Source organism: Ricinus communis, chromosome 1, assembly GCF_019578655.1.
Source record: "Ricinus communis isolate WT05 ecotype wild-type chromosome 1, ASM1957865v1, whole genome shotgun sequence".
Lineage (NCBI taxonomy): Eukaryota > Viridiplantae > Streptophyta > Magnoliopsida > Malpighiales > Euphorbiaceae > Ricinus > Ricinus communis.
In genome coordinates this window covers 6622843-6677687 of record NC_063256.1, presented here as the reverse complement: position 1 = coordinate 6677687, position 54845 = coordinate 6622843, and the positions used below count along the sequence as shown (strand labels likewise).

At 35.2% G+C, this 54845-nt stretch overlaps 9 protein-coding genes across 18 annotated transcripts; 4 read left to right on the top strand and 5 right to left on the bottom strand.

Annotated features, from left to right (window-relative positions):
- Positions 1-1155: 1155 nt before the first annotated feature.
- On the top strand, positions 1156-2626 carry LOC8266781 (EID1-like F-box protein 3). Its single transcript, XM_002533030.4, has one exon. The coding sequence runs from the start codon at positions 1535-1537 to the stop codon at positions 2372-2374; it is 840 nt and encodes a 279-aa protein (XP_002533076.1). The 5' UTR covers positions 1156-1534; the 3' UTR covers positions 2375-2626.
- A 1656-nt stretch (positions 2627-4282) lies between these two features.
- Positions 4283-12625, top strand: LOC8266782 (CSC1-like protein At4g02900). 2 transcript variants are annotated; one of them, XM_048372376.1, is made up of 12 exons: positions 4283-4535; positions 5316-5655; positions 6088-6237; positions 6808-6943; positions 7874-7975; positions 8212-8331; positions 8456-8536; positions 9445-9785; positions 10661-10906; positions 11154-11478; positions 11691-11924; positions 12289-12625. In XM_048372376.1, exons 2-12 carry the CDS (start codon positions 5342-5344, stop codon positions 12508-12510), a joined length of 2271 nt encoding a protein of 756 aa, XP_048228333.1. In that variant the 5' UTR covers positions 4283-4535; positions 5316-5341; the 3' UTR covers positions 12511-12625. The 2 variants fall into 2 exon arrangements, with proteins under 2 accessions (XP_048228333.1, XP_002533077.1); XM_002533031.4 differs by having other exon boundaries at positions 4283-4547.
- A 1323-nt stretch (positions 12626-13948) lies between these two features.
- On the top strand, positions 13949-17343 carry LOC8266784 (isoamylase 2, chloroplastic). Of its 2 annotated transcripts, none has more exons than XM_002533033.4 (2): positions 13949-14153; positions 14495-17343. In XM_002533033.4, exon 2 carries the CDS (start codon positions 14552-14554, stop codon positions 17168-17170), a length of 2619 nt encoding a protein of 872 aa, XP_002533079.1. In that variant the 5' UTR covers positions 13949-14153; positions 14495-14551; the 3' UTR covers positions 17171-17343. The 2 variants fall into 2 exon arrangements, with proteins under 2 accessions (XP_002533079.1, XP_015583236.1); XM_015727750.3 differs by having other exon boundaries at positions 14484-17343.
- A 638-nt stretch (positions 17344-17981) lies between these two features.
- Positions 17982-22057, bottom strand: LOC8287963 (protein PALE CRESS, chloroplastic). Of its 3 annotated transcripts, XM_048372385.1 has the most exons (8): positions 21931-22051; positions 21704-21816; positions 21489-21556; positions 20098-20292; positions 19377-19463; positions 19098-19148; positions 18587-18766; positions 17982-18465 (listed from the first exon to the last, which is right to left on the bottom strand). In XM_048372385.1, the coding sequence occupies exons 2-8, from the start codon at positions 21810-21812 to the stop codon at positions 18232-18234; spliced, it is 924 nt and encodes a 307-aa protein (XP_048228342.1). In that variant the 5' UTR covers positions 21813-21816; positions 21931-22051; the 3' UTR covers positions 17982-18231. The 3 variants fall into 3 exon arrangements, with proteins under 3 accessions (XP_048228342.1, XP_048228347.1, XP_048228346.1); XM_048372390.1 differs by lacking the exon at positions 21489-21556 and having other exon boundaries at positions 21931-22057; XM_048372389.1 differs by lacking the exons at positions 21489-21556; positions 21931-22051 and having other exon boundaries at positions 21704-21892.
- A 1509-nt stretch (positions 22058-23566) lies between these two features.
- Positions 23567-32991, bottom strand: LOC8287962 (mediator of RNA polymerase II transcription subunit 33B). 3 transcript variants are annotated; one of them, XM_048372362.1, is made up of 12 exons: positions 32378-32991; positions 31882-31992; positions 30311-30658; positions 29735-30054; positions 29541-29632; positions 28691-29051; positions 28027-28174; positions 27064-27178; positions 26813-26974; positions 25819-26476; positions 25339-25545; positions 23567-25023 (listed from the first exon to the last, which is right to left on the bottom strand). In XM_048372362.1, exons 1-12 carry the CDS (start codon positions 32659-32661, stop codon positions 23900-23902), a joined length of 3930 nt encoding a protein of 1309 aa, XP_048228319.1. In that variant the 5' UTR covers positions 32662-32991; the 3' UTR covers positions 23567-23899. The 3 variants fall into 3 exon arrangements, with proteins under 3 accessions (XP_048228319.1, XP_048228316.1, XP_048228321.1); XM_048372359.1 differs by having other exon boundaries at positions 28027-28237; positions 32378-32988; XM_048372364.1 differs by lacking the exons at positions 31882-31992; positions 32378-32991 and having other exon boundaries at positions 28027-28237; positions 29735-30007; positions 30311-30451.
- Positions 32992-33898: 907 nt separating this feature from the next.
- Positions 33899-37021, bottom strand: LOC8285873 (RNA exonuclease 4). Of its 4 annotated transcripts, none has more exons than XM_025158370.2 (7): positions 36691-37021; positions 36260-36411; positions 36050-36183; positions 35640-35896; positions 35325-35531; positions 34620-34700; positions 33899-34491 (listed from the first exon to the last, which is right to left on the bottom strand). In XM_025158370.2, exons 2-7 carry the CDS (start codon positions 36351-36353, stop codon positions 34248-34250), a joined length of 1017 nt encoding a protein of 338 aa, XP_025014138.1. In that variant the 5' UTR covers positions 36354-36411; positions 36691-37021; the 3' UTR covers positions 33899-34247. The 4 variants fall into 4 exon arrangements, with proteins under 4 accessions (XP_025014138.1, XP_015578192.1, XP_015578193.1 ...); XM_015722706.3 differs by having other exon boundaries at positions 36744-37021; XM_048372381.1 differs by having other exon boundaries at positions 34303-34491; positions 34585-34700; positions 36744-37021.
- Positions 37022-39888: 2867 nt separating this feature from the next.
- LOC8285871 (endo-1,3;1,4-beta-D-glucanase) lies at positions 39889-43997 on the top strand. The gene is given in 8 exon segments (XM_002524766.4): positions 39889-40083; positions 40953-40974; positions 41624-41750; positions 41994-42084; positions 42185-42274; positions 43327-43374; positions 43377-43426; positions 43643-43997. Coding segments are annotated over 8 exon segments (717 nt in total). The 5' UTR covers positions 39889-39935; the 3' UTR covers positions 43784-43997.
- Positions 43998-44197: 200 nt separating this feature from the next.
- On the bottom strand, positions 44198-46769 carry LOC107261696 (sm-like protein LSM2). The gene is made up of 3 exons (XM_015722726.3): positions 46612-46769; positions 46351-46509; positions 44198-44526 (listed from the first exon to the last, which is right to left on the bottom strand). Exons 1-3 carry the CDS (start codon positions 46612-46614, stop codon positions 44407-44409), a joined length of 282 nt encoding a protein of 93 aa, XP_015578212.1. The 5' UTR covers positions 46615-46769; the 3' UTR covers positions 44198-44406.
- Positions 46770-47142: 373 nt separating this feature from the next.
- Positions 47143-50744, bottom strand: LOC8285870 (BTB/POZ and MATH domain-containing protein 2-like). Its single transcript, XM_015722723.3, has 4 exons — positions 50028-50744; positions 49083-49431; positions 48435-48711; positions 47143-47537 (listed from the first exon to the last, which is right to left on the bottom strand). Exons 1-4 carry the CDS (start codon positions 50462-50464, stop codon positions 47359-47361), a joined length of 1242 nt encoding a protein of 413 aa, XP_015578209.1. The 5' UTR covers positions 50465-50744; the 3' UTR covers positions 47143-47358.
- Positions 50745-54845: the final 4101 nt, after the last annotated feature.

Sequence of the window (54845 nt, the reverse complement as noted above, 5' to 3'; positions counted from 1 at the left end):
TTATTGGAATGACTTTATAATGGTGAACTCATGGTTTCAAATGCTGGTAGTCATAGAGCTGTAATTAGTAGACTTAATGCTAGTTTCTTGTAGACATTTACAACATTGTAAACATGATAAAAAATGTAGAATTCAATTATTGGTAATAAAATATTATTATTTTATAGTAAACAATAACTAAATAAGAACGGAATGCCCTTTTTTAACACTCATTTAAAAATAATTTAAATATCATAAATTCGTAAAATAATAAATTTTAATTGAATTAAAGTTGAGTTTGAGAAGTAAATTATAAAAGAAAAGATAAATTCAGGGGGCAGCTATGTAATTCGCCTTTTATAAAGATAAATAGTGCGGACAGGACGGGTTGTCTACTTGTACCATGATTGCATAAGTTCATTTTTTTTGTCCATTCAAAAAGGCGGAGACATAACAAAAGCATCATATGGATTAAATAAAAGTACGCACAAGACACGTCCGGTATGGAGGTTGAGGTTGAGGTTGATTGAACCTGTATGATTGCACCAGAGTAACCGCACAAAAGCGACCAAAAGCATCTGCGGATCGATATCCTACATTGACAATCCTTTAAAGGTATTCCTCAATGACTCAGATTACTACACGTGTCTATACGCGCTTGTACGGCCCACCACGTACTACATACTGTCACTTCAGTGCACATTTCAATATGCCAGTTGATGACACGTCCACCACATTTGTCATTTACACAGGACATGTGGCCAACGGCTAAAGAATATATCAGTTGCAGTCGATTATACCGGTCTAACTGATTAGCATCGTGCTTGGTACGCATTTCTATGCCATTCTTTTATTTTTTTTTATATTTTTTTATTAGAGAAGGTATAGAAAAAATCAAGAAATTAAATTTATTTTCTTGTGTTTAAAAATACAAATAAAGATATTTAAGTGCCAAATTATTGTTTTATTCTTTCATTTCTAGAATTTAAATTTAAGATTTTCTCTTATTTCGGGATAAAATAATTTTAAACGTTATTTTTCTCTATTTCTCACTTTTAACTTTATCCATATCTTTTAACTTATTATTTATTTATTTATTTATTTCCAAACAAAGAGTAAGACCTTGTCTCCATTTAGTCAGACCAAATATTAAATTACCCACTCTCCTCAACAAACGCGTTTGAATAATAAAAAAAGGTTTATTAATCTTAACGTATATAGAAGTGAGATTGATATTAAAAGACGCCATGTCAAAAATGGGGATATTTTGGAGCCACGAAAACAGATATTTCTCAGGTTCATCGGGAAAGGACACGTGTTGTCTAAGCGCATTAGGTACCAATCCCTGACGCTATTCCTCGATTCTATATCATAGATTCAAGCAATCACATTACGCCACGAGTCCTTTAGACAAATAGTAACCGGACGCGTGTTTGTCACCATTAACAGGACCTGTGTCGGATAAATCTTTCACCGTCGTATCATATAAACAGCCGCGTCAACTGCATTACACTACGGGATCGAGTTAGCTCACTGCTCAAGCAGTATTGCCGTAATGAACGCCGGCAGGAAACTAAAAACAAGCACGCCGAATCAGGGATGTGATTCTGGCGAGTCAGGAATACTCAACGAGCGTATACTCGTTCTAGTTTTTGAGTCAATAAAATGGGACTTGCACGCTCTCTGCGCGACAGCCTCCGTCAACCGGAAACTTCGCGCCATAGCTAAACGGTTCCTATGGCGCGAGCTGTGCGTGTATCGTGCACCGCGGATGTTAGCCTCATTAACAAACGGTGCTCCCAATGCTCCTTTTGGTGATAGCTGGCATGCGATTGCGAAGCTCATGTTCTACTGTTGCGGTTGCGAGTCAACTCAGAATTTCAAAGTGAGTCAACCTTCACCTGGCCATTTTATTGAAACCTCCCGCTTTTCTAAAACGTCCGGTCAAAGCTTTCTAAATAAGAAATGTAGAGGCGATTTATTGTATGTCAGCGATCCATGTGAGCATTCAGCGAGCAATAATGAGGATGATTTAGGGATTTATAGAGGGGTATTCAAGGGATTTATGAAATCAAGAACGAGAGCTTGTTTGATCAGACGGCAGGTGGAACTTGAAAAGAGAACTAGGTGTCCTTATTGTGGGTTTCGTGTGTGGAGCATGACTTCGGCTCGGCTTGTTCCCAAAACCGCAGCTAGACGGCTTGGCTCGCGTGAAGATGGGCTGGAGTATTTTGTGTGTTTGAATGGGCATTTGTATGGGTGTTGTTGGCTTGTGCCGCTGTCATCCGATGAGGATAACTGTGGAAGTGCAGGTGCAGCTATTGATGATGACGATGATAATCATGCGGTAAGAAATGAGAGTTTAAGGTTGCTACGAGAAGAGTCTGCTAACTGATTGCCGTTTCGCGGTGGGGCATGGTATGGTGATGTGGGTCATGATTTTCGATAATTAAAATGTTGTGCTGACATGGGATTTTGTTCTTCTTTTCTTGTTTGTGTGTTTCTGGAGGGAGTGAGGGATACATTGGAGTGGGTCATGGGTGAGAAACGGCAGAGTAATGTAATAGAAACCTATTTTAGTTCCTTGACTTGTTCCTGATTTTGGATGTCCTCCGACCTGTCTATGTGATATAAATCCTTTTCTGTATTTGAGTGTTCTGGTAATTCTTTTTTCATATATTTTTGCAGTATACCTTTTCTGTTAAGTATTTAGTTGTTATTTTGGATTGGGAAAATTGGAAGTGAAAATAGATAGAGAGTAGAGTTTGTTAATTAAAAATGGTAAAAATTAAATTTTATTAAAATTATATATATTCTTACAATCAAAATGATTATAATAAATAATTTGGATGGTTTATTCATGGCTTATATATGCTTCTAATATTTTGTTTTCTTCATATGTTTCTTATATTGGCTTTTATGGTGCAATTGTTTTATTCTTTTCATCAATGAATATGAAAAAGGGACAAATAGTGATTGGTCGATTGTTAGAATTTATTTCAATAAAAAAAAAAAACCAAAGGATCTAAAGAACATGAACAAAAAATGAGTACATGCTAAATGAATTAAAACTGAAAATGAAGAAATTAATAGTCAAATTATAGTTTAATTAACTGAATAGCACTTCGATATGCAAATGATTTTGAATTGAACTGAAAACGCGGGAAAAAAAATAATATTAATTCGCAAAAATGAAGATTAAAAAGGGACATTTAATCTTCACCAAAAAGTGTTTTTCTAAAAACGATTCCTATTATTACGCTTTCATAAGCTGCAATCCAATAAGAATTAGGTAAGAATGTTGTGTCGCAATAAGATTGCGAATCACATTTCATAGGTTGCTATAAACAGATCAAGCGTGCCAGCAATTCACCAAAAATGCACCTCTATGGATATCAAGTAAACATGAGATAGAAATAGCAACACATTCTAATCAATTTAATTACCAATCAATATATAAAATTAAATTAATGGCAATATAGGTGATTAATTAACTTCATATTTTATCATATATAATACTTCTTCAGTTTCAAATAAAATGATTAACTTTCCTTTTTATCCCTCTTAAATTGCATTTTACATTTTCTTCTTATTTATTAGTTTACTATACAATTGTCAAACCTAACTTTATAGTAAACTTTTATTAATTAATATACATATTGATATATGCAATTCCTTTCAAAAGAAAAAGATATTCACAACTAATTTTTATGTTTACATTTCAAAATGATAGTTTTTCATGAAAAATTTTAATAAAAATATTATAGAAGAAATAAAAATTATTATTTATTATTATAAATTTTTATATTTTTTTAAATCTACATAGAAATTAAAGTAAAATACAAACCGATAATATTTAATAAATTAATATATATTAATTAATACATATTTGAAAAGATCAAATGATTAATAAATATGATATTTAAAAATTAATAATTTTTAATAATAATTATTAGAGAAGATAATATGGTTAAGTACAAATAATTCTGTAACTACTAATGATGAAGAAAAATATTGAAAACTATTTTAGAATATATATGTATTTTTATTATCTTACTTATTAAATTGAAAATTAAAACATTTAGTTACAATTATAAATTCATTTTTATATAATAACTTATATTTAAAAATATGTAATGTATTAAGCTTTGAATATATTGATCAATAATTATTTTAGATTTTCAATCACTATTTAATTAATACTCTTAATTTTTAATAATTCAAAATATTTTAATTATTTGCGATTGGTACGTACGCTATCAAATTGCTTAGCAATTAACGACGTGAACACGGAATAAACGAGGATGTGGTGAAATTGACAATAGGAAAAGATTCAAATATTTGTCATCAAATATGCCGCTACTAAAAAGGCCGCAAAACCGGCTCCGTTCTTCTTGCCGCCATATTCACAAACTCTCTGTTGGCATTTCTTTCTCCTTGATTGATCGAAACAATACATTTTAACACCAAACCAAAATCGAAAACTCTAGTTTCTTCTCTCCTAGTCAACCAATCAAATTCCATTTCTTACAACTTACAACTTTGTGCAGGAAGAGGTACAATATCAGGTACTTGTTTTTTTTAATCATCAGCATTTGTGTGTTTCTCATTCGTTTGATTTCCTGCGATATTTATCGTTTGATTACAGCCATTTGAATAAAAAGGAACAGACAACATTTTCTTTTTCTTTTTCTTTAATGTTCTTCGAGACTTCTGGAGAAGATAACAATGCTTTGGCTATTTACTTTGTAGGTGAATCGAATTTTTTGTCGTTCTTAGTTTTTAGTTAGAGAGTAGTCTCATTATCATGTTTCGCATATGCATGTTTGCGGTCGTGTATTACAGTTACTTGTTTTTGCGTGCAACTATAATATGTGCAAGTTCTTTTATGCGTTTGGGTTAATTTTGGCAGTACTATCCCCAAAATTAATCTATATATATAATTCTTGTCTGTTGATAATCGGTAAGGAAAAAGAATATCCTTCGAGTATCGACGAAAATTTCTGAAAAGGCAAACCTGGTTATAGTGTGTAAAATTTAAAATTTAAGAGTTCAATTGATTCGCATTCTATAATTAGTCATTTCTCTGTTTTGGAAAGATCATAATTGCTTGAGTTCAGCTCCTGCAATACAAGCAAATCAATAAGGCATTATGAAAGAAGTGAAAACATGCTCCAAATGATATGATGTTTGAAGAATTCAATTTCAAGTCACTTACCGCGGCCCACTCAAACAAAGACCAGTTTGATACCGAGTTATTTCTTCACTTGACTAGCTGTTAGTTGCCTGGAGGTTGAAATTAAGATGTTTCTCACTTCTTTACAATGTAACTGTAGGTAATTGTTAGTGTGCAAGGAGAGAAATGGCCAACCTTCAAGATATTGGTTACTCAGCTGCTGTTAATCTTCTATCTGCAATTGCATTTCTCATTGCATTTGCAATTTTACGGCTTCAACCTATTAATGATAGAGTTTATTTCCCAAAATGGTATCTTAAAGGGATTAGAGCTAGCCCAACACACTCTAGGGCATTTGTAACTAAATTTGTGAATTTGGATGCCAAAACATATATCCGGTTTTTGAATTGGATGCCTGCAGCATTGAGAATGCCAGAACTTGAGCTTATTGATCACGCAGGACTTGACTCTGTAGTCTATATTCGGATTTACCTTCTCGGGTATGTTCCCTTTTCCCCTTCTTGTTTCTTGCCCTTGCTTGCTTAACATGTCCGAGGGATGCAATATCTATTGAAGTTACCATATGCATTCATCCCTTTCTTGAAGACTTTGCTTGCAAATTCATTACATTCACTTTTGGTTCTTGCTTATTGACATTATGGGCTATTGGAGAAAAAAGAGACAGAAAGACAGTGAGTTGTATCAAATGCGATCATTTTCTCCTAAAAATGTATCAGTATATTGTTGGTAATCTCATTCCCTTTTTGAAATGAATCTTTTAGTACATATGTAAGATCAATTTTCATAACCAATATGAATTCTATTGGCAATGACATATAGACAAGCACGTGAGCTTTAACACAGTAGGTGCTTTATGTAAATATATTGTTTCCCTTGGGTGCATTGTCTAATTTGACAATCCTAATGTCCAGCTTGAAGATTTTTGTCCCTATAACTGTACTTGCTTTTGGGGTTTTGGTGCCTGTCAACTGGACTGGGGAGACTTTGGAGCATATCAAGGATCTGACTTATAGCGATATTGACAAAATGTCAATATCGAATATTCCTCCTGGATCCAAAAGGTAAGAAATAATTTGCTACCAACTTCCTCTGTTTTAATCCCTTGTTTTTGGAATTTGTGTGCTTGCCATTTTTATGGAACAGAGCTTCCTCAAAGCTAAAGAAGTTTTTCCGAAGAAGAATGTGTTAATGTCAAAAATAATTATTTAACCTTTATAATGTTATTGGATTTACAATTACTTTGAATATAAGTTGTATGGCAACCCAACCCAAAGCTTTCAGGTTTAGCTGCTATAATGATCAGAATATATTGAAATTTTAATTTGGCTCATAAATATGCTCTAAACTGAGACTCAGAAACTATAAACTTGCATATAACAAGGCTGCAATCTTTATTACAGACAGAACTTTAGGTTTCTTCGAGAGATTTCATTTAGCTGGTTTTACATAAAGATCATGGACTCCAGTGCTAGGATCTTTGATTTAGGTTCAAATGACACTAACAAGAGCCATCAAATTATCAATTGTGGCAATATAGTTCATTTGGAAAGTCTATTTAGGAGGCTCAATTTGCAGATACATGCCCCTTAATTCTGTCAACTAATAGAAGCCATGTTATTATTCCTTTCAAGGTTCTGGGCACATGTTGTAATGTCATATGTCTTCACATTTTGGACATTCTATGTAATCTACAAAGAGTACAAGAGAGTAGCTATTATGCGCTTGCAATTTTTAGCATCTGAAAGCCGTCGTCCTGACCAATTTACAGTGAGTTTATTTAATATCCTTGACGCTTTGTTTTTTCATTGCTTCATTACCATTTCAAATTTACATGTGTAAAAATATATGATTTTGGTTTTCGAAGATAGAACAGAAAGTATATGTGAACTGTTTGGAAATTATAGGTTATCCAACCTGTACTGATGTTTACTTATATCTGTCCTTTTTACTTTTTCTTTCTGGAGAAATGTGACCATTTTTCCCTTGATGTGATGAATAACTTCAGAACTAATAGAAAAAAAGGGAAGCACCAAAAATTTAACCGGGGTCATGCTTTCTCTGAGGACCAAATTTGATAACAGCAAACTTAAATACTATTTTCAAGTGATGAATGGATCCAATTTATATTTGAATCTCCAGAAAATGGAATTCTTATGTTAATTTATTTTGCATATAAATATATAAATAATCATTTAGTGGTGACTTTGTAGCTTTGTGGATCATTATTTGCTCGGTCTAAAGAGATGAAGTTGGATAATCAATTCCTTTGCCATTAATTTATCATAAAAGATAGAGTTTAATTGCTAGTGTTATTAAAACTTCCGATCCTAATTTCAATGTGTTAACAGCACACTATTCTCTTAAGAAAAAGGGGCGGATGTTCACTACCTTTTATTGATCATGCGATAAATTGGGCAGGGTATCATTACCAAAAGCATTTCACCGATGTTGGTGAGTGCTTTGGATTACTTAAATAGACATTTTTATTGGAGGCCATGCCTTTTCAATTTGGAAGTAATTAGGTTTTTACATGTTTGCCATAGTCTTATTTAATGTTGAATCAATATACTGGATTGAGTGGATGCCTATAACATTTGCAAGTGCAATGTTTGTGTGAGCATTTGTTGCAGCAGGAAGAGTTTTCTTAATTATATATTTGATATTTTCTTGCTAGCACTAACTGTAATTTTTTTGCAGGTTCTTGTGAGGAATGTTCCTCCAGATCCTGATGAATCAATCACTGAGCATGTTGAACATTTCTTTTGTGTAAATCATCCTGATCATTATCTTTCTCATCAGGTGTGCATATATTTAACTAGATGTGTCAATTATATTAGTTTGATTGGTAAAAATATTATCACATAATGTACAAAACTTTTAAAAGAAAAAAAATAGGAACCAAGGATGGAGATAGAATGATTAGTAATGTGCGAAAGCTCTAAAACTTGAGGACTGTCTGGAAGGATCAACTTTTTGTTCTTACTCCTTTGCAGCTGAACTTTATCATTTATTGGTGATTCAATTTAATTTCTTAGGTTGTATATAATGCAAATAAGCTTGCAAGCCTGGTTGCAAAGAAAAAGAGTTTGCAGAATTGGTTGATCTATTACCAGAATAAATATGATAGAAATCCTTCGGTGAAGCCTACTAAAAAGGTACTTCTATATTAAATCATTCTGGCCTAGTGTGCTCTTTTTTTTTTTCTTTCTTTCTGAGAGAGAAATTCCTGGATAGAATATTTCTTTATTTTAATTGTGCCATGCTTGCCTATATTTATAGACAGGTGTTTGGGGTCTCTGGGGAACTAGAGTGGATGCCATTGACTACTATACTTCTGAGATTGGGAAGCTTAGTGAAGAAGTGAGTTGTAAATGATATTTTGAAGATTCACGATTTTATATGCTATATTCTCTTTAAGATTTCTGTGATCACTACATTATCTATATACAATTCTGTGAAATTCTGGAACTTCCCTTCGTTAAATGTGGATAGATGAAGAGACTGAAAAACCAGAATGAAAATGCCAATATGGCCAAGAGTCAAAGAAATAAGTTTTGATAGTTAAAAGAGGGAAAATGAGCTGGCATAATATTGGGAGTTCTAACATGAAGAAATACATTAATGTTCCACGCTAGGTTGTTTGAGGCTTTATCTAATAGATTGACAATTTTCCAGTCCTGGAAATGTGACCTAAAGAGTCACCGACTCCAGCAAATGTGATGTTATGCAACCGTTTTGTGGTTTAATAACGGACATTGTGGTGTGTTATGGCAAACTTTCAAGTTTTACCAATTTCTTTATTTTTAAAAGGAATCTAGAAATTTGTGTTTAGTTACATATCTACGACATTAAATACTAAAAACTACCGTTAGTATTAGGAATGGCTTTAGTGTGTTGAAGTTACGAGAACTTATTAACCTTCATTAAGGTGCATTGAAGCTGCATGTTTCCATTATTTATATCAATCTCCTTTTCCTTTCAGTACTGTTGATATACTTGTTCTTCCAGTATCTAAAATGCTGCCTGCTTCCAGTAAATATCAATTTTCTTGGTTATAAAAGATATCATTTAGCGAAGAAAAAAATGAATATTTGTTATTTGTTCTTCAAATCTAAAGAAAACAAAAGAAGCATCATATGTAAATGTGAATTTTACTATTATAAATTTTCAGAAGAGAAATCAAGGGTGCAATAAACAGAAATGAAATGAAATGAAATGCAGTTTTTTTTCTTCTTTCTACTCTTTTGATGTATGACATTCTTGTCCAGGAAGAAAAAGAAAGAGAAAGGGTTCTCAATGATCCTAATGCTGTAGTTCCAGCAGCATTTGTTTCTTTCAAATCCCGATGGGGAGCAGCTGTCTGTGCTCAAACTCAGCAATCAAGTAACTCGACAATTTGGTTGGCAGAAAGGGCTCCTGAGCCCCGTGATGTTTATTGGGATAATCTTGCAATACCATATGTTGAACTCACTGTTCGAAGACTGCTTATGGCAGTGGGTCTTTTTTTTCTAATTTTCTTTTTCATGATACCTATAGCACTTGTTCAGTCTTTAGCCAGCATTGAGGGAATTGAGAAGTTTCTTCCTTTCTTGAAACCTTTGATTGAAATGTAAGCTGTTCTTTCCTTTTAGTTTTGCCTTCTTTTCAAATGCTTGCAGTGTTGCACTCTCTGACTTGGATGATAGGCAACCGTGTTTTTTTGAAGTGCTATTATCTCAAATTTTCCTTTTGTTGCATCTGGAAATATTTTCTTAGTATCATCTACTTTTTACATATCAATATCTTGAATCATCAAAATAACCTCTTTATTGATTACTTACTCGATGTAGGACAGGACAGATTTAAGTTAAGCTGTTCTAAGGGTAAATTTACAGAAAATAGAAAAGATAAAGGCTGAAATCTGGTAATCACATCCAAGAAAGGGTTCCTTGGGAATCACACCTAGGAAAGAATTGATTCACACAATTCAAAATAGCATGAAATTGGAACTCCCAATAATAAATAAATATTATTATTTAAAGACTTAAAACAAATATAAAGACTCCTAAAAGTAATTTTTAACCTATTGAGTCAAAATTCCAAATCTCTGGATTCTTTGATTTTTTTTTTCTTAATGTTTTCCTTGTCTGCATCAGTACTGAAGCCTAAGAGACATTTATTGACAACTACTCACCTTTTAAAGAATTGATGTTAATACCACACAGCTAGTGAACCAAATATTCTGATTTACGTGAAAAGATAGTTTTTATTTCGATCCTGATAACAATGCTATATGAATTTTAGTAGATTGTTGCTTTACTTAGCACAAAAATCTCATTTCTTAAATATCCTTATAGTCTAGCCATAAATAAGGCCATATATATATATGTACATAGGCCAAATAATATGATCGGCTATCCCTTTGTTTATTGAATTTGTGATGAGTGGAATTAAGTTTCCAAGTATATTTGGTAAAGTTTTTTGCTATTGGGAATTTTGTTGCAGGAAATCTGTTAAGTCTTTAATTCAAGGAATTCTTCCAGGCCTTGCTCTGAAGATATTTCTTATCGTACTCCCAATTATTCTTATGATCATGTCCAAAATAGAAGGATTTACATCACTGTCATCTTTGGATAGGCGATCAGCTGCAAAGTATCATTTGTTTCTTCTTGTTAATGTGTTTATTGGCAGCATTGTTACAGGAACAGCAATGGACCAGCTTAAAGCTTTTCTTAATGAGTCTGCAACAGAGTATGTTCCTCTGACTAATTGGTGCTTCAGAGATTAGGCTCCGCACAGTCATACAAATTGTTGGATACAACATATATCTGATTGAAGCATGTGGTTAAAAGGGTTGTGGTATTTAGAGATTCTCTAAACCCACAATTGTTTTCTCCACTTTGCTAAGAGGATTATAACTTTGCTTTGAATGCTCTTTCTTGGGAGCAGGTTTCTGATATAGGTACTCTCTAATTTATGTCATTACGCTGCTCCTCAGAATTCCAAAAACCATTGGTGTGTCAATCCCGCTAAGAGCCACTTTCTTCATTACTTTTATAATGGTGGATGGCTGGGCTGCAATTGCTGCAGAGATCCTCAGATTGGTACCATTAGCACTGTTCCACTTGAAGAACACATTTCTAGTTAAGACAGAGCAGGATAGGGATCAAGCAATGGATCCTGGTTGTGTGGATTTTGCAACTTCTGAACCCCGGATACAATTTTATTTCTTGCTAGGTCTTGTTTATGCTGCTGTGACACCCTTGCTTCTTCCTTTCATCATTGTCTTCTTTGCTTTTTCCTATATGGTATTTCGTCATCAGGTATGGCAGCTTGTGGCAATGGCCCTTGTTTTTTATGTACTTTAAGCATGGGAAACTAGGGGAAAAATTTACTTTACTTACCAAGTCATATATCACTTCGTAGAAACCATTTGTTATGATCTATTCAAGTTTTATAAAATGCTCACTTTTAAAATCACCATGAAATCTAAATGTTTGGGGTGTGCTTATGGTTATTTTCTTCTTGTTGCAAGATTATAAATGTATATAACCAAAAATATGAGAGCGGAGCTGCCTTCTGGCCAGATGTGCACCGCCGTTTGATAATTGGTTTAATAATAGCTCAACTTCTTTTGTTGGGACTGCTGAGCACAAAGGATGCTGAGGAATTAACACCTTTGCTTGTCGCACTCCCTATTCTCACAATTTGGTTCCACATATTCTGCAAGGGGCGTTTTGAATCTGCATTTGTAAAATTCCCATTACAGGTTGGTGTTTGTATTAATTAGAGCTTTACCTAATGGTATTCTGAAATTCTCATATTGAAGATGTATTTAAGATATTATGGGTGTATGAGATTGTCATTGTTCACATATTTTATGTTGGCTAAAAGATAATCTTGCACAACTATGTTGACAAGTTTTAGATTATGGATCAGCGAAGCATTAGGTGGAGCCATAGGTATATTGACATTTAGCTATTTACCTAACAGGACATCCTCGGCTTTGTTAGAAGTTGATTTGCTTCCTGTACTTTCTGTATAGTAAAGCTGACATAATTTCTTGTCCCCTTCAATTAAAGATTTATGTGAGTGTTTACGCGCATGATAATGAGTTGACATTGTGATTGCAGGATGCAATGGTGAGGGATACACTTGAACGAGCCACAGATCCAACCCTAAATTTGAGAATTTATCTTCATGATGCATACGTACACCCAGTTTTCAAGGGTGGTGAATGGGACAGACCTTGTATCATTAATGAAGAGGAAAACAGTCCACTTGTTGCAACAACAAGGACTTCTCAGAAGAATAGTAAATACAATTCTGATGTCAGTTCTGGAGCTGGTTCATAGCAGCAATAAAAATAATCTCATAGTTACTGATTTTTAATGTGCTTTTTGATTCCACTACATTTATGTATATCCAACATGATCCTTATTCTATTTATAATTATTATTTTTTAACTAATGTGGGAGCATTAAGCAAAAAGTTACAATTCATTTGCCCCTATGTGGATAGCTTGCTTTGCTATTTACAGCAATTCTATATGGGGAAACATTTTTTCCTTTTTCTTTTTCTTTTTCTTTTTAACTGAGTGGTTACATGTGAAATGAATATATAATGTCAGACACTATATCAACATGCAATATCAGCTACCACATCACTTGTACTTTCGTGAACAGAAGGCACAGAAAATCGAGTCAGGTATCTATTCTGTATCTGCATTGCAGCCTTAAATTAGCCAGAACAGGAGTGCAACCGCATTGCTTGTGTGTGTGTGTGTGAATAGTCCTGATTCTTTTTTTTCAGTGATGCAGATAGGTCGCCTGTTAGTAAGAAAGCCTAGCTGACTCAGAATCTGAAGGCAGGCGCAATACTCAAGAATGTACCCGGTGCTTATTTGTGGTAAGCTCTGGGTTAGTTCTCATGGATACAGGGTGAAAACATCAGCGTGTTATTAAAGAGGTACTCTTCTTCAGTTCCTCAAAACCGACGTTGCCCAATTTACATCCGAAGCATTCTGGAGCAAAAGCAGTTTTATTGGTCCGACGGCATTAGCGGCTTTGTTTGTGTTTCTAACGCCCTTGTTTTACCGGCAACTACTTGTTTCTTTGATGATGTTACAGCTGTGAGTAGCAGCAAGAGTTGTGCAGTTCCATTAGAATTTGGTAGTTTCTTATAAGTTGTTTGCTATGAAAATAAAATAGAATTTTATCCTCGCTAAAGTTTCTGATTCTGTCTGCTTGTAAGGGATTGCACATGTTTTTCTGCTTTATTCTCTCCGAGACTGCAGGTCATTATTATATATGAAAAAAGTACAAAAAGGACCTCCCCAGTCTAGGCCTTAGATGACCTAAACTGTTATTTTATAGTATTACTAGTAATAATATGATTCGTAAGCTAGATTTCAAATTATAATAACACTTGCGGAATTGATCCCTAAGTTCCCAACTATAATTATTTATATTGATTCGGAAGTTATTACAATAATTTTAATTCATTAAAAATAAAAATAAAAATAAAAAAATTAGAAACTTTATTATAAAATATAGTCATCTACACCAGTATATTCAGTTTAAAAATGTTAACAAATTTAGTCGTTTTTATTTAATTATAGATTTTTTAAAAGACCAATCTCATAAAATTGAAAGATATTACTAATATCACCTTTTTTTTTACTTCTACTTGCTGACAATTTAACTGAATTACAGACGTACTCGAATCGAATGCATGATTGGTATAAATTTATAATCTAAACTTATTATCCTAAACATAATTAATTGGATGAACGATCTCGCTAAAGATAAGAGAAGCAATCAAATCAGAGGAAACGATATCGTTTGAATCAATCTCAAATATACGTGCGTTGTGCGGTCCTTAAAGAAAAGCTAAAAGGCAGAAACGACCAAATTCAACTCCGTTTCTTAGCCTGCCTCTTTACATGCACAGTCTTTCTCTCTCCCCGCTATCAAGTTCATAGCTGAATAATGTTAATGTAAGTTCTCAGATTCTCCCCTTCATGTTATAATATATTATATACTTCCGCTTTTAAAATTAATTGCTTTGTTTATCGATATTTCTTGAGTTTAAGATTGGATCATTAAACTTTTTATTCAGATTTGATTTGATAGGGCTACATTGTACATTTAAAAGGTTTCTTATTCTTATGTGTTTAATGACTTTAAGTGAACGCATATAATATAATATAATATAATATGGTTATAAATTGCATGATTCAGTGTCCGTGATCATGTTGGATGATAATCTTCTTGTATAGATCCAAAAGTAGTGGAGATTACCCATTTTTATTAGCTCAATGCAATAGCCTTTTAACAGGATATCATTTGGGTTGAGCTCTCCGGTTCAAATATATCTGCTTTAACAAGGGGGGCAATGGCAACTATAATTCCGTCGTTTGCGATAAGGCCATGTTATTGTGTCTGTGGAGCCACAGAGTCATCGAAACTGGCAGTTACCGGAAACAAGGACTTTGGGAGATTGGTTTTGGATCAAAGATTGTTCAATCAGAGATTGCACTTCTGGAAACAAAGTCCGCATTGGAGTCTCGATTCAAGAGTATGTTCTGCGGCACGAGTTCCTGTTCAGCAAACGGAACTGAGATTTTCAACAAGCGCCCCACTTGATGAACTGAATAAGGTATCGACTTATTTATTTAGGACACAATTTGGTGGTCATGTGAAAGTTTTAGTTAGAAAGAAAAATGCTAAGTATGCAGTTTATATCGAGGTTTCATCTCTGGAACTAGGTACTACTGACTACAGACTGATGCTTATTTGGGGTATATATAGATCTGATTCATCATGTTTCATGCCACTGGATTCTCAAAATTTTGCCCCAAATGCTCGGAAAATGGATACTGCTCTTGTACAGAATTCTTTTGGTACATTTGCACTTGAACTAGAGTTTGAGCCAAAACAAACACCCTTTTATCTCTCTTTTTTGCTGAAATCTAAGTTAAATACTGATGCAAGTGGCTTAGAAATCAAGAACCACAAGAATGCAAATTTTTGTGTGCCGATTGGTTTCAATTCAGGTGACCCTAGTCCATTGGGTCTTTCATTTTCGACTGATGGTTCCATGAATTTTGCATTTTTTTCGAGAAATGTAGAAGGTCTAGTTCTATGCTTGTATGACGACTCTACAACAGATAAACCTGCTTTAGAGCTTGATCTGGATCCATATGTTAATCGAACAGGTGATGTCTGGCATGCCTCGCTGGAAGGTGCCTGGACATTTACAAGCTATGGCTATCGATGCAAGGGAGCTATTCTTCAGGGAAACACTAGTAAGGTTGACATGGAGTGTGTTCTTTTGGATCCATATGCTAGAGTTATTGCTAGTTCCATGACAGATCATGGATCTCGTTTGTCAGCAAAGTATCTTGGACGGTTATGTGAGGAACCTGCTTTTGAGTGGGGCAGTGATATTCGTCCAAACTTGGCCATGGAGAAACTAATTGTCTATCGACTGAATGTGAAGCGTTTTACTGAACACAAGTCTGGTAAGCTATATAGTGATATTGCAGGGACTTTTGCTGGTTTGATCGAGAAGATGGACCATTTCAGAAATCTTGGTGTAAATGCAGTCTTATTAGAGCCAATATTTCCATTTGATGAACAAAAAGGACCATACTTTCCATACCATTTCTTTTCGCCATCAAATATATATGGGCCTTCTGGTGGCTCCATATCTGCTATTACTTCGATGAAGGAGATGGTAAAAGAACTGCATGCCAATAGGATAGAGGTTTTACTGGAAGTTGTTTTCACTCATACTGCTGAAGGTGGAGCACTGCAAGGAATTGACGACTTCTCCTATTATTATACAAAGAGCAGTATGGACTCAAGAAATGCTTTGAACTGTAATTATCCGATCGTCCAAAGGATGATTTTAGATAGTCTTCAGCACTGGGTGACTGAGTTTCACATTGATGGCTTCTGTTTCATAAATGCTTCAGCTCTTCTGACAGGGTTTCATGGCGAACATTTATCTCGCCCTCCCTTGGTTGAAGCAATAGCTTTTGATCCAATACTCTCAAAGACCAAGATCATTGCAGACCCTTGGCACCCTGAGCACAGGATACCAAAGGAAACCTGCTTTCCTCATTGGAAAAGATGGGCGGAGATTAATCCAAAATTTTGTATTGATGTAAGGAATTTTTTGAGAGGTGAAAGTCTACTCGGTGACCTTGCAACAAGGCTCTGTGGGAGTGGGGACATTTTTTCAAATGGACGTGGCCCGGCTTTCTCTTTTAATTATATTGCCAGAAATTCTGGACTTCCTCTAGTGGACCTTGTCAGCTTCAGCGGTGGTGAACTGGGCTCTGAATTAAGCTGGAATTGTGGGGAAGAAGGACCAACAAACAAAACCGCTGTCCTTGAAAGACGGCTTAAACAAATCCGTAATTATCTCTTCATTCTATATGTTTCATTGGGTGTCCCTGTTCTGAACATGGGAGATGAGTGTGGGCAGTCCTCTAGGGGTTCAATTTCATATGGTGACAGAAAGCCTTTTGATTGGAATGCATTATCAACTAGTTTTGGTAATCAAATGACACAGTTCATCTCATTTTTGAGCTCATTGAGAATGAGGCGAAGTGACCTCCTTCAAAAGAGGAACTTCTTGAAGGAAGAAAATATTGACTGGCATGGAAATGACCAGTCTCCACCAAGATGGGAAGATCCGACCTGCAAGTTTCTGGCCATGACATTGAAGATCGATAAGGCAGAGAGCCAGTTAAGCTCTGAACCTTCCAACATAAAGGGTGACCTGTTCATGGCATTCAATGCAGCTGGCCATGCAGAGAGTGTTATTCTGCCCCCGGTTCCCGAAGGAATGATATGGAGACGTTTGGTTGATACTGCACTTCCATTCCCAGGCTTTTTCTCGGAAGATGGTGAGCCAGTAGTTGAGCAGATAGCAGGGTTAATTGCTTACAAAATGAATTCTCACAGCTGCACTCTATTTGAAGCAGGCATCATGGATGGTTGATATCCTTCGCCTACAATCATTTTGTTCAACTTTGTAAGTATAGGTTTTGAGCCCACTGTAGAATTAAGCCTACAAACTGTACCCAATATCTTTCCAAATGCAATTGGTGCTTTGCACCTACTGTATATTACTAAGCTTCTTTCAATAAAATAATTAGTTGTTTGCATTTGTTATTTGAGACCTCTTGGCCGAGGATATTACTTCCAAACAGACATATTGGATTTGATTCAAATTCGTTTATCTGAGCCATGTTCTTTCTTTTTCTTTTATTTTTTGAGAAGAGCTAGCTGAAGAAGTTTCAGAACAAACACAGCTTAGATCTACTGAATATGCAAGATGGCTAGTCCAATCCCAGTGAATAGGTTCTGCAAGCGTCTGCATGTTTTCTGATGAGCTGTACAGCATTCAGATTTACTATCGTGCAGTACTACTGATAACATGCAGACTTCGGAATATACTAGCAGCCCCCGCAAGTGAAATGACAATCTAAATGTGCCTGGCTACAAAGCCAAGAAGGACCAAGTAATTGCCATGTTCAAGTTTGATAGTTGCGACTTTATCTGTTTAATCATGGTCCTGTCCCACTTGCTATCGCTTTTATATTCCATCTTATCATATTGAAATGGATTCCAGAGTTTACTTTCTTCTCATGCAGGCAGAAACATATAATATTCGTAACAAGGGAACCTATTTGGTAGTCTCCTAGCTAGAGCTACTACTTTCATACAATAAAGGGAGAAATTTTAGGGGAAAATTACAACAAACTTCATGAAGTTTAACTTAAAAAACACTTCCACCCCTACATTAAAAAAAAAAAAAAAAGAACTCTAGTCTTTAACATTAAACATTCTTCTTTAATGTTTTTAATTATCGATATACAGTTCTACATACAATATGAGCAACTCTGCTACTGCATATTCTACATCCTGGCAATGGTATATACTCTTATCACCATAATAGAAACTGCTAGACGGAAATAAGTCCAAACGCCAAAGTCTGTTGGAGTTGGGAGGGCGGCATGCTGGTCTCCCCGCACTAACAAAGGAGGAAAGAGTACATAGCTACCATTTTAAATTAATTGCCAGTTCCAGCAGATCCTCTACTTTTCTTATTGTTCTCTGCTTCTCTTGTTGCTTCAGTTTGCTTGCAACAGATTCAGGATCGAACACTTCAACATTATGTGCTTCATTTTGCTCATCCCGAACTTCCTGGAGCAAAGCATCTACCTCTCTGACAAAATCTACCCTCAAAAGAACATCATCTGCTTCTAGTGGTGGTCGTAGTGGTCCTTGATGCTGATGGAAAGGACAATCACGCCATTTTAAGAACCATATTTTGCAGAAAACAGAAGTACTGGTTGTGTATCGTGAACTTCAAATATGAAGTAATGCAAAAGTTTTGCATGCTTTAGTGTACCTTATCGATATCAAACCCTGCTGGAACAAGAATACTAAATGGATCCTCCCGTGGAAATGTATCAATCATGCGTTTTTTGCATTCCTTCAGCCAATCTTCATCATCAAAGCCATCATGCATATTCAAAAGATCATTCAGCAGTCTCATAGAAGGAGTAGCCTCTTGTTTTAATATCTCCATCTAAAATGCAAGTAAAATACTGGCTTGTGAACTTTCCACCTCAGAGGGTCCAAAAATACAAAAGCAGCTACATGAAAATAAAGCTTAAAACTTGCGGAAAAAGCAACTGCTAGAGTAATCCATATTTGAAGGCAGAGAACTTATGCAGATGATTGGCGGGATCTGCAACTCTTCAAATTTGATAGTCCTCTAGGAGGAATCATATTATCATAGTGCATTTCAAGGAATCTACAATGGGGCTTTTAATGATTACAACACCAATTGTAAAGCAAAATTTCACAATTAAATTGATTCTCATCAGAAGGTGCTTATAATATGAATGGGAGCATACCTCAACTCTTCTGTATAAAAGATCAAGGCTTCTAACAGCATCCTTTTCATCCTGAAAAGATGGACCAATATGTCAATATGCACAAAGGAATATGCATGTATATTGCGCACACAGATGCATGTTTAATAATGGCAGGCAGGCCTCAAGTTTGACATTGGTAATTGTGGATATTCACTATTGACTTATAAGATACCACTGTAGATAAATAAGTTATGTTAGAACCATATTACTAGCAATAGCATGATTTTGAGAGAACAGGGGATGATATCATCTACTCACATCACGTCGAGCAAGATCAAGGCGATTCCTTATGACCATTAAAACAAGTTCGTCCAGTTCTCCTTTCTCAGCAGCTTCCTCAATTTTCTGCACAAAATCATGATCAGCAACAGTTATAAACAGTCATCGTCCACCAGGAATCCATGTCACTCAAATTTTTATACTGTCCATATATCAAAAGGGTGAAGGGCAAAGAAAATATATGGTAATCACAATCAATGCCATATAATACTCTTCATTAAGAAAACCAATTAAGCACAAGCCAATTTGAAATATCTTTTCTCATTCAGAAAAATCCTATAAATTTGGATTCAAATAATATTTAGAACAAAGCACATTATGAATGCAAAATGGCAAAATGTTACAATGTCTTGTTTATGTGATCCTCCTACCGGCTGCTGCTAAACTAAACAATGTGATTTTCACTTTTCTGAGTAAGTGCCTCGTTATTTATACAGGGAACTTATTTTATCACATCTATAGCAATTATCTTTTGTATCTCTTTAAACGTACTTTTTTCAAATGTCCAGCCCAAGCCCCGGATAAGGTATTTTCCAGCTTGTTTATGTTGCCAAAATAAAATCCACATAACATACGTATAGCAACTTGGAGAGATTTAAGATTACCTCATGCATATCATTCTAAACAGCTGTTAATTTAAGGAAAAAAAGAGCTTATCAGATATTGCATATTGGTACTTCATTTGCAGGTTAATTACTACCTCTTCCACTTCTTCTTCAGCTCTGATGAAGCTCGAAACCAATTTTCTTGCTTTTCTAACATCTTCTTCTGGATATCCCTTCAAACGCAAGCCAATTTCCCGATACTCTTCAATCTTTCTTTCTTCTTCTTCATCTTCCAGTTGACGTAGCCGCTCCAACTCCTTAGACTTTTCCCGCTGCTGGGCTTGCCATTCCTAGCCATTAAAATGCAATGGCAGCTTTAAAATAGACACTAGGAAAGTACCTATATCTTTAGAAACATGCCATGCATGCACAAGTGTCTTAATATCCATATAAAGAGAATCGGATTAATTGTGTAACTCATAATCATTGAAAATGTTTGTGGTGATAGAAAAATAAGTCACACATCTCATTAAAAGAAGAAAAAATGGAACATATAACAATGGATAGCCTGGGAAACATTCAAATAAGAACAAAAGAGCTATAAACCAATCGATCAAAACTCAATTCTCATCCTTGACTGTTTATTTTGAGACCAAAAGCATGAGTTCTAATTAAAAAACAAGAAGGTGGTTGTTGTTATAACTAAGATAATGAGGAGGGACATTGGAAGAAGTGGGAATTCAGGTATTCCCTTTTTCCAAAAGCCTAAACCATTAGTTGTAGTACTTTTCGTGTTTACAAATTCCTTCCTGAACTCTATACAACTAATGTGAGACTCCAAACTCTTTCAAGTTCTGACAAGTTACTAGTGTATATAGCTAAGGAGTATAAGCTCAACCTCTGCTTGAAGTATGTGCATATATTGTATTTGTCGGAGCAAAGCAGAAAAGAATGATAATGTTTATATTGATCAGTTCAGTAATGTCCAGAATATCTTTTTGGACCAATATATGGCTAAAAATTACATAGCTTCATTTGTATTATACAAATGAATTAAATTATTCAAATTTCTTATTCATTCTTTTCCAGCTGGACTATACTGTGATTTTCAATGATCAAATTCATGAGTAGTAGTACCAGTCAAGCATTCAGCCATCGCCTTAAACTCAACTGACCATAAAATGTTTTGCCCACTCTACTTCAAGTCTAAGGATTGTGCAAGACAGCCACAAACTTGTAGTTGTAACATGAAAAAATTCTTGCACATGTATGGTTGCAGCAATAATCCAACTCGCAGGAAGCAGGGGCACTGCTAAAGAAAGGAGCATGGTTTTTAAACCTAATAAAATCAAAATACTCTTATGGTATCTAACTGCTCAGATTATATAACCATTATGATAAATCAAACTAGAAAATCACTAGCAAAGAAAAGATGACAAATTCATAATTTTTAGAAAATACAAAAAAAAAAAAAAAAAAAAACAGCAAGAGCATTAAGTCATCTTTTAAGAAGAAAATAAGGTGGGTATTTATAATTAATACATACATCATCATAATACTCCTTAGGCATTCCTTCAAGAAGTGGCTCTTCTTTGCTTATACTTCTTCTCAAAACTGATTATAAAATCAAACCAAGAAACACAAAGAAACAGAACCCAAAATCAAAAAGAAGACAAATTTCTAGTTTAATTCAACTCGGCGACAAATACAATTTAACAGTTGAGGGTGTCTGCTTGTGAGTGTGTAGAAGTTGGAACTAACCTGCACCAACTGGCCTTTTGGAGAAAAAGTGAAAGGTACCGACACGAACATGCAAGGAAGGCGATATTAGAGGAGGTGCGCATGTTAGCGGGAAAACCTTAGCCTCCATATTTCTTTCACATACACAAAAACCCAAGTTAAATACACTGACAGAAGCAGAGACACTTGAAAAAGAGTAGCAGCAGTTTGAGGGAGTTAGCCTTGTATTGTATGTTTGCGCTTCTTACCTTTATATATCTCGGATTTCCACATTTGCCCCAGCTTCCTACTTACCCTTAGGCTAATACGTATATATTATTATGGGAAAAAGGTACATTTTTACCCCTAATATTTATAGGTAGGAGCATATTTGCCCTTAAAACAATTTTTTAGCGCAAATAAATCATAAAACTTCACAAAACCTGTATTCTAAGCCCTTCTTTCTAACCAAAAAATAAACTTCGTTACTTATAACTGACCTGGCTAATAAAGAGCCTGTTAAACTGAGATTAGCATTATTTCATCCATATTTCAATTAGTTTCTTGAAAAAGTAATACTTTTATTAATTAAAATAATAAAATTAACATAATTTAGAAGGAAAAAAAAAAAAGGAAAGAAAAGCATTTTCTCTCCCCCGTATCTTCCTTTTCCTCTTCTTTCTTTTTCATCTCTTGAAAAATTTGCAGTGTTCCATTAAATTGATATTAGCAGTATTTCATTAAACTAACATTAGTAGTATTCCATTGATATTTTACTTAATTTATTTTTGAAATGTAATATTTGTATTAATTAAGAAAATTAAAATTAACATAACTTAGAAAAGAAAAATTCGTCTTCTCCGTTTGAAAAATTAAATAATAATTTTTTTTTTTTGAATGAACCAAGAAAAAAACCAGTTGAATAAAAGCTTAAAATCTAAGTGTATGATGCACAAGAAAGTCTAAGAGACACAATAAAAAAAATAAAAAAGAGAAGAAACAAAGAAATTCAAGTGTATATTTATGTAATTAAGCTGAAAATTATGTGCAAAATAAAATCTTCAAAAGGTTGGTTTTGATGGGATGATATATACATAAAAAGAAGAGTCAATTGTGTTTCTTCAATAAAGGGTATGAGCTTGTCACGCGGAGATTTGGTCAGATCAAAATAAACTTGTTATGATACAAGAAGAAGCTGCAAGACAATAACAAAAGTTTCTCATATTTAGGCAAGAAAGAGAGGTTTAGAGAGAGAAAAAATGTGCAAAATTTTAGAAAGAGTGTGTAATCGTGTGGGATTGATGTGGTGGCTATGGCTTGGTTTCTTTTGGGTCGTATTTACTGCATGAAATACAATAACTGTAGTAAGATGGTTCAATTTTGTGACAGAGCTGGAGATTTAAGCTTCTTGTTGGTAAGACTTGGCCTTTGCTTGTGACTTGTAATCCTATTAATCCACCTAGCTATTTTTCTTTCAAAATTTGAGTTAAATTGTTCAGTTTGGGATTTTTTTATTTTATTTTATTTTAAAATTCTTAAAGAGACGGGAGAAAAAAAAAAGAAAAAGAAAGAGATAGGAGAAAATATTATTTGTTTTTTCTTCTTTTTTTAAGTTATATGTTAATTTTAATTTTGTTTAACTAATAAAGATATTATTTTTTAAAAAAAATAATTAAAATATTGATGAAATAGTGCTACTGTCAATTTTATGGCCCCTTAATTAGCCACATCAATGACAAATAACGGAGTTTGTTTTCTAAAGTTTCATGGCTTATTTGCATTAAAAAATTGTTTAGGGGCAAATGTCCTCTTAGCTATAAACATTAGGGATTAAGAGTTGTTAGTTTAATTTCATATGAAGTGTTATTGATGAAAGAATCCCTTCTTTTTTTTTTAAATAAAAAGTAAAAAGAAAAAGAAAAAGGAAATTTCCATTCACAAGGCACAAAAATGAAAGTATGTGTTGCTTGAGCCTTCAACTGTGTCAAATGATGGCACAACCTGGGGACATTTCAAGCAAGAGAAGAACACAATAAGCAATCGGGCAAAATCAAATTAAGAAATACATTTTAACTATTTCTGCAGAAATATAAATCCTAATCTCTTATACAGCCTATTCCTATTCCAAATTTACATGAGCTACGAAGTTACCAACTTTAGATGTTAAATTTTCTTCTAGAGTTACAAAACCACTAATTGGCAGTTAAAAGGCTATGTATATGCATGGTTTTGCAAGAATCAGAACCCAATTTCAATAATAAGTTCAGCAGCTGCACCCATCGCACCAACTCCACCAAGCGCTAGCAGGGCCAGAGCCAGCTCTTCCTCGTTTCGTTTCTTCAATCCCTTGCTCAGCCTCTTCAATAAATCAACATTGATCTCAACTACCCACTTCGGTGTGCAAGCTATCATCAAGCTCAGAAACCCTGATATGTATGCTCGCGCAGTGGCCCAATCACAACCAAGCGATATTTTCCCATCTAATGCACTGGCAAGAAATTCCAAGTGAGACCCAAGGACCTTTGCCCGCCGTCTTGATGCTGGTGATGCAGAGTCGACACCCCATGCAAATGTTCCACAAAGCACCGCAAAGTATGCAAGTGTATAACCCCCGAGCAAGGCCACCAGTTCTCCAGATTCTCCTACTCCTCCTTGCTCTGGCCCATGGCTTGATATAAACCAAGACGGTAAAGTTTCTTTGATTAAAGATTGCACCAAATTCGACCCACCTGAGATCCAAACTAAAGATGCTCCAAGTGAAGCAGCAAGCTTGACACGCATCATTGCTGCAGCAAGAGAGACTTGCCCATATCTCATCCCATACTTTGTCTTCTTCAATTTCTCTACTGTGTCTCTAGTTAGCCCGCTGCTGGCAATTTCTTTTACAGATTGCATTAGAATAGAGAGAATATTTTCCGTCATGAACAGGACATCTCTAACTGATCGATGCACTCTCAAGTATAGAATTCCAGGAGCAACAGGAGAGATCCCGCCAGAGAAGTGGGAGCCAAAGCCATGGCCTAGAAGGGCACCAATGCCTCCATTGCTAGAAATGTGAGAGGGACTGAAACCGAGAGTGGATGTGAAGCAACTCCTCAGCAACTGAACTACAGCGTCGCCATTGTGGTGGAAGACGGTACTAGAAGCAGAAAACACAAGGAAGTCGCTCCAGCGCTTTACCTTCTGAGCCCATAAGGCAGCTATAATGGGCATGCATGGCCAGGGGCAACCAGAAGCAAGGGCATTCAAGGCTGGGCCAACCAGAACGAGGAACCGTTCAGATACTTTATCTAGTCTATAAGTGATCGTTAGGCTTACTAGCGCAGCTAATGGCAAAGGAAGTGTAGCTGGAGAGTTGCCCCCTGCAACAGGAAATAACTTTAGAGCTCTTGCACTAATATTTGGGCGAAAAATCAAATCCTCACTATAAATCCATGCATGAGCTTCATAAATTGAAGACTAATCGGAATTCACGTATAATACTCTATGTCCAACATATGGAGGAAATTTTAATATGAAACATGAAGAGTATAATTATGGATCTGAGGATATATTATTGCAGTATGTTGTGACCATGTTCCAAGTAGCTTCAAATGCGTTTCATTCACCTGGGAAGAGATTTTCCCCAACCCAACCTTACAAACAAAGATTAGAAATCAATATGACCAAGCACTTACCTACAGGAAGGCTCGGGACATTAACACCAGTGGCAGAAAGTATTTTCTTTATCTGTTGCTCAACATTGGACAAATTTGCAGCAGGGCTAGGCCAATCACTTCCATTCATAAAAGCTGGCTTCCATATGCCCCGTGTAACTTCAGCTGAAAGATAGCTGACAATGGTGGCCAATGAAGCGGGTAGAAAATCAGCAAGATCTTTAAGTCCTGTAATAAATAGTTTATGCTGAAATAGATTAGAAATAAGCACACAATTAACATTCAGCACTCATGCATACAGCTCACAGTCTGAAATAATAATATACTAGTAATTATCAATGTTCATGCATATAGTTCATATTCCCTTGTCTCTCCAATCCTCGTCATCCCTTTATTCTTTTTATCTGCCAGTTCATTAATTTATGTTCATGCAAGCCAACTTGACTTCATCTGTATAGACCAAACTAGACCTAAGAAATACTCTAAAGCAAATAGTTAGACCTGTAGCAAGTTCGCGGGGGGATAATCTTCCATGAGCACAGGCAGTCAAGGCCGCATCAAGTGCAAAAGGAGTAGCTTCTAGAATATCCCATGCAGGTACTTGAAGTCTAACATAAGCTTCCTCAGCTCCAGGGCCAGATGAAGAACTGCTTCCAGATGTAGCAGAAGTCAAAGACTGAACACCTCTATTTATTCTTCTGAACATCATATTGAGGAGTGCATCAACAAGCTGATGAACAGGAGTGCCATGTAAACCAGAAAATGTGGAAGCAATGCATTGCAGATGGTGCCGATACCAGAGTTTCAATCTTGGGAAAGAATCTATGAATATGGGGTCCAAAGATATATTTAAGATTTTCGAGTATCTCCTACGTTTGATACGGTCACCAGGCAAAGTTCCAAAAGACGCTAATTGAGAATTTCGTAATAATAAGAGATACTCTGGGCCTCGTTGGGAGCCCACTGGTGTTTTATCCCCCATCACATTTTCAAGAGGTGGAAGATGAAACCTCCACAATCTCACCAGAAGTGAGAATGCATTGGAGAACACTGCATGAGAAGATATTTCTTCTCCTGATGGAAGGGTCCATGAGACTTTGGGAACACTTGAACCAAAGACCTCGCAGATAGGCATCAACACACCTGCAAGTAATGGAACCTGGAAAATAAAGGTCAAAAGCATTATGTTAGCAACAACATGAAATCCTAGAAACTTTCCCCTCGTTTTCACAGCTTGATCCCTCTCTTTAATTTTAGTGTACTTTACACAGTAATTATTTATTTGGTGCATGAATGAATGCAGATGGCATCCTTCATTGGCTTAACATGGGTGAAGGACACTATTTTGACAAATATCACATCCCTCTCAACTCCATACTTGAATGAATAAATTGTTATGAAATTCCTCTTTCTAAACTTGCTCCTGATTACCATTTGCTGAAAGTCAGATGCCAGTCAGTAAAAGCAGTAAAAATTATTAAAAATTTTAACTCACCAAACCAAGCAAGGATAAAATCTGTACGCAATCGACAGATGATATTCCTACAAGAAGAACATTCAGAAGTGGAGCATAATTAATCAAGTGGCTCTCACTCCCAGAGTAATCTGCAGGAATGGGAGGCGCCAGCAACTTTATAATGAAAAGCATGGTGTGTTCCTGCAAATAGTACAACAACTGATTAAATGCACATAAATTTTAGAAAGAGAGAATGGATGAGATGAGCCAAATGAACCCCAAAGCATCACCTGTATGTTCCAACCACGAACAAGAGATGCCCCACAAAGTATGGTTGCAGCAGATATCTTCTCATCATTAGAACCATTGAGTGCAATCTCATATACTTTCTCGATCTCTGGTAAGCTTCCATCAAATCCATGAGCTTAAATTCAGTTGCCATACGGCTTGGTAAATTTACAAAAAAGAGCATCTGACATACCTGGCTTCAGGAAAAAGAATGGTGTAACTGAAGACCAGGTCATAGTTAGGCAATTAGGGAACATAATCATTAATTAGATATCTCACAATTTTAATTTATTTGCATACCAAATTTGAGAATGAAAATTCTTTCTTTGTAATTTTGAATTATGATATAAGAAAAAGAAGGGTGATCCCTATTTCAAATTGAAAAAGCATTGTAGTTTGGAACATTAAGCTGCATTTGGCAAGTCAGCAGGCAGCAGGACAATGTGAACTGCACAGGATATGACAATACAGCAATTGTACCACGGTAAGTTAGTGTAAATTGGGTCACAAAAAATTCAAATGACAATGATCAAGTTCACATCATAATCTCATTACGTTTTCCAGAATCTCACTTGTATTTATAACTATAAACTTAACTAGTTTATAAACTATATAAACGTAAAACAAAGAACTTAATGAAAAACAGTACAGCTTGGTAAAATCATAATTTTTCCAGAAACAAATATGAAAACTCTATTCAAAGCAAGACTGAAGGAAACTTATTTTTCTATAAACATCATGCCAAACAGAATGAATTTGATCAACTGGACAAGCTTTAAAAATGTCAAGTCAGAGGTGATGATTCTTAATAAAATCCCCTGGGAGGGATAGGCATTGGCTGCATTACGATGGGGTAAGGTCGACCTGTTACCGCAGTATTATCATCTCTCTTCTCAACCCTCTCCTTTTTTTAGGGGCTGGGGGGAAAATAGCAGTAGTCATAAACTATACAGCTGGCATTATACCTGGACGCTGGAGTTGCCACCAAAGTGCTTATCATTGAGGGGGTTAGAGGTGAACCCTTCATTAATGCTGACCAACCAGGTACTTGGCTAAGGACACCGTGAGACATCTGGGTGGAGTGTGCAGTAACATACCCTGGCCAAAAATATGCTGATGTATCTATTAGTTTTCTTGCAATACAAGCCTCAACAATCAGGTGCCTCATGTTTCCGGCTGAAGAATGTCAAATAAAAATAAAGGATTAGAGATCCCCATAGATACTTTTCCAAATCAATACAGCGACTGCAAAAGGAAAACAAGCTTGGAAAACTAGACAATGTTGCAAGGAGTGCCATTGAGGGCAGCGGTAAATGGAAAGATGAGGGAGCGGTAGTGGAAAGAGGAGGACAATAGGAAAGCTTGTCAACAATCTTTTCATAACCAAAGTGGAATCACTCAGCAAAACCAACACAAGGAAATAGTAGCAGGATGGTATCTGCATTTATTTTTTAACACTCTTAACAAATGGGACTTTCTGGAAGGAAGGCTCAAAAAATGCCTTCATGCACTGTTGATGACATGCAATAGCAGAACTATGTAGTGACACCATAAGAACGTTTTTGTTCCTTTGCCTAACTCAAGACCTCCAATAAAAGAATTGCAATCTTAACGAATAAAATTACTTACAACAGTTAATAGGCATCTCATTCATGCTTAAGCTTTCATAATAGCCATTACCACTGCTAATGCCTGAGATAAAGAGCATAGCTTTAGCAGCAGCTTGATTGGCTACTGAACTAACCAACTGAGGAGGAGTCAGCAAGCTATCGTAATCACCCAGCAACTGTAATGCAGTAATTAGACCCTTGTGACATTTTCCGAGACCTTGTTTTTCTTTGATTTGGTTAATGGGTCCACGCTCAGTTTCATCCAGCAGTTCACCTTCCTCTTCCTCAATAATATTAGCCACTGCAACTGTCGTAATAGATAATAACATGCTCAAGCAGGTATCAATTCGAGGTACCGGGCCCTCACTGGGCTCCCTTTCCTGAAAGGCCACAAATGACTAGAAGCTAAAGAAAATGGATAAATCAATACAAAGTTAATGTGCATTCACAAGAACGTCAAAAGTGATGCATCTTGGGAGCTGACTGCATGTGTATTTCTCCATTCAACCGGACCATATTATTAAGAATTGTTTCAATAACGACAGGCAAGAAAAGTTAATAATTGCATTGGGCCAACCACATAGCATTTCTTTTTAACCTACAGTCAATTTACAAGTAAACAATTGGTTGTTCTTTGCACCACAAATAACATATATTCCAGTTCATTCAATAACCAAAAATTTATACACACCTCATATTGCCTAAAACAGAATACTGTTTTCTTTGAGAAGTGAGAACTTTAAGCAACTAACTTGGAAAAGAAAAAACAAAGATCTAAAGAATAGCAAAGCCATAGTTCATTCTTTTCTAAAATGTTATTTAGCCCGAAAGTAAGAAAGAGAAATAACCTAAGTTCGTGCAAATCCTACCCTTTGGACAAGCCGCAGAGCTGCAATCCACAGTCCTAGGAAAGTATCATGCCATGTGGTAGCATTAACTGCTTGCAGTGCTTTTACAAGACCTGCAACATTAAGTCTGAATCAGTAAAATTGCTAAAAAGATTTAGACCTCATCATTTTCAGGCCTACAGCACTTAAGCTTCAAAACACAAACCGATGAGTACCAGTTAGGTTGTCAACAGCGCTGATTGCTGTTACTTGTGATCCATCCATTGCATGTTCTAGAAACAGATCAATTGGAAGCCAAAGCACAGACCAACTAGCCCCATGGCATTGACCAGCAGAAGATATCAGAGATCCAGAAGACATTACGGAATGAAAGTCTTCCAGTGATATTTTCTTGCGGTCCTGAGACAACAGTCGGCGTGTATCAGATGTCAACTGCAGAAGTATCTCTGGGTTTATATGTTTCGAATTCCTCAAGGCTGCTGAATTTGCTGCAAGCAGTTGTATTCGATGAATGAAACCCCGCCAGTATGAAGGCCTAAGAATTTTGAAATTAATTATTACCTAAAGTGAAACATAATTGTCCAACTTAAAGTAAAATATACTTCTCCAATTTCTATTACAAACCCACTCAAAGTTTAGTAAATCAAAGAGTACATCAGCATTTTTCTGTTTGAACATATCAAGTCACTTGTCGATCTCTTAATTCTTTTTAAAGTCTAAATCTACAATCAGAGGAAAGCCAAATTCAAAAAGCACAAGCAAAAAAGATGAAGAAGAACATAAATACTTACATGTTTTGGCGTGCCAAGTAGAGAAACCTTGAAGTTACTTTGTTTTGCAGAAACTCTCCAATTAGATCAATTGCCATTGTAGTATTTACTTTTAGCAGCCCCTTATGGTGTTCACTTCTTTTCTCACCAAAGTTTTCATGACCATCTATTTCCATATCTTGCGGGCTGATAAGCCATCTAGAATTCTTTTCTGAGGTAAGATCCAGTAACCCTTCATCATCCAATGATGCATCAAGCAACTGCCACACAATTGAAAAGACAAATGCCACCAACAGAAGCCCGGGTTCACATACTTGAAGGTCAAATATATGGGAAAGATGGAGAACATCATCTAGCAATTTCATAGTCCTGTACTTGCATCAATTATATGTTAGTACTATTGCGATTAGTAAGAAGATATGTATATTATAGATACAAGCATGAAACAATTAACCAATAACAAAAAATAAATTAAATGGTCCTTCAGTATTTGCATCTTTACCTTTGTAGCAAACTAGGGCTCCTAAATTAGATTTTTTTTTTAACAAAAAAGAAAGCACTCTCTATAAATCACAAGATTTAGCATTAAAAAAAAGGGAAGAAATAAAAAAAAATAAATAAAGAAAAAATTCTTGAAGCTGTCACAGAGAAGGAATTCATTATTGGCACCGGCCACATTTTTTAGCTGACCTTAGGAATCGTTTTGTAGTTTTACTTGAATCTCTAGAGTCTAGACCATCGCAAAGCACTCATAGTCCTGATGAATATCAGCTAACAACCTATTTGTCCCATAAGCCCGACGAATTATACATTAAAAAAAAAATTCTAATTAATTATGTTGGACGCCAAATGGTTAAACAGAATGAAACCACTTGAAAGAGTAGTCAAGTGTTACTAGAATGAAAAGGCTGTTTCCAAACGATACTTTCTAGCACAACAAAACCTAAACACACTTTTCCTAGATAAGTCTTTAACAAATTATCATTTTCAGCTAAAAATGTAAGGCATTAGATTTCCATTGAATCGATATTAGAATTGAAGAGCGCTATTGATGCAGGAGCATTCAAATTTAATTCAGATTAGAATAAATTCAGGTTTTCCTTATTTCTTTTGGTTCTGTATCTTTTATTTAGAAATCTTCTTTAATTAGTCTTTCTCTTATTTAATAGGATTAGTTATCAGTCAAGAATTAGGACTTATCCTAACTAGTATAAATAAGGATGCTAGTAGATACTCATTGTACTGTATTTTTCTGATTTCTATTTAATTATTAATAATTCAGAGGTTTGTTACCCTAATTATTTCTCTTCCACTCCTAATCATTTTATTTTAGTCTTCCACTGCTCAGCTACCATCTTCAAAATGACCCGAAAGCAGAAATGTTAGTAGGCTGTAGAACTTATGGAAAAGGAAACTCAAGTGGCATAGAAACCTAAATAAAAATTGAATGTCTTGATATTTCTTGTTTCCCTTTTTAACCACAACAATCAGCAACAAATTCCAACTGAGCTAATTGACATTCATAGAGATAAAAAGGATAAATAAACAAATAAGCCAGGATAAAGAATTATAGCGCAATATAGGATACTTACTTAGGATAGTCTGGGCCATTTATTTGAGATGCAAATGAAAAACCATGTCTCTTAGCAAGTTCCACGTAAAGCCTGTATGCTGTTGGGTGTAGCTTTCGATTTGGAAGCACTCTGTACCAACCAAAAAATTCAGATATTTACTTAACAAAGAAACATTTATATGCTTCGAGTCTTTTGATTGACAAAAATAAGTAACCACCATCCAGCTGAACATAGAAATTGAACAAAAAAGTAACATAAACTGAAAAAGAAACATATATAAAAATGGAAGCAATCAATTACCGCAATATATATAGAAGTACACGTAATCTAAACAGAGTGAAAAACTCCAAAATCACAAATACTGTTTCACCAATACAAAGAAAACAACAAAACAATTACTTTTTCCTTCCTACTTAAAAATTAAGACTCTATTAGGTTTCTAAGTACATAAATAAGCATGACTTAGATCACTTATTCAGTAAATTAGAAAAAAAAAAAAAAAAAGGAAACGTGCCTAGTAGAGAGAAGAGCGAGGACAAGCACAGGAGGTGCGAGTTTGAGGGACAATGCTTTCTCGAGAAACTTCCACGTGATAGGAACATGATTAGCGAAGCAGATGTGGGAGACGAGCAGGTGAGCTAGGTCGGTGGAGGGCAATACGATTCCGGCTGAGTTGAGAGTGGAACTGAGTTGAATCGCCCAAAGCAAAGGGTCGCTGTTTTTCTCTTGTGCAGACTTGGTGAGTTGGAGGACCGAGTCCCATAAACTCGGTTGACCAGGTTGCAATAGCACCGCCATCACGCCTCTCTCTCTCTATCTTTCTATTCTATTTTGTTTATAATAATGAATGTTTGTAAGCAGAGAAGGATTTCATTTCCTAGAAAAGAAAAAAAGGAAAAAAAGAGAGCAAAAAGAAGAAGAAGAAGAGATTCTAAATTCTATTTTGCTTGCTGTGATACGTTTGTTCTTTTAAATTTGAGTTTGGGATTGTGGAATCTCCCGTGTTTCTTTTTCTTTGAAGTTTTCAGGAGTTAATAATAATAAGTGTTTTCCAAGTTGCAGTGTTGGGTTGGGCGTAGTCTTATTGAAAAAGCAAAAAGTCAAGCAATAAGAGGCGGGTTTCCTAAATTCTATTCTTTGACCGGGTTCAAAATTATTAACCAGCTGCTGATCTACTTCTGTCTGCTCTCTATCAACTAGGCTTACCTTATTTTCATTTTTAAGATTAACATTACCCTTATTTTCTATACATTGAATTGCTCCCCTTCAAATTCATAAACATATATTTGAATTTTTCTTTTCTTAACGAGTATAGTCAATGAAGTTACTTAAGAGAGAGCTTCCCAGCTGTGGGTCCAAAGATCATTACTGGTCTCATTTGTTCAAGTTTTTTTCTTTTTCTTTTGGTCTGAAATTGAAATCCGAGGGCTTAACAGACGCATATTAATCCCAGGACAAATGAGGCAAAAGCTACACTGAATTGTTTGCATATGTATAACTGCCTGTTCTAAAGAAGGACCAAGGAGAAACAAGGTGTCTCTGATCTTTTCAGGGTGAGATATAAAGATTGTTTTCGGATTTGAAAAGGCGGCCTGGTCGTTTCTAGAAGTTTTCTTTAGCGCCTTTCTTCTTTCTAACAGGCTTACAGAAGCATGCTTTCTTTAGGATAAACAAAATCAGAGCTGCAAATAGTAGTGTAACTTGGCAACTCCATCTCATGACAAGTGAAAACTTAATGGGGATTCAACCAATATGTGCTATAGTAATCTGAAACTGTACGCCATTTCCATGAGCCCACAACTGGCCAATAATTCCTTTTTGTGAAATTTCTCGGAACCCGGCATCATGTCGTTCTGGAAAGCACAGCAATTAATGGCCGCCAACTAACGCCATAAGGAGAGTGCAAAACACAATTATATGGCTTGACAATTTCCTCACAAAATTCAACATGTGACAGCTCCGGTTTACAAATTTTAAACCCGAAGTGTACATGATATTACCATCACATTTGAGCTGAGCAAGCAACACGACTTGATCAAGAAATCCAAAATATAGAACATAGATTTACATCCAAAATATAGAACATAGATTTACATCATTAAGGAACTGGTGATGGTCTGAAAGATCTTAAAAAACTATTGTAATGTTAATTTAGGAGTTTGAGAAATGGGAATTTGATATCAATGTCCTCGTTCAAGGTGTTGACGGGGTGTGTAGAAAAGCGGGGCTACAATTGGTGATATAGAACATCCATGAATAAACTTGAGAACCCCTTTTAAATTGCGAACCCTCAACATATTAACATGAAAACCCTAAGAACCAGTTCGTACCAATTGGTCTCAAATCTCAATATCTTTTCTACTTGGTCAGTTGTTCTTGTTACATTAAGCTAGATTATTTGCCTTTGAGTCCAGGCACCAACATTTGTAATTTGATCTTGAGATATCATATAGCTCATCTGAAGTCATACTCTCAAGTTCCTTGGGCTTCAAGGAGTCAAAACTGCCAGATATACCACGTAATCCTGATTGTTCCACCTCATGATCTTGCCCACGCATTCTTTTATACAGTCTCATCACAGCCACGCAATCTTCGTATGGATCATGTATCCCGGTCTGAATATTGTACCTGTGAAGCGAGCATCACAAGTAGATAATGCCTTTAATTTAGATTACAGGATCAAGGTCCTACTCAAACATTGTTAGTATAAGTTAACATCACCATGATCAATAAAGCAGGAAAGCACAATAACTTGCCCTAGATATGTTTGTGTGAGGTACTTCAGTGAGTGGCTAAACAGATTAGTCTTCATCAATGGCCGGTATTTTGCTGTATCCCTGCATAATTATAACTCAATCAAGTGCAGAAAACAGAGTCCAATTCTTCAATGCCAAAGCTTTATTATACAAAAAATCCAAGAGAGCCCCCCAGAACACTCAAGTCTCGGCCAATGCCACCAGTTCTTAATAGCTTCAATTCCTTTCACCCGGAAGTGGACTTAAACAGCACTTTGCCTCGTGGAAAAGCCAGGATTATATGCTTATGCACCACAAGAATTCCTCCAAATTAAAATCACCTATATTCAGAGAAAGATTCTCCAAAACCCATGGATTAGATCTTGAGCAATTTCCTTGTCTGGCATGCGAGCCAAATCCATCTAATTGAAGGATATTGTTGGTACAAAGAAGAGTATGTGGAATCCCTCAAATTATTAAATAAGGGTTGTTAAATACCTTCATTTTGGAGGGACTTCACTGAATTATAGATTTTGAAAATTTCTTACTGTCTTAGTTTTTTGAGCCAAATAAGAATTTCATCCAAATCCACGCACTGCTCAAAACCCCTCGTTCGAACCCCTCAAACCATAAATACCATCATTCATCATAATTTCATGGAATAAAAGAAAAAGAAAAAAAGCTACTGCATTAACCAAGTCAGGCTATCCAAACATATAAATGTACCTCAACAAATGGTCTGGATAAAACATTCTCAAGCAATCCAAATCATGGTCCAAGGAATGACCCACAAGAAGCCTTGCCTTTCCACCACTCAATCTAGCCTTCCCAACAGATTCACCGTTGTACAAGATCTCCAAAATTTTATTTTGCACTTCCTTAAGTGGCATGGCATCTCTTAGATGCTCCTCAGTTAGCCCAGTTACCTCATATCTGAAACATTAAGCAGGTGTGAATGAAAATCAGGCCCATCCAAAATGATTTTGTTGTTCTCTTTATTTTACTTCGAGGATAATAATAACAGCATAAGACATTAAATACCTGTAATCAGTGATTGGAATTTGAGGTTGAACATAAGCGTGGAAAATTATATTTTCATCTTCGTCGACAAGGCACACTCTAGCACAAAGGTTAAGTGTACCATCACTTCCACCACCAACCATTTCACAGTCAATAGCGATGGCTTTAACATCTCCACCAATATTATCATTTGATCCTATAACACCTCCGCCAATGTAATTATCATTTGATCCTAACATACAAATTTGTAACTCTGTGCAATGTGATATCTTTGTTACCTGCAACAGAAAGTCAAAAATTCCAAATCTTGCACTATGAGGACGAGAACTTTTATGAACTGATCAATCAAAGAGCAAAACAAACTGGAAAAGCATTATAATCAGTTTCCTAAACTTATGCAGAATTGCTTCAAATCTTAAGACTCAACTTACAAAGGAAGAAGGTGTAGACAGGCAACACATTTCTCTATGCCTGATAAGTGAATTGGGGCTATCAAAAACTTTCAAGCAAAGATCACAGCCAAGATGAGAGAAAACCCTAGAACAATTTGCTTTTGCCAGTGGACCTATATGATAGGGTAAAAATCAAAATAAACAACAAAGAAACAGATACGGCAGGATGAACATCAAATAGTACAATACCCTGAAGATGTGCTCTCAGAGATTCAAAAGATTTGCAATGCTTCTGGCACACAGCACATCTAGGCTGATGAACTGAGTGGTATGAGATTATCATGTGCTCCACAAGATGCTCTTTTTTCTTATATTGCTTGTAGCATGCACAGCATTTATACCTGCTAACAAATAAAGGATTATGAAAATATCTATTTAAATAAAGCCTAGACAATTCACCAGAATCAACTAGAAATGCCAAAATGCATAATCTGCATTCACCGCGATCACATCCTTCCTACACATGTGTAGGAAAAAAACTCATTTTTGTAAAAAAAAAAATTAATGCTGTTGCGCTCTACAATCGCACACTTTCTCAGCAACCAAACGCAGTCACTACGGAAATTGTATATACAACAGCTATAGAAAAAAAAAAAAAAACCCAAAAGTTAATTGCTTTCCTGTTATTTCCCAGAATTTCCCAGCAAACAAGCTTTTGGAGAAAGAGAGGAACCTTGTGGTAGGTGTCTTTGTTGGTATATCAGGTTTGGAAGCCATATATTCATCTAAATCAAAACGAGTATTTCCCTTTTCTTGCACAGTAATTAGTAGGAAAACCAGCTCCGAAAGGATTCACAGCAGAATTTAGGGTTTTAATCTCATGAATTTTTATTTTTTCTTTTTTAAAAAAGAAAGAAAAGAAGTGTAGCTTTCAAAACAGTGGCTTCAATTTTCCCTCTAAAATGTGCGCTGGTAATGGATTTCGGCTTTGATGCTCTTATGTTGACATTGAACATAATTCGTCTTATTTTACGATTCCAAATTCCAATTAAATACAGGTTTTATATATTAAAAGAAATTCAATTATATTCTAATAATAATTACGAATTTGAAGTATTAAAAAACTTATGACCTTTCTCTTTATTATTATATTTTTAAAATATAGGAAAAAAAAAACTTAAAATATCAAAATTCTATCGGGTTATTATTTTTTGTTTTTTCTTATAGTATGATAAAGTATTTATAATATTAAAAAAATTTAATTGAATTGTTGTTATATGAATTTATTTTATTACTATATATACACAGGTAGTTTTTCTTTTTAAAACAATCCATATAAGATAGAGAATTCATATAATAGCTTTTTAAAAATATAAAAATGTAAAAACTAGATAGTTTGATATTAGAATTTTAAAATATATATTGATGTAAAAAAATTTAAACACACCATAATAATATAGGAGAATGATACATTTGATGTTGGATAACATACTCGTATTATATTATTTAAAACTAATAAATATGTATAAATTATCTATTCATTTGATGTATGGATAGAGATATACACTAAACTTAGATAGAAATATTTTTTAAAAAAAAAAATTTTAGAAAAATAAAATCTATTACAAAGATTTTCTCAATTAAAACTAAATAAAAAATTAAAATTTATAAATTAAATTAAACACTTCTTAGAAAAATATAAAAGTGTGACGTTAAGGGCCGAGTTTTAAAGTTTGATTTTCATATGTAAAGTTTTGTTGCTAATATATTTTAAATAAAAACATTATCTAGCGTGGGAAATTTTTCTTTATAATTATTATTATCTTTTGTTTCATATTTTCTTCTTACTTACAATCATAATCATTTTACACAGTATAAGGCACCAAACTTGAGATGTATGTGTATATACTCAAAAACCATGCACCTGGAACTGATTTTTGCAGAAATGGAACGATACCAGCACCAACCTCATAATAACAACAGAGTTGTTTTGTTTGCATAATCATATTCTTTTAGTTCCTAGCAATGTCTTAATGTCGGTCGGTCCATATTTAATCCTATCTAGCTTCTGTTATCTTCATCCGAGTTGAGGGGTGGTAAATCCATTTCTTGATTCATGAAGCTGTACCTTTTTGGAGGATTATATGCTTTCCTGTTTTCACTTTTACTCAATGACAAAGTTTTCCAAACTGAAAAAGATCAACAAATGAGTTTTAGTAGTTGCTTGGTGGTTCTGATCATGTGCCTGTTATTATTACGTTCTTAACATCTTTGCAGCCAAGGTAGCTGTGGAGCTAGCAAAGTCTGATGATTACATTCAAGCCGGAGTGATTTGCTTCCTTATCTTGTCACTGTGGATGAAATTAAAAGTATTTTTCATTGAGAAAACTCCTGTGTTGTATTATATCCTTCCGCCAGAAATCTTCTGTACCTGGTGCAGAGGAAAAAAAGGGCATGCCTGCAAATTGGACATAATTATCCTTGATTCCATGCCAATGAGAAAATAAATAGCTGAATGGAAATTTTGTAAATATCTGAAAAGAAACTATTCACCATCATTCATAGTTTCAAATGTGGCAAAATAACAATATTGCCTAAGGCCAACTTGGTAAAGGAAAAATTGATTATGCATGCTGACCAGATGCATACTTCAGTTGTTGCTTTTAACTATCATGTGGCTATGTCAGCAGAGTTTCCTATTGACACCTCTATGCAGCTCTACAAAATCAATGATCATTTTGATTTACATTACTATGGACTTCTCTTTTTCAGAGATCAAGAAACCAGTTGCTACACTGGGGAGCTGAAATTGACCATTTGGCTTCCCCTGAACTCCTCAAACAGTTTGAAGAAGTTCTATCCACCAAGCCTGAGGTAAGACATTTCATTAACTTCGTAAGTCTACCTTTTTGCCAGTGCTTTTCACAACAGACAACAATGTTTACCTCTAACTGAAAATCCTGATGTAATTGATGGGCAACGAGAATTGTAGAAGCTAAATTCTGCAATCAACAGGTAAATGGCTTTGTCAAGGTATTTCCCGGGCTTGCCCGGTACAAACACAGATGAGGAGAAGACAATCAAAATCTGCTGAAGATGCCCATAAAAATATGCTGGATTGGTTTACTGAGTACGCCAAATGAAGTGATGAATATTGGCAGTTTGTTCTAATCTGAGGTTGCTTCTCTAGAATAAAACTCAGGCATTTGTAATACCTGTCCCGACAAACAATGAGCTGAATATATATGGCAAACTAAGCTTGGTTCCTTCCTACGGATAGCAGTCTGTATGGACTACTATATATTGAACTTTCAGTCGTTCCTGGTGGCTGTTCGTTCTGTTGGTTTAAATTACTGTAACAGCCACGCAGGAAGAAAGTGGAGATTTGTCGGACATTATTTAAGATCAACATTACCCATCTTCAACACCTGGTTTCACCAAGATTAGGGTTAGCTATAACATGCAACATTAGTTGGAATCCCAACACTGATGGAAATTATCAATTCCTTCATTTAAATTACCCATAAAATTGGAGATGAAATTAATATTACAAGATAACTATATAGGCAACATTGAAAAGAATAACATATCGGCCATCACAAAAAGCTTTATCGATTAGTCACGGAAATTTATCAATCAACTGAACCTATAGCAGAAAAGGAAATCCTTATTTTTACAGGTAAGCTTTCATTAATGGTCACTTAAGTTATAGTATACATCACTTTATCTTCAATAAACTAGTTTTAATAATGCTACAAACAAGCTAAAATTTAAGATAGGTGTCGTTTAGCCGTCTTGCTAAAATTTACACAGCAAGTTCAAACAGCATGTCGTTTAGTAAATTGCTGATACGTGTTCCCCTATCTCCGGAAGGCTGCAAGTTCTTTTAACTTTTTCTCACCTCAGGTTCTCTATCTTGCAAAACATGTCAGGTTCTCAGTGCTGCGAGAATCCACCAACCCTGAGCTCTGGCTCTGGAATAGGGTCTGTGACTGAAATTGGAGGTCTCAAAGTCTACGCTACTGGGCCTAGTGATTGCAAGCGTTCAATTGTTCTCATCTCTGATATTTTTGGTATTTTTTTTCCACTTCGTTATTTCACTTTTATGCGTAGTCTTTGTATTTGTTTCTTAGAATTTAACTGCTTTATCAATTGGGCATTATTCTTCAGACCAGTAATGTCTTCTTGTAATATAAGAAAATTTAGTTTCGATTAGTTTCGAGGCACTTTTTGGGTTGTGATGATAATGATCATTTGCGAGTTAGATTTTTTTTTTTTTTTTTTGTAAAAAAAAGGTTTTAGCTACGTTGTATATTGCAAATTTTGTTCTTCTTCATGGAATTTGGTTGCTTCTGGATTTAATCTTTCATATCAGGAGAGAGAGAGAGAGAGAGAGAGAGAGAGAGAGAAACATTTCCAAATGATGTGTCTTTTCCCTGTCTGTTATTTGTATCTGCATTGGTTAGAGATTACGATGACAATGTGAAATGACCTTGTTATTTAAGATTTAGATGGATAGTCTTTGGAAAGTCCAAAAATTGTAAGAATCCAATCCAATGCTTCAATTCTTTTTAGTCAATTCTCATGTATGGAAAGGTCAAGCTCGCTACAATTTAAATCTTTTATATTGAAAAAAAGAGGGATGTTATATTAGAAGGCATTTTGAAAAAAAGAAAAAGAAAAAATGCAACAAATGACATGATTGTGCAAGAGTTAAATTGAATTGAATTCTTCCACATGATTTATTTCGCACAATACCTTACTATTTAACTTCAATTGTGGCTCCAAGTCTAATATATTCTGCCTCCAAATTAAATAAATATTGCATAATTTGTAGTGAAGGACCTTCTTCCTCCTCCTCCTCTTAGTCTTTTTTCTTTTCTTTTCTTTTCTTTTCTTTTTGGTACTTCTCTTCTTACTTATAGTCATGATTATATTACAGGATGGGAGGCACCAAACCTGAGGTATGTATACTTCAGAATGATGCACCTAGAACTGATATTTGCAACCCTCCTACAGTAATACTTAGAATGTGTTGCTTTTCCCTTTTCACGCAAAAGTGGAATGATTCCAACACCAACCTTATTAAAGAATTGTTGTTTGCAGCATCATTTTGTTAGATCCTTTCAATATCCTAATGTCTGTCCGTCCATATGCAAATTGTATCTAGCTTCTGTTATCTTCATTTGAATTAAAGGGTGATAAATCTGTTACTTGATTCATGAAGCTGTACTTTTCAGAAGACTATTGGCCTCCATTTTATTCTTAGTATAAAACAAAATGCGCATACTGTATGCATTATTTGTACTTTCAGCTGATGGAAACAAACATTGGCTTAAGGTTCTTTTATTCTGGTTTAATATTAACCCAAATTAGTCTTTAGTTTGTCATGTTCATTCACAAAGTATCCAAAATTGATGATGGAAAATTAGATACTGGCAATTGAGGACTTATTAATTCTTGTTAAATGCTTTCAAGTTTTCCCCTCTGGTGAATAATAAATTTACCAAATTATTAAAGAGGGTAAAATCAATGACTTAAGTGATAGTTGTTGATGCTTGATAGTTCTCAGATACCTAGAGCTAATCAGAGCAAATCCATTCTATTGTTAAGGAAGCTTGCAGACAAAGTTGCAGCTGCGGGATTCTATGTGGTGGTCCCTGACTTCTTTTATGGAGACCCCTATGTACCAGAAAATGCTGACAGGCCACTACCAATCTGGATAAAGTCTCATGGAACGGTTTGTTTCTGGCTATAAGCAAAGGAAATAGGAAATATGCTTAATATCTGTCATTAAATTTCATTTGCTTACCGTCCTTTATATGACCCAAATAAAACTATCTTACCTTCATGTCAATATGACATATGGCTTGAAAAGGATAGAAGGCATGTTGGTCCTTTGTGCAGTATGAGATCATAGTCATACAACACCTTGCTCCAAAATTGTTTAGTTGTTAACGATTCACATCATTGTCTCTATTAGGATAAAGGATTTGAAGATGCAAAGCCAATTATTGCTGCTCTAAAAAGCAAAGGCGTATCAGCTATAGGCGCAGCAGGATTCTGCTGGGGTGGTGAGGATTTCATTCAAGTTTCTGCTTTAGAATATTAACGGAGGCCAAGGATAGGTGGGTGAGATAATGAACTAACATCGAGTTCTTGACATCTTTGCAGCGAAGGTGGTTGTGGAGCTAGCAAAGTCTGATCCCATTCAAGCTGCAGTGCTTTTACATCCTTCCTTTGTCACTGTAGATGATATTAAAGGTACAGTTTTCACTGATTATACTCCTTTTCTACGTGCTCTTGCCAAAATACCTGCAGTATTTATGGGGAGGGACACACCTGGTCGCATGCCTGCAAATTGACAAAGCATTGATGCCAATGCGAGAATAAAAAGTTGATTGAAAATTCCTAGAAAAAATTCATCATTCATGGTTTCAAGTATCGCAAACTATGGCCTATTGCTATGTTGGCCAAGGCCGACTTGGTACCAAATCGATTGTCCATTAACCATCAAGAGGCTATTGTTAGCATGACTATAGGGTTTGACTCTAATTCATAATAATTGAATATCAGATTTGATAATCTTTAATTTAGATTTGATTAGTTTTGATTAATTTTCTTTGTTAGCTGTACTATAACTTTCCGTGTACAAAATTACACCTATTATATTACAATTTTCCCCTCTATTTGATTTCTATCATTTCATAATATGATATTAGAGTCTGGCTAGGCTCCAAATTCTGGTTTTCTGCTCTGTGTTTCATCCACTAATTTGTGTTCAATCTCTGCTAATTTGTGATCTATGCCCTCATTTTCTGTGAGATCCAATCTGCTCAGTTTGCCATGTGCTAGTAATGGGTTTAGCACATGTCAAGTATTTCTTATCTGTTCTATTTGTTTTCTGATTCTATCTGTTTGCACCAAACTAGCATTGAAATTTTCATACATCCTCTCCTGTTTATCATTTTTCTTGCGACTCAAAAAGAGAAATACAAAATTTCATTTGTTATTCCATCTTCAGATTGAGGATCGTTAGAATAGTATTAGAGACTGTACCATGATCATAGGGTCTGACCCTAAATCATGTTAATTGAGTAATACCAGATTTGATGAATTATGTTCCTTTACCTGCTGTATTCCTTATGTACACATAGGAGCTGTCATTTTACGAAAATTACAGGAATTGAAATATAATTTTCTCCTTATTTTGATTTTTGTATCAGTTCATAATAGCAGTTTCCTATTGACACCTCTATGTAGCTCTACAAAATCGAGGAGTATTTTAGATTTAAGTATGAACTTTTCCTTTTCAGAGATCAAGGAACCAATTGCCATATTGGGTGCTGAAATTGACCATCTTTCTCCCCTACACTCCTCAAACAGTTCGAAGAGGTTCTATCCGCCAGGCCTGAGGTAAGAAATTTCTTAATTTCATAATGTCGCCTTTCTGCAGGTGCTTTTTACAACCGGCTTAGAATTCACCCATTTCTGTACCAATCTTTACTTTAACTGAAATTTCTCATGTAAATGACGGTAAAGAATTATAATAGATGCTGGATTTTTGTCGTTTATGTTTTTTTTGTTGATACTGGAGTTGAGAAAACAAGCACCCTCTAATTATTTCAACAGATTAATGGCTACGTCAAGATATTTCCTGGGGTTGCACATGGATGGACTGTCCGGTACAAAACAGAAGATGAAAAGGCAGTCGAGTGTGCTGAAGAAGCCCATAAAGACATGCTGGATTGGTTTGCCGAGTACGTCCAGTGAATCTACCTCAAGTAGCAGATTATAATCTCAGGCTGCTCCTCTAGAATAAATTTCAGGCATTTATATTGCCTGTGATCTGAATTATGATCTAAATAAAAGGCATCCCAAGCTAGCTTGTCGCAAATGTGCATTTCTTGTTTGCCTGTGATGTTGATCAAAGTGACTTTTGCACTGTCCGACTTTTATTGTTCAATAGTACTTAAAATTTCGATGATTCCTGGTGGATGTTTTCAACTCTATTATCGTCCCTTATAGTACAGACCATAGAACGAAGGGCCATACAGGGATCTGTTGGATATAGCCAAGTTTTACCAGACTTTTAAAATCCGGGCTAACCATCTCCATGCCCAATGTCAGCATAAAATACGAAGGATATATTATAAGTTTCTTTTTACGCCCATACATCCACAATGGTTTAAGTCAACATAGCATGTAAAGTACACGTTTTAAGCAATTATAAATTGTTGATACACAACCAAGTTGCCCAGTCAACAAAAGCGCGGGCTCATTCTTCAATCTTCAGGACAAACATACAGCATTCGGAACATCAAGATAGCTCTGTTTATACTAACACAATTACATCAGATGTTCATACAAAGACATGCAAGAGTTACAAGAGTGTATCAGCCGCCCCGAGCCTCTCTTCTTGTTGCATCATGAAGCAGATCAATGTCAACACCCTCTGGAGGCAATTGGACATATCTAACCACAGAACCCCTGATGAAACAATTCCTCACTGATAGCTGTCATTAAATACAAACCATTAAAAACACCAAGCAAAAGCGTGCAGGAAAATGAAAAGGGAGGGAGAGGAAAGGGAAGGAAGATAAAGCCACGCAAGGCTGTCAAATGAAGAGGTCAATCTAATACCTATGCAAGAAGTTCACCTGTGTGCAACTAGTTTGTAGGATTAACAATTAGGTCAGTGGATAACATAAATCAAGGCACATGTGATAGAAAGCAAATCAATACAGTGGTTTGCCAGAAAGATATCCATAAACAAGCTTAGTCTTGAAATGATAGGTGCACATATGCAGGCATGTGGAACATTAAGTACATGTCCAAGCATCGACCAATTGTGATGTTAGTTCTAAATTAATGGAGATGAACTTGTGCCTCTATCCAATATAACATGCCAGTGCAAACTGAGAGGAACCCAGCAGAGAAACGAAAAAGGTTTTTCTTCAACATAAGAGTACAAACTCATTGAAGGTACAAACATAAAATCACTTTTTTTATTACACTTGAGAAAGCTCTAGGAAAATGGACATGATAGGGCACATTGTTATGCCTCAGATGTCAAGTCAACCAAATGAAGCTTCCAAGGTAAACATCATTCTTAGCTACAAAAATTGAATACTTGATACTGACACTCCAGCTGTGCTGCAGTAACTGTTTTCTTATATATATATATATATATATATATATATATATATATATAAGTCAGTTACTTGAAGCTCCAATATAATATCAGACGTAATAACATAAACTCCAATTCAATAAAAGACCACAATTCTCCCCATGTAGTATTCAGCATCTTGCTTAAGACATCCATGTTAATGACAATATATTCTGAGTAAAAACACCAATGTAGCAAGTGCAATGCAGTAAATGACAACAAAAGCATTTGGAACAGAGAACCAGTATAGAAGGAGGATTCATCATTTGGAAAGTTGAGAGACAATATTGGTGGACTAAGTTACATTCCCTTCCCCTTATGTATAATACCAAGATCAGTGTCCCAATGACTTTTAATTATAATACAAGCCCGCAGAATAATTGACATAACAGCAGCTACACATGTGTATTGTAGTCTTTCTAGATATTTCAGGCATCCGTAATATAACTTGCATTTTCGAATAAGAAATACCAATGCATTTTTGAAAATAGAGTAAACAATCCCACAAGCAAATACGAAGAGATAAATCTGCAGTGACAAAATTGCCAGAGAAAATGCAACAAGATCCCTCTAAGAGAGCACATCTATGAAAACGTAAGCAAAATGGAGGTTCTTTCCTAAGTTCAGATACCGGCCTATAGATTTGTAAATTGCAGTACTAAGTACCAAAACATGCATCAGAATGTTTGCGACTAAGAAGGACCAACAAGGGCCAAGATCCTGATAATTAATCCAAATTAACCTACAGAAGAAACTAAGAGCCCAAATACTCGATCAAGTAACACATGCAGCATAAACTTTCAGCAAAAAATCTATGGGAGAAATTGAAACCCAAACTCCCATTTTATGATCAATAATAAATGACAGAACGCATAAAATTCCAAAGAACCCTTTAGAAATTTCCTACCCCCAACCCAAGAAAGAAGACATTTGGTCTTGAAAAAGTAAATAAACCCTAAACTTCCACAGTATGACAGACTGCCCGCATCAATCCCATAATAAGAATTGCAGTAAAGGAAGTCTTAACCAGGGTTGCAAACAAGAAGATTTTTAATTTAAAATCATTGAAATAAACACTAAACCCGATTTGAGAGAAGGATATTAAACACATAATTAGGTAAAGAGAGAAAAGAAAAAAAAAAAAAAAGAGGAGATAAAATTATAATACCATGTGAGGGTACTTGTCTTGATCGACGACTCGAGTGTTTTCGAGCTTGATATTGAGATATTGATCCACTGAATGGAGTGTGCCTCGTATTGCTAGGTCATTCTTAAGCTCCACTGTCACTTCCCTACCAACTAAGTCCTTGAAGTACGAAAAGAACAGCTGCCCACCAATTACAATACCAAGTTAACGATGGATTTTATATTGAAAGAAAAAAAGAAAAGAAAAAGAAAGACCAGGCGGAAAGAAGAAGACCGTGTTTACCATGTTCTCTGATCAAAATGGTTGCTTTACTTCGACTCTTATAATTCGTCTCTGAAGGGTGACAGTGTCTCTCCTAACGAAGTGCGAAATCTTGGAACGTTGATATACCTAATTCTTGTTGCAATTTACCACTTTAGCCTTATCGATTTACCTAATTTTGTTAAGCCCCGTGCCGTGTAAATTTTAAGTCCCTCGAATTATATTTTTCAATCAAAACAGTCTAATATTTTGATACTTTTCACTAAATTTTGTTCCAAGGTCAATTTAGTATATTCAAAAAAAGAAAAGATAGAAATAAAGAGGATTGAGATCTCCACTTCCCCAAGTTGATGAAGTACAAAGAAAGCAGTTGGAGTCTTCTTCTTATTGATTATTTGAGAATGCCATCTCGCAAATTAAAGTCTGCAAAGTGCAAGTTAGGGCTTTACGTGTTTGGACAAATGGGTCATGTATTTATTGTTGAGGCTGAGGCTGAGGCTGAGGCTGAGGCTTTTGCATAGTTTAACAAAAATCAAAGAAAGTCATCCAACAAATAACAAGGAGAGACAAGTTGAAATACAAATAGAATCCTGTACATAGCAAGCCAGCCAGCCAGAGACATCAAATGAACAGCTAAGTTTTGCATTTCGTACAAATCAAGTGAAAAATCTTCTCTCTTCCTACAACTCGTTTCTTTAATTTTTTGTTTGGCTACAAGGAAAAGCATGAAAGAAAAAGGAAAAAAAAAAAAAAAACAGTAGTTTTCTCCTATAGCCTTTGCTTCACCCGCCTCCCATTGAAGTCACTTCCATCAAGGATAGCTTCATTCCCATGCTTTGATACAATTACAGAGTGTTCACTGACTTTAGCCACATACTCCAAGAGCTCCGTTAGGACACAAGGGCAGCTTTCTTTCAAATATTCAAAACCATCTGTTTGCATCACAGCTGAAAAACAAAACATAAGCTTCAGCTAGGATTACAGAAAAGAATTGATCCATATAATGATTTTACTCTCAAGGATCGCCTCCTAACAACTAAAATATATTTTCCACCTATGATGCATTTTACATGATATAGAGAACAGGTAATGCATCTATATGTGTCTGTGCGAGTGTATAACATATAACGGCATTGAATCTATATAACAGTGGGTAATGATGCATCTAATAGCAAGTGAGTGGTACCATTAGTATTTACTAGTAGGGTCAATCAGTACTCAAGTTGTGCTAGTTTAAATTTTTAAACACAGACAGCTCTATTTCTCCAGAAGCACCACTGGACCACTGCTTAAAACTCTTCACTAAGTAGTTAAAACAGGCGCTGAAGAGTAGGTTCTTGAAAAGGTCAAGTACCATATTTCATGTGCTTGATCTTAATTAGCACGTTAACCTCTTAATAACAACTATCTAATTCTATAAAAGGTACATCTATGATTGAATCTGAGAAATAACCTTATGCAAATAGAACTAATGCGTAATACAACTGATCTTGAACTAATAACGCTTAAGATCTATCTAATTTGCCTCTCATGGCTACGCAAGATTGTTAGATATTTTGAAGGTAACATGGTTTAATTTTCTTTTAAAGACATTTTCCACCAAATGCTCACAGAATGCATCATTAACAAAAATATTAAGATAGTGCTTTTACAAAGCGAAAGTCAAACAACACAGTGCTTTTTTCCATGTTAATTTTCCCCATATCACAAAGCTGCACTTGCAATGCTTATATAATCAAGTTACACAAATGACTCAATTAAGCATATAAAACAACAAGGCACCAATTCACATTTGCAATCTCATGTGATGTTGTAAGAGAGAGTGATTTGAATAAGTTGCTAACCTCTAAGATTTTCAGGCATTGCTACAAACTTGAGACAGACAGCCTTTAGCTGGAAACAATGATGCTGCTCTGACAAGGCTAGCGTAGTTGCCACTGTGTTTATAGCCACCTCCTCACATAGATTGGCCTCACAAAGCAGCCTGAGCCTGTCCAAACCATATCTATCAGCTGCTGCAAGCAGATGCTGAGACATTAAAGTTGAGGCCCACTTTGAATTTAAACCAGTAAGCTCTTCCAGGTCAGGTAGTGAATCCCAGTATATAAAATGAAGTAAAGCCTGCAAGGTGAAATGGGAGGAACCAAAGTATTAGGTGATACAACTATGGCATGTATAAAATATAAATGCCCATTTTCATTGGCTTGGCTACTGAGTACTGCTTAAATTTGAAAGGTATCTCGAACATCAAATTCTGTCCACTGTTTGCAGCACAAGAATGAAAATAAATAATGTATCAATTTAAAAACATAGAAAGTACTTTTTAGGTATTTCATTTGATGCAAGATACTGCTTTCTATTCCAACATATGACAGTTAATGAATGTTTTGAGTCAATTCAGCACAAAAGAAAATGCAGCAAAGAGTACTAATTTCAATATGGGCGTAGAATATAATATTATATGGCAATAGAAAGGTGGTAATGTATGGAACCTTAAAAACTGGAGCCTCCATGTCTTCAACTTTTATTAGCTGGGTATTTTGATCCTTCATAGGGCCAAAAAGTTGGGCCCTGAATACAGGAGATCGAGCAGCAAGGACGAGTTTGTGAGCAGCAAAAACTTCTCCATCAACTTCAAAACTTACATCAGTTCCCTTGCCACTTTCCAGAAGTTGTCCAAAATGCTGACCAATGTTAGAAGGCAGTACTGCTATAGAATAAGTCTTAGAACCTTCCGTGTGCGACTTAACAACACCTACACTGCAGTGAACTTGGAGGCAATCATCTTTAAGGTAGTCTGATGATTCTAGAAGAGTTCTTTTTAAAAACCGTTTGTATCCCCTGCAGCATAAAAAATTTAATTCTGTTATACTATGCTTCAAAGAGAATGAGTAAAACCGCTTCGTTCTGTAGCAGTACACAGGGATCCTGAATAAATGGAAAGCTTACAACAAATATGGCATACGAGAAGATCCAATATTGCATAATTCCCATTACACCCTAATTTTAACACCATATGAGCTTTTGATCTACATATCAAACCACAATGCACTTAAAACAAAATCGCCTACTTGATCATATTAAGCTCTTCTTTAGTTTCTGAGTTACAGATCCTAACCCATTACTTGAAATTCGTACACCAAGTCAATTATAATTATTCCGGGAAAGCAATGGTAATATCACGTGACCATTACATCCTCTTACAATCAAATCAAAGGACAGCAGCCAAAAATTTATGGTCAACGAGCTACCAAAATTCACAAATCTAGCACCTTCTTCATCATATCAAAATTTTAAGACATAAAATGCAAGGAAAGAAATCCCATCACAAAAATCGTATTCTAATGAAACAAAGAACCCCAAAATTAAACAGCAAAATAAACAATTAAATTAAACCAAATAATTAAACAAAGATGGGGTGACACCCGATAACTCACCACATGCTGCCACGATATTTAAGCGTATAAGGCCCAGTTTCAAGCGTTCTACCAAAATGGGTATGAACCTTATGTCTCTCTTTCCCACTCTGATCCAAAAGCGTCAATTCAAAAAGAGCCCTAACATCGGTCCCTAAACTAGCCAAAGCTATAAACAACGAAACGTAAGTAGCATTATCTTCCACACTTTTCCCATCCGGATAAAAATAAATGGCCCATGAATAACCCCCTACATTAAACGTATCTGAGGCTATATATTTCCCGATCCCTAATCCTTTGGATAAGGAATACCCAGTTATCTTAAATTGGTGGGACCCGTTTACCGTATCCGTTATCGACGTCGATGTCGTCGTTAAGCTTGACGAGGATGATGAGGATGGTGGTGACGGCGATGATGAAGACGAGGGCTTTGTGGTTTCTCTTAGAACCCTTCCCATGCCCAAATTAAGATGCGACTTCTTATGGCAGATTGGAGAAGATCCGGTTGGATTTTCTCGGGAAAGTGATGGGAAATTAGAACAGGTGGGTTTGTGGGTGCTATGCTTTTCTAGGGTTCCGAGAGGAGAAGAGAGAAATGATGAGGTAAAAGCTTTGGGGTTTTAATATATACAAGAGAAAGACAGAATTATTGGTACTTTAGCTTTCTTGGGCAATGCATATGCATGTGGATGTGGTTGTAACCGACTCGCGTTCTGGTGAGGACAACTGTGGGTGGAAGATGGGAAGGCTGTTTCGGTAATTATACAAGTGTGGCATTGGTTTTTGGCAAGCTGGTCAAGGCAATGTCTTAATTTTACCATTTTTATCTCCAAAGTTTGTTAATGCATATAAGATTGTGCATTTAATTGCTGAATATTTCGAATCACATAAATTAACCATTTGACCAATAAGGCATTAATTATTAATATAACTGCTGTCCAATAATTAATCTGAAGGCAGTTAGCTCCTGAATTATTACCCAACAATTTGAAAGACATACTTTAAGACTCATTCTTAGCTCCGTCAAATGCTTTGACTATCTTCGGAGATGTAGAAGATTTAGGACAACGGTTTTCTCAATTTGTTTTTAAATTTTATTTTCTTGCACGCTAAATTTTGCAGCTCATCACTTAGCTAAATGTTCGTTTCCTTCAATATCTTTGTAATTTGTAATCTTCTATTGGATTAAAGAAAAAATAAATGTGTATAAGTAAAAAGAAGCCAAAAATAGAAATGGAAAGATGCAGTAATTTAAAGTAATTGCTAAATTAGAATAAGTAAAATTTATAAATAGAATCATATATTCCGTTTCAACTGTATATAGAGTAAAAAGAAATGCACATAGAACTAAACTCTAATTACAATTTAATTAACATAAATTTTTAGATTAAGTTTAATTATAACGTAAAATTAATTTAGTTAATGTTTGTCCGTAAATATAAATTAGATATAAACCGAGTGGGTATGATTTTAGTATTTTTAAAACACTTAAAATTCAGTAAATAATTTTAAATTTTACTAAATAATATTTTTTAGAATTTATATACTTTTTGGAGCATTGAAACTAAAATCATAAGATGTGAGATTTTAAAGTTATGTGGTTACTCAAGTAAGAAACATTTAAGACCCCCACACCAACTGTCATAATATTATTTCTTTTATTTTATTTTGTTGTCAAAAAATTGAGATCCACATGTATTTTGGTTATTTTAACATTAATTAATGGAATCAATAATATATATATTTTTAAATAATACTACCGAACTCTAAAAAACTCAACCAATCAGACGGTCCATGCGATTGAAAGGCATGTGGTGCGACCCAGGCCGGGAGGAAGAAAACGAAGAAGAAGTTAGTGGTTGGTGCACGCGCCAAATGCAACTGGAGAGGGCGCGTAAAACAGAGGCGAAGATGACAATAAGTGCCTGTAATAGAGTTAGAGTGAGCAGAGTAGGCTGATTGATTATGGCAGTGAATCATCCAGGAAAGGATGCCCCAATATCAGTCTTTATTGGAATCAGAATTAAACATGTCTCCAAACTTTTTAATAAATATTTAATTATTTTTCATTTTATTTTAATTTTTTAAAAAGTAACGAATCCCATTTTTTTATCCAGTAGTAAATTGAATTAAAATATTAAAATTTTAAATTAAGATATAATAAAAGAAACAATGAATAGCGACTTTTTTTATTGAGTGTGATAATATGAATCATTATTTTTTATGGTAAAATATTTATAAAATTAGGACTAATTTGAATGAAAGAAAGAAAAAGAAATACTGGAGTAAAGTGTGTTTTTGATGGTGATATAAAAAGCATAAATGACTAAAAGTGTACATCTAATATTCAAAGTCATATCCTTATACACTAAATGTGGTCTCATACATTTATTTGCTACCAAAATCAAGCCATTGTTGTAGTTCTAGGTGGTCTGTACATTTATTTCCTACCAAGATTTTGACATTATTGTTATTGCGCATGTTGGACATTTGGGGTCTACTCTCTCTTTTATTGTTTCAACGTTACTCGGACCCTTTTCTTCTTCTATTGCAGTCTGTCGTCAAGTCATGTGGTGGGCTGACCTTGCTGTGGCATTACATCTTTGTTGTGTGTCAAGTGGATTAATAAAGATTTACATAAATATAAAAAATTGCTATGTAATTTTATCATTTCACGTAAAAGAAATATTGATTAATAAGAATTCAGTTGTCTTTAGTATGATTATTCATTATTATAATTTTTATCGTGTTTGATAGTATAGTTTTAGAGCTTAATAACTTAAAATATTATTATTTAATTGTTAAATCGATCTCATTGGATTAATCACTTTTTAAACTGTGATGTAATAGTCAAATAAAAAAATTAGAGTTAAAGCACTAACATTACTGCTGCTGAAATCTTTCTGTTTGAAGTATTCAATATTGTTGCAAGTCTTCAGTAGCATTTCTCGCACCTGTAGTCATTAGTTGGTCTTAGTTTGTAGCACAAAATCAGCTATATATATCTGGCATTTATTTCTTATTTTTATGATAAGTGGTTTATATTTTTTGCTATATATACTGAATGAAGTTTCTGTGCAAGCCGATCAAGCTGCACCATTAAATTTTGTTTCTGCATTTTCTATTTTGGTATCAGAGCTTCTTTTTGAGTAATTTTTTCTTAACCAAAAAAAAAAATTAACCATGACTACTCTTGGAACTCCAAGCTCAAGTGAACCACATATTTTATCCAGCCAGCAAAACAAAAGTTTACCCACTCAATACAACGCAATCAAACTTGATCGCACAAATTATCTCCTATGGGAAACAATGATCATGCCAATCATCAGAGGCCACAAACTAGATGGCTATTCCTTGGCACCAAGTTATGCCCTCCAGAATTCATGCCAAGAACAACACTAGGGAGTATAGTTAAAATACCAAATCCAGAGTGTGAAGAGTGGTTTTCAAATGATCAATTGCTCTTGGAATAGTTGTATAACACCATGAGTTTAGATATAGCTTCTCAACTAATGCCAAGATCAACATCAAAGGAGTTATAGGATGTAGCAAAAGAATTATCAGGTGCGCATACAAGGGCAAGAATTGTCTACTACAAAGCTGAATTACAGAAAACAAGGAAAGGAGGAATGAAGATGGAGAAATACTTAACAACCATGAAAGCCATTGCTGACAACCTTGCTTTGGCAGGTAATCCAATACCTTTATGTGAACTGATTATCTAAATTTTGAGTGGTCTTGATACAGAATACATTCCAATTGTCACTCTTCTTACTGCCAAAGAGTTAGTATCTTGGATTGAGCTGCAAATGAACCTGTTAACATATGAAAGTCGATTAGAACAGCTTAATACCTATCAAATAGAGGGTATTAACTTGAATCCTGCCATTGCTCACTTTGCGGCCAGCAACACCAATAACAGGTCATTTAATTCCAATAATGGCAGAGGGAAAAATTGATCGAATTACAGAGGCACAAGAGGCAGATTTCGTGTAAGAGGAGGCAGAAGTAATGGAAATAAAATCTTGTGCCAGCTTTGTGATAAAGGAGGGCATACTGCTCCATCTGCTGAACAGGTTTGATCGTAATTTCTTGGAAAACTCATCAAATCAGCAATCAAATGCCCTGATGGCTACTTCTGAAATAGTTGAAGATCCATCGTGGTATGCAGATACTATAGCGAGCCACCATGTGACCAACAACCCACAAAATTTGCAGCACAAACAGGATTATAATAGTAAGAACTCTCTTATTGCTGGTGATGGAAGCAAGCTTGGCATTATTCATATAAGTAACACTAAATTGACTGCAAAATGGAATAATTTGTCTCTTAATAATGTGTTGTGTGTTCCTAAAATTACTAGAAATCTGCTAAGTGTGTCTCAATTGGTGACTGATAACAAAGTGAACACCACATTTGACTCTTCTGGTTGTTTTATGAAGGACAAGCTGATAGGGCAGGTGATACTTAAAGGGAAGCTTGAAGATGGTTTATACAAGATTGAAGCTGCTCCTTCCTTAATTAAGTCTAGTCGTCCAAAAATAAATTCTAGAGTCATTTCTTTTTCATCCAATTTATCAAAGTCAGAGTCTTGTTTGAATTCATTAAGTCCTTCAAACGAGGATGATGGCATAGGAAGTTAGGTCACCCATCCAAAAGAGTTTTATTTCAAGTTCTAAAAGAATGTAGTCCTGATTCTACCATTAATAACGTTAACTTTTGTGATGCTTGTCAGTTTGGAAAATCACATGCCTTATCTTTAAAAATTTCTCATTCTCAAGCAAAAATGTTCTTGATTTAATTCATACTGACCTTTGGGGACCAACACCATTACTTTC

Bases quoted from the DNA above. Each gene is read 5' to 3' on its own strand.
- LOC8266781 (XM_002533030.4), top strand. From the start codon at position 1,535: ATGAACGCCGGCAGGAAACTAAAAACAAGCACGCCGAATCAGGGATGT.
- LOC8285873 (XM_015722706.3), bottom strand. From the start codon at position 36,787: ATGGCTTCCAAACCTGATATACCAACAAAGACACCTACCACAAG. The intron at 34,701-35,324 runs GTACATTTATAT...ATAATTATGCAG, and splicing joins TATCCAGACCATTTGTTGAG to GGATACAGCAAAATACCGGC. The intron at 34,492-34,619 runs GCAAGTTATTGT...CTCGCTTCACAG, and splicing joins CTCACACAAACATATCTAGG to GTACAATATTCAGACCGGGA.
- LOC8266784 (XM_002533033.4), top strand. From the start codon at position 14,552: ATGGCAACTATAATTCCGTCGTTTGCGATAAGGCCATGTTATTGTGTC.
- LOC8266782 (XM_048372376.1), top strand. From the start codon at position 5,342: ATGGCCAACCTTCAAGATATTGGTTACTCAGCTGCTGTTAATCTTCTA. The intron at 6,944-7,873 runs GTGAGTTTATTT...ATTTTTTTGCAG, and splicing joins GTCGTCCTGACCAATTTACA to GTTCTTGTGAGGAATGTTCC. The intron at 11,925-12,288 runs GTTGGTGTTTGT...TTGTGATTGCAG, and splicing joins TTGTAAAATTCCCATTACAG to GATGCAATGGTGAGGGATAC.
- LOC8287962 (XM_048372359.1), bottom strand. From the start codon at position 32,661: ATGGCGGTGCTATTGCAACCTGGTCAACCGAGTTTATGGGACTCGGTC. The intron at 29,052-29,540 runs GTAGGATTTGCA...GTGGCCTTTCAG, and splicing joins CTCTGCGGCTTGTCCAAAGG to GAAAGGGAGCCCAGTGAGGG. The intron at 25,546-25,818 runs GTCTAACTATTT...TATTTATTACAG, and splicing joins CCCCCGCGAACTTGCTACAG to GACTTAAAGATCTTGCTGAT.
- LOC8287963 (XM_048372385.1), bottom strand. From the start codon at position 21,812: ATGGAGGCTAAGGTTTTCCCGCTAACATGCGCACCTCCTCTAATATCG. The intron at 20,293-21,488 runs GTATGTATTAAT...TTTAATGGCTAG, and splicing joins CTAAGGAGTATTATGATGAT to GAATGGCAAGCCCAGCAGCG. The intron at 19,149-19,376 runs GTGAGTAGATGA...CCATCTTTTCAG, and splicing joins TTGATCTTGCTCGACGTGAT to GATGAAAAGGATGCTGTTAG.
- LOC107261696 (XM_015722726.3), bottom strand. The intron at 44,527-46,350 runs GTATTATAATTT...ATTTAATGACAG, and splicing joins AAGACAAGTACCCTCACATG to CTATCAGTGAGGAATTGTTT.
- LOC8285870 (XM_015722723.3), bottom strand. From the start codon at position 50,464: ATGGGAAGGGTTCTAAGAGAAACCACAAAGCCCTCGTCTTCATCATCG. The intron at 48,712-49,082 runs GTTCCATACATT...TTCACCTTGCAG, and splicing joins TGGAGGCTCCAGTTTTTAAG to GCTTTACTTCATTTTATATA. The intron at 47,538-48,434 runs GTTAGCAACTTA...TTTGTTTTTCAG, and splicing joins AATGCCTGAAAATCTTAGAG to CTGTGATGCAAACAGATGGT.